A 59,186-nucleotide genomic window follows, 5' to 3' on the forward strand; every position below is an offset into this window, starting at 1 on the left:
TTCCCTCACGCAGCAACATGCGGGCCTCACAAGGCCTGGGCTGCTGCCCCCTACCCACTGCATGTGTGAAACGCCAAGCTCAGCGCACCACGCCAGCAGTACGAATGCAGCACGCACAGCTAGTAGGCCTCTGCAGGGGATACATCCGACCCCCAACTTGTACAGCCAGTTCTTACCCATTTCCCTGCACGGAAAATGTCTGTGGCCTACATAGCCTCTTCCCCGTGTGTGGGATGCGGAGGCCCCACTGTCTGCTACATCCAAATCTGAGACACGCAACACAGTGGGTGCCATATGCCCATCACGTTTTGACATGTCCAAGACACAGGCTGGGTTGAGTCATTCCTCATTACTAACCAGTGTGATGCGAAGACAGTCTTCCCATCTCCCTAAAACAATAGCTCTTTTAGCAACTAACGCTTGTGACATCCAACACACCAGCCAACACCTCTCTAGCATATGCAAAATACCTATCATCTTTCCTCTCACACCCTCACTTGTGAACACCCAATGCATCAGCCAACCTATATCCACTATGCCATACACCTAATGTACTGACTGTACCTCTCCACATTCCCAAAGTTGAATACACCAAACATTTTTTGCCACCTGGTGCCACAGCAACAAAGTTTGGCTCCTCGGGCGAGGCCTGCAGCGGCAGTCCACCCTCACCCCGCGCACAGATCCAGGGGGCACCCCCCCACACACCATGTTTGCCCGGGAGTGCATGCAGCAGCGCAACCCACCCTTCCACGTCCCTGCACCCACCCCAAAACAAGCTGCTCGTGGCTTCGTCCCCTGACCCGCCCCGGTTGGCCAGTACTTGTTGCCACCCTTTTGCTTCGGCACCCGGCATGATCACCCCATTCACCCCGCTTGCTGCAGCACCCAGGGCTCATCTCCCCCTCCCCTTGCTACTGTTGCCACCACACACCTAATGCGTCAGTGGATCCTTTGTCCTTATGAGAGTACTCAGCACGTCAACTCATATTTCCAACATGTGACTCTGGGTCCATCTACACATGTGTAGTATTTCTTTCTATTACCCTCCAACCCCATGTATGATGCCTTAAATATGCACATTATTGCCTTTCATTTCCCTCATGTGTGTGACATGCCCCAAATGCTAACTGTGCCAGATGCTAGACACACCCATCAGGGATGCTAGTCCTGTGCCACATTTAATGAGCCATTATCATTGAATTTCTGTGTGAGATATCTAACATGCTATCAAATCTACACAAGCACAAGTATTGCTTGATACACAAGCACAAGTATTGCACTCCCACCCCACTGCCACACATTTCCACAGCTATGTCCTAGGCATGTGACACACCTAGTTGCTTCCTCAACATCACCACGCACCTGATACCCAAGTTCTTGCCTCTTGCTGTCTCCTGCATGAAAATCGCAACTCATACATACCACATAGATTGCACGTGCCTCCTGAGAAACACTCAACCAGTGCCTTTCTTTACAACATACATACATCCAACCTAGCTTTCACCAGCATGACAAACTCATCTCATTACCTTGTCCTTCATGTGTGGTGCCTAACCTGTCACCCACCTATGCATGTAATGCATCAAAACCAGCTTCCTTCTACCTCCCAGTCATGTGACAGACCAACAAAGTGTCTTACTCTTCCATCTGAAGGGCAGATGCTATCTCTACACCCTCGTGCATAACAAATATACTTCAACAACTATCAGCACGTACAACACAACCAGAGCCATTTCAGGCAGGCTGTAAAACCTGCAGCTACAGGAATCACTTGAATAAGAGTATATCGTGCACACTCCATACACAGAGCCCCATGTAGTCTTTCAGCACAATGGGCCTAATTTATGCAGCAAAACCTAATTTCTGCAACAATGGTGTTTTATTCTATTACCATGCAACACCCTTTACTTCTAACCCCTCCCTATCCCCCCACCACCTCACCATGGCCCATAGTTAAAAAGAATCATAGATGTACACTCTATTATTTTCAACAGTGACTTTTTTAAATGTTGTATGCAGAACTTTCCAGACAGTTTGGTTCCACTCCCCAGGCCTGCTTCTGTGATGTTGTTCAGGCAGCTTTTCTCAAAGGGGTGCCATGGAGGAGAAGACCTCATAGCTGACTTCATCATCCCATTTTCCAGTTATCCTAGTATCATCTGGAGCACTGTCCTGACAAACCAGTTTGCCGCTCTATACTTTTGGTTTCTCTTTGTGCCATGACTCCCTGGCATCACATTGTCTTGTTCCACGAAACAGCGCAGGAAACATGAACTCTAATCTGTTTAACTCTCCATTGAGTGAAAATCTAGAAAGCAAAAGATAGTTGCAGGTAAGTCCTAGCAGGACTGGGAGGCAAAAAAATCCAGAAACAAAATGCTGAACATGTGGATGTAATAAAATGCAAATTCTGTGGCAAAACTGATGGATTCCATAAAACCCTGGAAAGAGTTCATAAATGTAAAAAAATCACACCTTTCAAAGTTGTTGCTTCCAACAGCCAGCAATCTAGGGGCTTGTTTACACAGGAAAATTAACCAGGAAATCTATACTTTTATAGTTATATTGGCATAGGTGGTATAATTCCCCAAGTGGACACTCTAATTTTGGAATATTCTGCAACAAGTACCCTTTTTCCCCTTTTTGCTTTTGTTGCTTTGAAAGCCATATAAACTAAATTGGAAAAAGGCATTCTTAATCAGGAAAAAGGGTGGCCACAAGGCAAATAATACTATCATAAATATAGCAGTACAATAATACCAGTACGGTTTGCCTTCTCCACATAGACAAGCCATAAGGCAAGCATCACAACAAGCATTTATGTTAATTTCATATTTCTGAAGATATCTTTGCATTCAGAAGGTCTAGAAACACACTTATTTCAACAGTGAAAGCTGAGATGTGAAACAACATTTTCTAGCAAGAGGAGAATTCCACAGCTGGGAAATCATGGTACATGTGAAGTCTATCCATATGTTTACAAATTAGTTATGGGGAGTATGAGATAGCGAACAGGTGCAGCTGTCTGGGGCCTAGAAAGAATGGCAATATGGTGAACACAAGGCTACAGAGCTGTCAGGCCCAATGGAATCCTTCAACCCGAACAAAGAAAATAATCCAGGTCAACAAGTTACTGCTGAATTTGCGCCTATTCCACCATCCTTCTTCTGTCTACTTCTGTCTCTTAAATGGGAAATGGAGCCTTGGATCAAGGTGGAGTCTTTTATTAAGGGTTATTAGTCTGCTAACCTGGAGTATATTGAACACAGACACAATACATGCCTTGAATACAAAGCTGAGAGCCTGCTTACTGGTGCTGGATGTGGTTGGGTAATAGGAAAGGTAGCATATCTTCTAAACAGTTTCTGTTATCTGACTGTTGTAATCTAGCTGGAAGAGTGTCTTTCCCATGTCTTTCTGAGCTGTGTTAGGAGCATATCCTATTCCCTGGGACATGCCAGCAATTGGAGAGACCCTGAGGAGTCTGCTGGTTAGCTCATTATCGGAGCACCTGGGATGGATGTGAGTGTTATATTTTCCCTCTTGAGGAAAACAAGTATTTTTCTGATGATGAAGATGGATATCCTATCAACTGTAAACCTGGTCCTGGATCAAGATATAATGATGGTTCAGACAGATGGTTTGGTGCTAATCATGACATTCTGAGCAAATGGACCAGAAGATGATGTCAGCTTTATCATTCTGGCAATAAATATAACCTTATTCATATTAACTGGATGATAGATAGCTGAATGAATGATGGTAGCTCAATAAATAATGGGCAATCCTATACACTGAGCATAAATGGCACCTTTCCTTCATGTCCTCCCCATGCACAGCTTATATTAAGAGTAAGAATCATTACAAGTCTGAAAAGTATAATATAATGGTACAGGTACTGATCCAGAACCTCTGTATATCTGGAATCTGATATCATAGCTGCTTTCATTGAACATTTTTTGACACTGAACTCTGAAAAATGCAAAACAGCTGTTTGGCCCCAGCATGCAAGTTTAGGGGATCTGATCTGCAAGTTACAAAGTTGCATATACAGTCTCTTCTCAACAATATCAATAAGGAATATTGTGGAAAGTCTCATTTGGAAATGCTGCTAAAGCCAATGGTTTATAACTGTGGTGTTCAATCTCTAGCCCACAGGCCAGATCCAGCCCACAAGGTCATGTCATCTGGCCTCCAAGGCTCCCCATGGGTCTGGCAATTTGGTGGCAAGGGAGTGGGGGCAGTGTTAATTGCCACTCCAGTCTGTGAAATTTCTGGACTTGCAGGGAGCCCTGTAAGCTGGATGACATGGCCCTGTGCATGGCTTCTGGCCATGAATCAGCTCCATGCTACACATTTGGCCCAGGGGCTCAGAAGGTTGACCACCTCTGGTTTATAGCAATATATTTCAGCATATGAGTTGGTCATCTAATTTATATAGCATTGTTTCTGCTCCCTACTTGAGTGAGTGAATAATAAATAAGAAATATAAGGCAAGGCAAAGATTCCTGTTCACGCATGAATGCCTGTGTTCACAAGTGCATGTGAGTGCTCCAATGGAGAACAACCGTTTCTGGCTTGTTTTCAATGAGAAAATAGCCATTTCATCAATGTTTCACATAAAAGCAAATGGGGTTGTATGAAATGGTGCAGAACTATTCCAAATTTCTCACAAACCCAGGGCCAGTAATGACTGCTATAATTATTTCAGTTTGGGGAAAACTGCCATAAAATAACAGAAAATGCAAAACTAGCTGCTTATGCACAGGTTTCCCTAACCAAAGAAATTTGCAAAACAACGCCAAAGTGCTATCCAAGTGACTATCCAAGTGACTATCCAAGTGACACACTCAACTGCCTACCCCAGCTCTCCTGTAAGATGTGTCCACATTAGTCATGAAGCATTGTCATGACATCAGGGCAACCACATTTCCTGAGTCTCAAAATGGGACATTCTGCCCCCTGCCCCCTCCCCCCCCCCCCCCCCTCCCCCCAGCATGCTCATTTATCTCCAAGCTCTAGTTTCAGCTGCAAGCATAGATTCATAGATGTTAGGGTCGGAAGGGACCTCAATAGATCATCAAGTCCGACCCCCTGCATAAGCAGGAAAGAGTGCTGGGTCTAAATGACCCCAGCTAGATACTCGTCTAACCTCCTCTTGAAGACCCCCAGGGTAGGGGAGAGCACCACCTCCCTTGGGAGCCCGTTCCAGACCTTGGCCACTCGAACTGTGAAGAAGTTCTTCCTAATGTCCAGTCTAAATCTGCTCTCTGCTAGCTTGTGGCCATTGTTTCTTGGAACCCCCGGGGGCGCCTTGGTGAATAAATCCTCACCAATTCCCTTCTGTGCCCCCGTGATGAACTTATAGGCAGCCACAAGGTCGCCTCTCAACCTTCTCTTGCAGAGGCTGAAAAGGTCCAGTTTCTCTAGTCTCTCCTCGTAGGGCTTGGTCTGCAGGCCCTTGACCATACGAGTTGCCCTTCGCTGTACCCTCTCCAGGTTATCCGTATCCTTCTTGAAGTGTGGCGCCCAGAATTGCACGCAGTACTCCAACTGCGGTCTGACCAACGCCCTATAGAGGGGAAGTATCACCTCCCTGGACCTATTTGTCATGCATCTGCTGATGCACGATAAAGTGCCATTGGCTTTTCTGATGGCTTCGTCACACTGCCAGCTCATGTTCAACTTGGAGTCCACTAGGACTCCAAGATCCCTTTCCACCTCTGTGCCACCCAGCAGGTCATTCCCTAGGCTGTAGGTGTGCTGGACATTTTTCCTCCCTAGGTGCAGCACTTTGCATTTCTCCTTGTTGAACTGCATCCTGTTGTTTTCTGCCCACTTGTCCAGCCTATCCAGGTCTGCCTGCAGCTGTTCCCTGCCCTCCGGCGTGTCCACTTCTCCCCATAGCTTTGTGTCATCTGCAAACTTGGACAGAGTACATTTCACTCCCACGTCCAAGTCGCTGATGAAGACATTAAAGAGTATCGGTCCAAGGACCGAACCCTGCGGGACCCCACTGCCCACACCCTTCCAGGTCGAGACCGACCCATCTACCACGACTCTTTGGGTGCGACCCTCTAGCCAATTCGCCACCCACCGGACTGTGCAGTCATCCAAGTCACAGCCTCTTAACTTGTTCACCAGTATGGGGTGGGATACCGTATCGAAGGCCTTCCTGAAGTCCAGGTATACGACATCCACCCCTCCTCCTGTGTCCAGGCGTTTCGTAACCTGGTCATAGAAAGAGACTAGGTTGGTCAGGCACGATCTGCCCGCCACAAACCCATGCTGGTTTCCCCTCAGCATAATTTGTCCTGCTGGGCTCTCACAAATGTGAGCCTTGATAATTTTTTCAAATACTTTACCAAGGATGGAGGTGAGACTGACCAGCCTATAGTTGCCCGGATCCTCCTTCCTCCCCTTTTTGAAAATGGGGACCACGTTAGCCCTTTTCCAGTCCTCCGGGACTTGGCCTGTGTGCCACGAGCATTCGAATATTCCCGCTAGTGGCTCTGCAATGACGTCGGCCAGTGCCTTCAGCACCCTCGGATGGAGCCCATCCAGGCCTGCCGACTTAAAGGCATCCAGTTCTTCCAAGTGACTCTGCACCACCTCAGGATCTACGTATGGAAGTCTGGCGCCTTGCTGCTGCCTCTCTACAACCCCAGTGAGAGACTTGTCGTGCCCCTCGCTTAGGAACACTGAGGCAAAGAACTCGTTGAGGAGTTCATCCTTGTCCCCCCTATCTGTCACCAATTGCTTCTGCCCATTTAGCAGGGGTCCTATTTCTCCCTGGGCCTTCCTTTTACTCCCTATGTATCTAAAAAACAATTTCTTGTTGTCCTTTACTTGGGTTGCCATCCTCAGCTCCATGGTAGCTTTGGCCCGCCTAACTGCCTCCCTACAAGCACGAGCAGAGGAGGTATATTCATCTTTAGTGATCTCACCCTGTTTCCACTTTTTATGTGCTCCCCTTTTGGCCCTTAGGCTGCCCTGGATTTCTCTGGGCATGTGTGTGTGGGGGGGTGGGGGAATTCAGAGTGCTGGTGGTCTCTGAAAATGGGACAGTTTGACCAAACTGCCTGGATGTCCAGGGCAGATGTTTCAAATGGGACTGTCTTGGCAAAAACAAGATACATGGCTATCCTACATGACCTCCAACTCAGTACCCCAGTCTTCAATGCATGTAACACAGCTGTTATTGTGTGCCCCACCCAACACCCACCAACTTTGTGAAAAAACCCATCTATCCCCATCCTTTCCACAGATCCTTCTGCTCCCACTCCTTGCCACCCCTGCAGGTGTGACAGATGATCCTAAATCCCCAACCCAGGCTCACAAAGGGGGGGGGGGGGGGTGTGCATGCCACTTCCATCTAATGCCTGGTGCTTTTGCAAATGACAGGCTGTCTGGGAGTGGCAGAAGGGAGGATTCATGGAATCCTCAGGCTGGAAAGTGAAAAGGTAATCCTAGAAAGGGATGTGGAGGAGGCAATCTCATCCCAGCCACTGCAACCCAACAGCTCCACTTCTCTATGATCTATGATAAGGAAACATTTTGGGGGGGGGAGAGGGGGGGCCGTCTTGTAGCCCCGTGCAAAGATGCGTGTGCATATGCATGTGGCTGTGAGAGTGGGGAGCTAGTGCAAGGATAGACAACCCTTGGCACGAGTGCCAGAGTGTGGCACGTGAAGCCATTTTGCTTGGCATGTGTACCTCTGGGTGGAGGGTGGGGAAGGGGCCAGGTCTGCGCTGCCACAACATGGATCAGACCCTCGTGGCTCCCATGCCATCTGTCCTGGCATGCCAACATCTTACAAGTCCAGGTTGCAGATGTTTTGGGCATTCTGCCCAAAAACATTCCCTACCCCTGAACTTGGTGGGGAGAGGGCAGGGCCAGATTAACCCTGCTTCTCCCACTGCCTGGCCGTGGGCTGCAGTGCAAGTAAAGACCCCTGCTTTGGCCCTAGGCAAACAAACTCATGGGCCCCTACTTAATACTATATTTTTATATTACTTTTTTCACCCAATAATTATAACATGTAAAATAAGCACAACTGGGCCCCTTCTTCACTTAGGGCCTAGTTTGCCTATGCATTGATCTGGCCCTGGTAGGGGGGATCTGGCTCTGGGAGTAGATGAGGGGCTGGATGAATGCATAGAGGTGCAGGAGAGGCGGGCGCAGTGTGTGGTTGCACAGCATGTGCTATGTGACAGAGGTATAAATGTATGGAGCTGCACGGGTGGGAGGGTGCAGGCTAGGAGTGCAGCTGTGTGTCTCTGTGGGAGACTGCATGGGTGCGGCAAGGAGCTGTGGCGTGGGGCGTGCCACCAGCTTGCTCGGGCACATCCTTGCAGCAAGAGTAGCAGCTCTGCTCTCTGCAGCCTTCCCAGCCCTCCGTGCCAGCCGGCTAGAACCGGCCGGCTCCAGCAGCCAGCTCTCCGCAGTCAGAATGGCTCAGCGCCTTGTCGCTCCCCCGCCCATCCCTCTCCTCCAGCTCTCCCCTGAGCTTGGGCCACCGCGCAGCAGCACTGAATTCACTCCGAAAATGCCTACGCGGCACAGACACGCAGGCAGGGTGGCTGGGGCCAGCTTGGGGGACACGAGACGTGGGGGGAAGGCAGGGATGGGAGAAGGAGGGAGAAAGAATTGCTGGGAGAGATGCTTGCAAAGAACAATTTTCCCAACTGTTTACTTGGTCTAATAAACGATATCACATCTGCCGAAAGAACCTTGTCTGCCTATGTCCTTAAACCAACACGGCTACAATCAACAACCCTGGGAGAGATGCTGATCATTTATAACTATTTCCACTTCGTCCCTCTCTTTTGCCCCCATTTCTTTCCCACCCTGAGCTGAAGAGATTCAAGCTATGAAGCTATGACACATTTTAACCTGCCTAACATCTGACACCCCAGGAAGAGCACAGACCAACTGCAGATGCTTCCTCAGCCTGATGAAGGGGGTCTGTACCTGAAAGCTTGCAAAGAAGAATTTTTCCAACTATTTTAGTTGGTCTAAATAAAAGATATCGGATTTACCCAAAGAACCTTTTCAAGCTATACAGCTAAAACTTATCATTTATCAACTGATGCACGGGCTGAGAGGGGAGGGGGCCAGGTATGACTTACCTATTGCTAAATTTGGGAGGGGTGCACGCTGAGGGACCATTTGCTGTGGATTGGGAGTGATGAATTAAAACTGAACCAGGAGGAGAGGGTTTGTTACACTGCAGAATACTGTAGTTTTCCCAGAGGAGTGGGATCTCTATTGTTCACAGCATTTCAGAAACTAGGGCTGAAAAAGCCCAGGAGTGTATATCCTGCCCCTATGAGGGTGTGGATAGATGAACCATAACAGGACTTTCCCTGCCTGATTTTGAACATTTGAGGGTTCATGGTATGAATGGTAGAGTGTACCATCTCACTTGCAAGTGACAAGCAGCTTTGGGGGCACCAGTGTGGGCATATTAGAAAAAAGAGTGAGAATCTGCTGGAATTACAAGCAGAAATATAGGCAGGGAAAGAAGAGGGGATAGAGAAAGAGACAGATGGCTGCTGTTCAGATGGCACTGCAAGCAGGAGACAGGGAATAATACCTGGGAGTTAGAAAGGAAGAGGGTTAGGATGGGCTTTTAAGGAACGGATAATTTTTAGGGCAGAGAGTTGAGCTGAGGCCAAAGACCTGGTGGCTAAGGTGTTCCAAGAGCATTTGGGAGAACTTCTCTGTGGAGGTCTCTTCCACCAAGACAGAGAAGGCGGCAGGTAGGATTAGACTACAGTGTACCCTCTCTTATCATCTGCTTTGTCCTCCTTTTAATTTCCTGCACTCCCCTGCTGTCTTCCATTTCACTCCTACCCTTTTTCTTTTGCTCTCTTCCCTATTCTTTTCTCCCTGATGCTTCCTTTCCAGCCCTTTAGTCTACCAGGTCTTCTCTCTTTCTAGTTCCTTCTTTCTCTCTTGCCTTGGGAAAGTTCTTTCTCTATTTCTTTCTCTTCCTCTTTTGTTCTTGCCTCCTATTCTGTGACTCTCTCATTCGGTCTATCGATGCCTCTCCCCATTGTCTCCTGCTGCACGCTGTCCTGTGATGATGACTTGGGGTTTTGCAGAGAGGGGAGGACACTGTGATGGAGTTGCCAGCGGCTGTCTTTAGGGCACTGTTTCCAGCTCTCGTGGTGTTTTATATCTGTGTGCAAATGGCACTAGGTGGTTCGTTAGCTCGCGGGGGGGGGGGGGGTCTTTTGAAGTGGGTCTCATTGTGGAAAGCCATCTTTCCATCAACCCCCTTTAAAGCTGCCTCCATTCACGAAGCAAACAGGGCTATATGTTCAGTGCCCCCTGCCTGCACTAAACAGATGGAGATGTGATGGGGGCGGGGTGTCTTTTAAATCCCCTGTTCCCTGTGGGGGCAGCATCATGTAAGCAGTGATTGGGGTGGGGGGAGTCACTGGGGTACGGGCCGACACTGCTCCCTTTTCCTTTGGCTGCAGTCAATGCAGGTGCAGGGGAAAGGAGGAAGGTGCCTTGCAGAGAGGCCAGAAGTAGGTCAGCATAGCTGGCAGCTGCAGCTGGTGCAGTGTGATGTCGGGAAGAGATGGGGGAGGGAGGAATGACCGGAGGGGGGGAGTGGGAAAGGAGGGGGGATTGTGTGGGAGTTGCTGTGAGGAGTTGCAGGGGCGGGGAAGCCTCCCGTAGGCTGACTTCATGCATGCCAGACACACCCCCTCTCCCCATGCCTTCCCCCACAGGCACACACCTTTCCCACCATCTGAACCCCCCTCTTCCCTGCTAAGAGAAAGTGTGGAGGAAATTCTGGGGCTGCTTCTCCATCTCCTTGAGCTCCTGGGTTGTTCTTTCTATCTAGACAGAGTGCAAAGAGGGGTTGTACACTGTCACAAAGTATATTCAGTGGAGAATGAGGCCTGAGGGGAAAGAAAGCAATCAGTAGAAGAAGCAAGAGAGAGGAGAAGGGACAGAAAGTGATGGATGGATTGAGGAGATGGAGCTGAAAAAGTGAGAAAAGGCATTGGAGAGAAGGACTAAAAGAAGAGTAGATAAAAACATACATGGAAAGAAATCTGGACACAAACAGAAACAGATGGAAAAAAACAAGGAACTAAGAAAACAAAGAGGAAGAGAGGAATAAAGAGAGGAAGAGAAAGGGGAGGAAGGAAGGGAATTATATAGGGAGACAGTTACATCAATATTACAACTGTCATTTCTAAACATGCCCAATTAAACGTGTACATTTTCATTGCCTCTACCCACATTCATGAAGCTATAGGGCTTCTGCAGCCAGTTCCTCTCCCCACAGGATCATGCTAGCTTCAAAGAAAATCAGCTAATCCTGGCTTTTAACACCAGGTACTGCAGTCTTGAGAACCCTCCCAAAAGCTAATTCAGTGCCCCTCTGGGCTGGCTCATAACATTTGCTGCTATTCCAGACCTGTCTCAATTTGCCAGCTCTCCTGATGCACTTCAGCCTTGCCATACAGACCCACACTGCTCTCCCTGTCATGCCTTGCCAATATCTCTGCGGATGCCCTTACTCTTGACCTGCAGCACCTCCTGCTACTCCAGCTACAAGACCCTGCGTAGCTCTGCACCTCACTCCTGCCTATGGATCATACTGTTCTCACCCTTTCTTAGTTTGCAGTAAAAAAAATATGTTGGAATATATTAAGCAAATCCTCATTATTTGCCCTTTTCCATTTATGACGTAGCCCTGCCTTCTGCTGAGGGAAAGAGTCAAAGAAAGATCTAGTGCTGTTGTGTATTATTTTATGGTTATTGCATCACATGAGAATGCACTTTCTTTCCCCATCATTTGCCTCTTTGCTTGTCTCTCTAGTTCTCCCTCTCTCTGCCTCTGTCCTGGTGTCCTTGTAGCAGCCACCAGCCCTTGCCTTGTGCCAGGTTTCTGGCTCTCCAGGCTGCTTAGCCAGAATCAGAATGGTGCAGTCTGCAGGCAGATACGCCATCCCAGACGTCCTCTCAATCCTCCACCCCTCCCCTGCTATACTCAGTCCCCACTTTATCCTTTCCTGTCCTGACGCTGGCAGTGTGTCTCCTCCCCTCCCCTGTCCCTCCCCCTCCTCTCCCTGCAGTGCTCTCAGCCCTTACTGCAGTGCAATCCATCACTCCCAGCCAAGGTCTTCATGTGGGAGGGGGATCCAAATGTGGTTGGGGGTGGGCATGGGAGTGTAACCATCTCCTTTGCTAAGTAGTAAAGAAAGGCTCTCAGAATACAGACCTTCCTGGAATCAAGTCCTGCCTACTCCTAGATATTTTATTTATTTATTTATGTAGCTGCTTTGTTTTCAAAGAAAAAAATGTCTCTGCCAACATTCCAGTGAAGGTGACTGAGAGGAAACCAAGGAGACAGAGAGAAAGCAGGAGACAGACAAACCAAGAGAAGCAGAGAGCACAGAAAGAAAACAAAGCACGTGCAAAGAAAACAAGATGAACAGAGGGTGGCAAAAAGAAAGAGAGAGAAAAAGAAATAGGTCCAGAAAGGAACAGAGAAAATGCAGGAAGGAAAAGGAATGAAAGAGGGGAGGACCCAAGAAATGACAGACAGCAAGAAAGAAGGAGCTGAAGAGGAGATATGCATAAAGAAAGAGGCAAGGAGAGAGGGACAGATTGATGAGAGCAGATCTTTTGCATTTTTTAATGTTCCGTTAACAGGCATGTTCTGTCGTGGATGTAAATACTATGCACAGCCACGTTTAGATAGAATTGAAATATTTTTTAAATTCTAAATGCAAGTACAAATTATGAATCAGGAAATTAGTAGCAGATGCTAAAACACACCTCTCTCTCTCCTCCCCACTCCTGCAAGCTAGTAGGCACTTTAGAGACAGCCACAGTGACAGACCAAAGCTGTGACCGACCAAAACACCACTGAAGACTGCATTTAGCTTTGATTCCACAGGCATGTTAGTTACCAGCTTCCCTATACCAGTGCAGACATCTTGTGGAGATGTAGTTTGTGTTGGTGCAGAAGGGCTACCACCTACCTCAGTTTCAAATCAGGGTATTTTACATCATTGCAGACTCCTAGTAGATGGACATTTTACATAAGCGCAGGGTGGTTTTCATCAATGCAATCTGCACAGGTTTCAACTACTAACGTACCACCAGCATGGTTGTGTTTTACATTCTTTTTGTACTGGTGCATATAACTGTACACAATGAAGGGCAATAAGGAATCAGGCCCCAGTGTAAACTCCATTTATACTGTTGCACAACAATATGACCCAGGTCAACTACTCCTATAAGAGGGGTGTGAACTGGTGCAGCTGCATTGGTCAATAAAATCTGGGTGTAGACAAAGTCTTAGTGCCTCCTACAGCAAGGATCAGCAACCCAGGGGCCCTGGGTGAGATCCAGCCTATGGAGCCATTCTGTTTAATCTGTAAAGCCTGGGCTCCTGCAGTATTTTGGCAGCAGTGGGCTTTAGCAGCATTTCAGCACCAGGGGGGCTTTACTCGCACAGCAGCCAACAGCTAGGCAGTGGGGGAGGCAGCCACTGCCAGATGATGGGGAAAGTGGTGGAAAGAATGGTGGAAAAATGACAAGCGGTAGAAAGAAAGAGCAGCAGCCAGGTCAGACAAGCTAGCCTGCTTCAGACAGAGCTGGGTAATTTTGGCTCACTGCTCATTAAGTGTTGCTGACCCCTGTCCTGCAGAATAAAGCATCATAAAAGACCTAAAAGATAGATGAGTCTTTTCATAGCTTTACTTGTGTTATGGCAGGGTATAGCTGGGTAAAACTCATAATGTGAGTTATTACCAGGCTCTACCCACAGCACAGACCTCACCCATTATTGGTACCAAGCAATGATATTTACAGCCCTTTGTGGAAACCTGCATAACATGTTTACCCTTCTCCTTTCTCATCCTTTTTATCAGCAGGGCAACAGTCAACAATATCATCACTAAAAGGGATGTTGCTAGCTTGGCAGATTTTGAAAATGATGGAGTTTAAAAGAATCACTTTTCTAACTGAGTCTTTTTTCAAATGGGATATTGTGAAATATAAAGCATATTAATTTACAATAGCAAAAGAGTATTTCTGCTTCCCTCTCTATGTTAAGAAGCCTCTAGATGAGCTGTCTTTTGCACCATCTTCTTCCTTCTTCTTGTTTACACACCTGCTGCTGCTTGCGACCTTTCAAAAGTTTACATTTCAGTTGTGTAGGTGATATAGCCACCTTCTTGCAGAACTATGGTAAAGGTGGGCTCCATCAATATACCCTGGAACTGACTGCATACAAAATACCCACAGTAAGCAAACTAAAACAATAACACCGAGGAAACATTTTTTAAAACACTCAATTCAGTTCTGGTCACGTTATGGTATGGTTTATCTGTAATGGTTTATGAGTACATAATTTTCATATGGAAGATTTTATTTTTTGAATGTGGGTCTTTAAATTGTTGGCTGCTGTGGTGATACCCCAATGGGATGGGGAGAGGTCTCACGCTGCTGTTGGAAGTACTGAGATGAGGAAGGGAAAGGGATAGGACATTAGATGTCATTCTCTCATGCTCTTTCCCCAGCCTCCATTGTGCATGAGTGTTGCCAAATTGTACAATTTCATTCTAAATCTTCTGAGATTTAATGTTTTCCTTGAAGCCCTTGGTACTAAAGTCCTGGGGTTATATGAGAATCTTGGGACCAAGTGCACCCAAGAAACTAAGATATTTGAAAGGTGAACAAAACAGATTCAAACAAACCCCTCCAGATTTTTAAGATACTCGTGATCTTTGAGGTGTAGCTCATGATTTTTGAATGATTAGACATGGCCAAAACTGCAAGCCCCCTCTTCTTGGAAGGAGTGGTCTGACCCTAAGAAAAAAAAAACAAAATGGCATAAAAGGCTCCCACTCAAAGTAGACAGACCAGATAGTCAGATGTAACTCCATCCTTCTCTATGCACAGTGCTTGCACCAGCTTGGGTAATATTGTTCTTTACATGACTGTCAACCCCTGTGCTGACATACTTAAATTGATTTACAACGAGGTTAGAGCTATTGATTTAGCTTAAGTTGATCCCAACTTTTTTGAAGCAGTGGGCTTGGAAAGGAAGGGTGTGTAGTAGAAACTACATCTGGGGACAGCAGATAAAAGACAGATTATGTCAAAAGATTGTTTTCCATTAGGATAGAAACAGCAATGGGATGGGTTGGGTAACCTTAGGAAGGGGGCCTTGCTTACAGTAGAAGAAGCTGTAAGGAAGAAGGCAGGAAGAATATGGTGCAGGGAGCTAGGATAGGCAAAAAGTCACTGATGCTCTTTCTTCAGCTCTGAGAAGCTTGAAATACTTGGCAGCAAGAGAAGGATGCATGAGTCAGTGAATCCATGCTCAAACCTTGTATGGCACATGGAGATGCAGGAAGGATAAGGTGAGGGTCCAACTAACTCTCATGGCCCCTGTTTGGGCTCTCTGTGCCATATGTTCTGCAGCCTGTCAGAACAGTGGTTGCTGAAGCAGATGTCAAGAGGGGTGGGGTGGGAGAAAGTTCCATATCCTCAGGACCAGCACTGCAAAGGCATGACCCTTGTCAAACAGAGAAAGGTCATGTCCTGAACATTACAATTGTTCCCACATCTGCAATGGGCTGAATGCAAGCTCAGCTTCAAACGCCCTGAAGCTGAGAAATGATTGCATCTGGCTTTGAACTGGCTCTGAACCAGTCTTTGATAGTCCATCCCCACTACCAACCTAGAGAATAGTATAGGAATATGTCTATCTCTGATTTAATTAGTCTGTAAGGTGCAGATCAACCCTGCCTTCTGCCTGACTTCAGACTAACACTACTTCTAACTACGTCTGTCTACTCAAAGGGTGGTGCCAGGGCTCAAGTAATAGCAGGAGGATGAATCAGCTGCGTGGGTCCCCAGAATGCTCACCTTGCTTGCCCTGACTCAGATGAACACGTTGTGTTACATTATTGAAATGATACATTCAACATCTCACAGCAGCTCATTAATTTCTCAGAGCTGAAATGTAACTTAATGCCTGGTTACTATGAGCCTATACGAGAGTTAAGGAAACAAAGACATAGCAAGAGTGAAATTAGCCAGCATTTACATGACTCCCCAAACCTTTGTGGGCTCTATACTCACCCACTGAAAAGCAACCACACCTGAGGTAGAAAATATCATGGGATTGTTTTGTTGCTAGAGCAACTGGTTTTGTGTTGCATCCAAAATCTGATGCTGGCAGCACTACCATGTCCCTAGCAAAGAACTGGAGCATTAGGGTCAGAATTATCTTGGAAGGAAGGAAGCCCCCTGCTGACTTACTCACTGCCTCATGGAACCACCTGGTACCATACTGGGATCAGCCATCATTGGAAGAGAGCATTCCCTATTGGGTGCTGACAGACATGCAGCTCCCCACTCTAACTCATGGCGCTTCACATAAAGCACCATGAGTTAGAGCAACCCCCCTGACCCAACAGATGTTTGCTGTTTGGTTGGAGGTGGTGGGGGGGATTGACTTCTATTTTAGAGTCAATTCAGCAGAGAGAGGCTGCTTGCATGCAGCCTCTCTCCCCTAGCCCCCTCCTCCCCCTCAGCTCTGGTATGGTCTGCAGGGTGGGAGGAAGACAAGGGAGAGGAGGAAACTCAGGGCTGAGGCTTGTGCAGCCTGAGCTGGAGGAGGAGAGGGATGCAAGGCGGGGCATGAGGTGGGGGGACTCCAATCCCTCCCCCACAGTTCAGGCTGGGCAAACCCCAGCCTGGAGCTCCCTCCCCTCCCTTCTATCCCTCCCAACCTACAGACAGCACTGAAGGTGAGGCTGGGTTGCATCAGCCTAGCCCCAATCATGCACACGGACTGAGACAAGTTAAGAAGACACTTTGCTTTGGAGCACCTTCATCTGAACCTTCATTAGATGAGGATTAATTTGTCCTGTGATCAGGCACTCTAAAGCATTCTGCAGCTGTGCACTTCTGTCAGGGGAAGGCTGTAGAGCACTTTCAGGGGGCTGATCACTCAGCAAGTGTCACTTCTGTCAGCACCCATTGAGTCTCCTCCATTATTCCCGCTGACACCATATTGGATCACTGGGATCAGAACTTCAGGGAAAGATTACTTCCTTTTAAGTCTTCTATATCAATACAGCTCCTGTACCCATGAATATTAAATACAGATCTTGCTACCAACATCTCCTTTGCTGGGGAAGGATGACTGTAGCTGAGTAGAATAAAGAAGAGTGAGAGACAGAGAACCAAGTGACAGGAAGTGAAGTGAACCTGTGCCTCTCCTGGAAGCAATTAATTCTCCTGAAATCTCTGAGAGTTTCATGGGGAAGAAGCAGGGAGAACAATCACAGATTCTTCCCCCCCACCAAATCCTCACAAATAAAATGTTGTAGAACCAGGTCATTTAGAAATGAGGAGATTTTGAGGGAGAGCCATGAACAGTCATCCAGGTGATGAAGTGCAGAAGGACAACTCTGGAATGACTGAGGCTCAGCATGTTGGAGTACTGTAGCTCCCTCCAGTGTCCCCTGAGTGCAAGGGCAGCAACCCCTGCATTATCTCATTTATATCATGTACACTTACAAAATGTTGAACTACCTTCGACCATACTTAGGATAAACAGCAGTAAAGCATCAGCCTTGCCTGATTGATAAACCAATATAGAGAGTAGGAATCCATTTCCCCGGCCCTTGAATATGCTGAGTAAACAGCTGGGCTCTACAAAATACCCTGACTTGTTAAATGCTGTAGGTCTTGTTGGACTGTGCTGAAAAGGAAAAGAAACTGAATTCAAACTGATGATCCTTCACTAAGACAGGTCTAGCAGAAGCTGCCTTAGATCTTTAGAAAGGATAGTTGTTAGCACACATACCATATCTGTTTATAACTGCTGTGACAGGCTGTTTTAAAGTTACAAAGAAACTCAAACCACAAAAGGGTTTCCAAATCAGGGTTTATGCTGATTGCCAGTAGGGGCCAGAAAGGGCTCTTTTCCTCCCTCCTGAATGCTAATGGCTTCTGAGGCTTTTTTTCTGCCTTTCTCTGAGTGTTGGTACATTAGCAATAGGAAAGTCTGGAGGATTTTGACTGGGATATGTTGATGCTTCTGTTGGTACTTAGAAAACCCAGAGGTACTTAGAGGGTTTTGCTCTTCTGGTCAGGGTCATACTGATTGCCAAACTTGGAGTCAGGAAAGAACTTTTCCCTTAAATCAAAATGGCAGGGACCCTGAGGGTTTTTGCCTTTATCTGCAGTGTAGTCCCTTGCCCAGGATCTTTTGAGAATTTAAAAACGAATTGAAGAGGCAGAGCCCTGGCCATGTCTTCCTCTCTCCCCTTCATGCCTGTGGCATGTTGTAGGTTGTTCTTGGTGTTTTGCATAGTGTGCGTTGTATAGTGTTTGGATAGTGTGCATTTTGGATAGTGTGTTTGAAGTAGCAATTTTGGAGATTCCTGTCAATACAGGGGATGGGATTTGGCCCAGGTGGCCTCCTCCAGTCCAGTGTTAGCTCCTAGAAATCCAGACTTTGCCACTGTGATATCAAGGATATTGGACTAGATGGCCCAGTGGTCTGTCCCAGTATGGTATTTCTAATGTTCTTTTGATGTTCCTGTGTTCCTAACCTCACAGTAACAAAGAACTGATTTATCCAGGTAGAGATGAAAAGAAGTTGTTGGCCTTCCCCACCCTCTGGATATTGGGAAACAGCTGAGTTGAGAAGATTCCCCCATTGGATCCAAGAGGATCTTTCCATTCAGAAGGCAGAAATCTCTGCCACAATTTATCTTGGTTACTTCCTCACCATTATAGTGCCTCCTCTGAATTGCAGGTTAGCCAAGCACCCATCAGCCAAACATGAATCTTGGCCAGGTTGTAGAATCTGCATTTTCTGGCTTCAGAGAAACAGACTGATGGCACTGCAGGCCATAATGTCTCATTTGTTCCCTTAATGACCAGGGGACTCCGGTAATACCCTGCACCCCCTGTCCTCCTTTCACTGCCTCCTGAGACCAAAGGCTGCTTTCTTGAGTTTCCAGGATGGCAAGAAACAGGAAGAAGCCCCTAGCCATTTCCTTTATCTGTTCTTTTTAAGAATCTGCCCTGCCTGGGATAAAGGTTGTCTCAGGGACAGAAGGAGCAGGCTCACCCAGCTGCAACTTTGCACTGGCAAAGTCAGGTAGTACTCCACCATCAAAAAAAAAAAAATCCCACAGTGCCAGGGAACCCTGTGCTGAGATGTACCGTGCAGCAGTCACAGTTCTCAGACACTAACTCCAACCTCGTCAGTGAAATCTGTGGATCCACCCTCAAGCCCTGCCAGCCCTGGCATAGTACTGGGGCACACTGTGGATTTCCCTAGCAACCATCCTCTGGGAGTTACTGGGCTTTATTCCTAGAGAACCACTGAGAGGTACCTACTACAGGGCTAAGCCTTCTGGGGCCCTGACCTCCCCTGCTGGGCTTCCATCTGCTGCCTGATGAGGAAGAGAGTTTCCCTGAACACCCATGGGATTGGCTTTGGGACTAAGAGCAGGGGGATTACCCATTCAGTATCTACCCAGACCCAAAGGAGGAACTGTCAGATTCAGGAGCTGCAGAAAGGGAAGGAAGTCATCCCTAGCTTCCCTAGCTCACCCCAAAGGGAGCAAAAATTAATAGGAGGACCCTGGGGGACTTGTCAGAGGGGTGGGAGGAGGTAGGGTTGCTGACAAGCTGGGAAAGGAGGAGGAAGGTATTTCGGGGAGGAGGGGCATGAATTTGCACCCCCAGGTTCATGTAAGTTGCTGAACTCTAAGGCAAAACTCTTAGTGCGGGTTTAGGGTCTGATACCAAAGGCTCATGAAGCTTTCGCTCTTTCCCTCTCCCTTTCCTCCTCATTCTTTCCCTTTCCTTGCTCTCTTTGTTGCTGTCCTTGCGCCCCTCCCCTGTGTCCCCCTTGTTTTGCTCTTTCCTTCTCTTTCTGTGCCTTTCTTCCCTCCCTGTGTCTCTGACAGTAGCCAGCATGGCAAAAGCCACACCGAACTCTCCCCACAACCCATCCAAGCTGATCCCTGCTCTCTACCACTTGTTCCCAGGGGCAAGCCCCCTCCCACAGCCCATTCTGCCAGAGCAGCTAGCAAAAGGAGGATGCTAAGCTCTCTAGCTTTTGGCACACAGACACTAGGTGATGTCATCACTTTCTCTGCCAGCTGATTGGCTGTCTGCCAGGACCTCCATCTGTCTGGGAGCCATGGAAATCGTTCATCTCTGTTCTGGGCTTTTTCTCTCTTTCCTTTTATCTCTCTGATTCTGTTTTCTCATGTCTTTTGCTCTCGTAGCACATCTGTGGCCACTTAGGACTTCACCTTGCTCCACTCTTCGGCCACTTGGAACGTCATGCAGCTGCAAAGACAAAGCTTCATTCTTCCCGTTCCAAAAACCCAGGATCTGACTGCTTGAGCTAAAGAAGAATCCACATTAGCTCCATAACGGTACAGGGTCTGTGATGCAGCATTCAGGACAGTCCTGTGTGAGCAGAGAGCAGTGGTGCAAGTCCATCCAGTCAGGGCAATACAGTTTACAGGCTGTCCCCACCCACCACTTGTGTGCTAAATTATGTTAGCTGAATGATCTGAAATTCCTCCTGGACTCATCACTTGCTGCCTGTTTTTAATAACTAAGCCACAGACCCAGGGTCCTTGGAAGCAGAAATCCTGGGAGATACCAATGGGAGTGAATATAATTCACCCTCTCACTCAACAAGCTGAGCTTAAAGGATGATACACCCAGGTCCTCAGCTGGTGGAAATAAATATTACATGTGGGGATACTCAGGCATGAAAAGATGAGGGAAGAAGAAGAAGGAGGGAAAGGCATGAAAGTAGACCTTAAAAAGGTTTGTAGAAGGAAGGGAAGATATATGTTCAGAAAGAGGAAAGGCAAGTGGAAGAAAAAAGAGTGAAATTGCAACAGGAAAATAGAGAAATGGTGACAGACACATGCTTCTATAGGGATATGTTTTAGGCAGCACTGTACCTAGACTCCTGGTGGCCCTGGGTGAACTTTTAGTTTTGGGCCCTCCTTTGCTAGCAATAATGATGATAATAATCGGACAATGAAAAAAAAATACCATTTTCAGGCCCCCTTTCTGTCTGGGCCTTGAGTATCTGCCTGGTTCACCCATGCCTGTGTCCGGCCCTGGTTTTAGACCAGTAATCAGCAGGGTAATCATCTCTGAGTGTAATGCAGGTAGTTTAATTAGAACTCAGATCCCTGATGTTTCTCTTTACCTGAGACCAGGCAAAGCCTGGGACATTGTTGCAACCACTGCTGTAAGCTTCATCTATGTTTTTAAATCCAGAATTAGGACAGAATGGTATATTGGTGGGTTGCAGGAAGGCTGTTCCTTCAGCCGGGTGAGAATGACAGTTGGGATCTCTATGCATTTTGGAGTTTTTACATAACATTTAAATTACAGTCAGGAAAATCCAGGTGAGTACTTTGCAGTCCTCCAACATATTGGAGAGTAATAGGCAGGCAGTGAGAGAGGCACATGGAGGGGATGGGTAAGAGCAGGCAGCTCAGCAAGGAGAGCTGAGCAGTGAGAGGGCCAGAGGGAGGGCAAGGCAGGGAGGAAAGGAGGCCTGTACTGGAGGGCAGCATGGAACAGGACACAAGGGTCTAACACAGGCACTGGGAACCCGGCCCGGTGCTGGACTGTCCAGAGGGAGCGGGAGGAGCTGGCTCCCTCTGGATCCTAATAAACTCTGGAATGAGGGTGTGGGCCTCTTCGGCTCGCTCCCCCCTCATTCCATCTGCATTATGACACCAAGTCCTATTCTTTGGCTCCACTTTTCTTCAAAATTGTATTTTGAAGACAACTAACAGTGGAACGTTTTCTGGGAGTGGCTGCCTATGGCTTACACTCTGGCCAAATGGGGGACCAGCCAAAGCGGGAAGAGACAACGTCTGCAGCTGAAGGGAGCAGAGGCAGTGGACAGCACTCAGTGACAGGGATCCCATCCCTTTCCTTGCTAGCCCAGCAAGTAAGTTTTTGTTGTTGTTGTTGTTGGTTTGGTTTGTTTGTTTGGGGTTTTTTTGGGCGGGGGGAGGGGGGGAGCGTGTTATGATGAAGAACTTTTCTCTTGGCTCCTGTCAATAAAATGACAGTACAGGCAAGAAAAAGAGAAAGGTTAGATGGCTGGTTAGAAGGAGAGAGAGAGAGAAGTGGGAGGGAAAGAAAGAGAGGAAAGGAGGATGGAGGTTAAAGAAAGCAGGTAAACAGAGCATTCTGTCCACTCCAAAGTGCCTGGGCAGCAGCTGAAGATGTGAGAAGGCAGAGATAGTGGGAGATAGCTGGAGGGAGGGAGGACGAGAAGGCACACGTTTGAGGTGGTCAGTGGGTGAGAAGAGTGTCCATGCCACCGGGGATAGACCTCCCCATGGCTTGTGTTTGACTTTCATTGAATTTCTCTTTCTTCTGCTTTGCAGTGATGATGACCCTGGGAGCCCGCACGCTGCTGTGCATCATAGCTCTTTCTGTGCCCCCGGGTGGTGAGTGTCCCTCTAACCCCCCTGACCCCGGAAGTGACTTCAGGGCTCTTTCCCCTTTCCTTGCTCCTCAGAAATTCACCAGGGACCACTGCCCGCACACTCCTCCTCTTGCGTGGGACAAGAGAAGACCCACACCCTCCAAAGGAGAGTGAAGGGGAGGAAAAGGGAAGAGTGCAGAAGAGGAGAGGGAAGGGAGGAGGGATTGTGAGGCAGTGAAGCCTGGAAAGCAGTGAGCAGGGCCAGTGTTCTCCCTTTCCTCATAAGGTCCAAGGAGTAAGCAGTGGGGAGATACCAGGAGACAAGATAGGGCCACTTTGCCAAGTAGCTATCACTCTGCCCACCAGGTGGGCTGCATAGAAATTGGCAGTGGCCTGCAGAGAGGAATCAGTGGAGAGCCCCTCTTGATAACATGGGCTCAGTTTTCCTCTCATATAGACAGGTGCCCCTTGGTAGGGACGGATTAAGAATTCTTGGGGCCCTGAGCCCAAGAAGTATGGGGCCCAAAGAAGATTGCTTTGTTTACCACCCAGATTAGAAAATAGCCAGTACGAAGCACCCCCTGCAGGACTGGGCTGGCATTGCCCCCCTCTCTGTATGGCAATGATGGCACAAATCATTCAACAGCCAGCAGTCTGAGCTGCATCTGTAGAAAAACAGCAGTGGTGGGAGCTCCACCAGTGGGGTCTTCTGCTGCAGGAGATCATGGGCCCCGGCCCTCTAGGACTGTACATGAATCCATCCCTGCCCCTTGGAGTCCAGGGCCAGTGTTTAGGGAGGGGGTCAGCTGCAATATGTGCTTTGTGGTGAGCACGCTGCATCCTCCATGGGAGTTGACAGGGGCAGCAGAGACATTTGGTAACCAGTGCCTGCCAGGTGCTGCCTATGGTAGTGTCTTGGATCTAGTCTGCAGAGCATCTCTAGATGGTGCATGGAGCTTGTTCTCACAACAGTGACATGCCTGCCATTCTTCAGCCTCCAAAGCTTCTTCCTCATCATTCCCAATTCCCAGCTGCTGAGTTCCCAGTTTTATTGGTCAATTAAGCCTAGTTTTTCTGCCCCCTTTTCTGGTTACTTTGTATCTCTGCTGGCTCAAATATTCTGTGTGGTAAATTCAGGGAGGATTAACATCTGCAGAGGAAACCAAATTTGTAGAAGGCAGCCACAAAGAGCAGAGTAAACTGGTGAGACTGGAGCAGAGACTGAGGGACAATTCCATTATAAAGGAGGGAGCTGCATCTAGGGCGGAGAAAACCAGGGACTGGGTATGGAAGGGGAAGCGGGGGGAAGACCATCAGCTGCATCCACATCTATTACTTTCTGGTCTCCTCTCCTCACTCATCATGAGTGCCCAGCCTGTGCTGAGAGGGTGGCCTTCAGACGAGAACTTCCCTATTACATTTGTGGATCTTGGATGCATCTCAGTCTTGTTCCTATTCCAAATAGTGCTTTGTCCCATAAGCAGGCACCGTAGAAGACACAAAGCTTATGGCCATGCTTTGCTAAAGGGCTAGTTGGAGATCTAGAGAATTCAAGTAGGAGCCTTCTGGAACTGGGAACAGATTTGACAATGCACTCCTAACATTTTGTTAGCCTTGTGCATCCCAAACCAAAGAGATTTAAATAGCCTAATACAAAGTCCCTGCCCTTCTCAGTTGCTCAGGGGTCTCAGTGACCTTACATCCAGACCAGATGTCCTTAGAGCCAGGGCATCAGACTTATTGGGTCCTGTGGACTATATTCCGACTGTGGAGCTTCTTCTGAATCAGACCTAGATAGCAGGGCTTCTTGCAGGCTGGAGGACCCATGGACAGTAATCCCTGAAGCTGCCAGAGCTACTGTTACGAGGCAGCTCTAGAACCAGAAAGTTAACATTGCTGCCATTCCACCCCCCCACACACCCTTTCCTCTAGTGCTGATTTTGGGGTGACTAAAATCTCCATTTTCAGCAAAGCATAAGTGGGGTGGGGAGGGAGTCAAGTGACTCCCTGGGTTCTGGAGCTGTGCTGGAACAGCAGGGATTAACACCACCCTTACAGGGGCCCTGGCACCCATGGCAACAAGCTCCCCAGCCAAATGTGGCCCATGGAGGTGAATGGTTCTGCCTTTTAGAAGCCCGGTGGGCTGGATGACCCACCTCTCCAGGCCAGATGTTTGACACCCCTTCCTTAGGGTCTTTTGGAAGAACAGGTGAGAAAAGCCCTGAATTCTTAATGAAAAATAAACAGAATTGAAAAAAAAACAACAAAAAGCATAAAAACATTTAGAGCTTCAGGTCTTCCTTTCATATCACAAAGAAAGCAGAAAGGCTACATCCCCAGTTTTTCCATGGACACAGGGACAGACTAGGCAATGAAGGACCTGGAATATCTGGACTCTGTACAGGGTCTTTACATGTGGGGAGAAGGGGGAGCTTTAATTGAAGCAGCTTTCAGGAGCTGCTCTTGTGTATTCAGTGCCCCATGCTTCAAAAGAGACAGTGGGGGTGCTTTAACTAAATTTTGTTTGATGAGCTTTAGTTAAAGCACTCCTGCTGCAATTCTGAAGCGCAGGGACGCTGAATACATGAGATGCCAAGGCTGCTAGAGCGTTCTAATTAGCATGCTTCAGACAAGTTGATTTATCAAGTCTGCAGCATGCATCAGAAGTGTCAGGCACATGTGTAGGTGCCCTGTAATGCAGTTGAGTAGAGCTGTGGCCAGGGTTCAAGTGTTTCCTTGCAAGATACAAATAACTGCTATTGCATTGGGACTTAAAGAGGGTTTTACAGACTTAGTTCTGTAGTCTTCACACATGCAAAGCCCCTGGTTGTTAGCTAGAGGCAGGCCAGACAGGCCAAGGGCAAAGACAGGATCATCAGGGTACCCTCTACAGTGGGCTATTCCAACTCTTCCCAGCCTTTTCCTGCCAACTGTGTCCTTTCCCCAGCACAGTCATACAGACACGTTCCTCTTCCTATGCTAAGCAGAAAATCTCTTCCCATTTCTGACTGCCTGAGGCAGTACTAATCTCACCCTTTCCAGTCTGAAAAGCAACCAGGGTAACTCCATTTCAGTTCCATCTCTGTGTCACTGGACTGCACAGTCAGCCTCCATCATTCTCACTATGCAATATACCAAGGGAGGGGGTAAGTGGGAGCGTGGGAGTCTCTACACAGAAGGAAAGGCTAGCCACCTGCAGACTGCACTTGCCTGAACAGCTAATGGCTTGTTCTGTGGCTTTGGGAAGTCACATCCTCTATCTATACCTTACTGCCTCTTCTGTAGCTTGATCCTGACCTGCCTAAGAGAGGGCTGTGCCATGCAATTTGTTACTGTTTGTAAAATGCAACCAAGTCCTCAGATGGGTCCTGGAGAAATTCAGAATCTGTGAACAAACCTGTGACCACTAAGGAGTGTATGGCTTCTCCTCAAGAGTGCCTGTCAGGGGCAGTTTGCACTGTACTGATAGCAGTGGCCCCAGCTAGGGCAACCCCACACCAGTCCCACCTGCAATTCAAGTGGAGAAGATGTGCTGGGACATCCCTCTGCAGCCACTCACAAGCCCTTGATGTCCAGTGTTTGAGTGGCCACTGGAGATGCCTCCTGGAGCAGCCTCACCACTGTATTTCCAGGTTTGGAGCAAGCCACTATTCCCGTGTGGCTGGGGAGTGCTTGCTAGTGTTCCTCCAGGCCACACTGCCACCTCAGATGTTCACAGGTTCAGCAGGCGCAGTGTCCAGATCTGCTCACTCCAAGAATCTGCAAAGAACTGAATAATCCACAGAATTGAGTGGTTCTCCTCCCCTCCAGTAGAGGGCAGTGGCCTCCCATACACCATACACCAGCTCTTCCAAGTGTTTCATAAATGTTTCTAGCCCGGTGGTCTTCAACCTGTGGTCCACATACCCTTGGGGGTCCGCAGATTATGTTTAAGGGGTCTGTGAAAGAAGACTACAATCACGCACCACCATTCAAAATTTGCAAAATTTACAAATTTGCACCTCTTTGCAAAAAATGTTAGGGGTCTGCAAATGAAAAATGTTAAAAAACAGTGTTCTAGCCTATGCAAATCCTATGCTCTGACCTCTGCCCTGTCCCCTCTTCTCTTGCAGACTGGTTTCCACAAGTAGTCAATGGACAATCAACAATCAGTAAGTGCTGTCTGGTCTGCCATAAATGGTGTGCACGCACATACAGGAGTGTGTGGGTCATGTGGTGCAGGGAGATGCATTGTAATTACACCCACTCAAGCTGCAGGCTCATTAGAGATTGGGCCTGGCTGGTCCTGAGCATTGGGAAATCTGGATGCTGGCTGCTCAGTGGGAAGTGCCCTAGTACTCCTTCATGCTCGTAGGAGGCCCTTCGGTTTGAGGTGCTTCCTTTCGGGTGAAGCTTACAACAGGGATTAAACCCCAGGGATCTTCATGCAGGAATAGGTTCTTTGGCCCCAGTGTCTTGATCAATATTCGCACTCTCTGCAAATGGCACACTATTTCCTGGCCTCAGCTGCCATGAAGCTTGGCTCCACAGCATCATACAGCTTCTAGGATCCACTCCAGGCAGGGTTGCTATTTTTAATTACATGGACATTGAGATCACTGTTCCTATGTGCTAGGTGCTGTACATGCATGGGGTAAGAGACAGTCCTTGCCCAAAAAGCTTACAGACACCACAAACCTGAGGTGGTGGTCATAAATAGAGGGAAGAGGGTAGGAAAGACATAGGTGCTGCAGCAATAGCAGTTACACGGACTAGCCCTGTGTGCAACTAGTCTGTTCAGAGTCACTAGGTGTATTATGATACGAGATGTGATGGATGAGCAGGTAAAATGCCATGCTACCAATCCAGAAGTGTGAATTTGAGCCTTATGCTGGGGCCACCCTCCATTGACTCAGCTGTAAATTAGCACCTGTTCATTTGGGCTGCGAAGCCCAAGGCCACTGAACGTGATGCTGGCCCCATCACTCACATGTGTGCATTGGCTACAGAACCTGATATGCCCTAAACCAGTGGCTCCCAACCTTTTTTTGCTGCGACCCTAAATCTAGGTCACGACCCCTGCCACCAACTCAATTATGCCCGGTGGCACCAGCAGAGACTGAGCTGGGCTGGGATTGCAGGGGGCAGCAGCAGCGAGATCTGTACAGACCATGTGCCGGGAGAGCCCCACAGGCAGGAGGGGCAGACCTCCCACGACCTTGACTTGGGTCACAACCCAAGGTTGGGAGCCACTGTCCTAAACACACCAGCCTGATGGGTTTGCCCGGCTGTGTCTGATCTTTAACCTTTTCATTATTTTAAATCCCTGCATGAGTAGTGACTGTCATCTGACAGTTTGTGACGGTGGGAGTGCCAAGCAGGAACTCAGGAGAGGAAAAGGTAACAGTTTTATGGATTAACTGAGGAAGGAAGTTCCTGGTGGATGGGGTGGCCTAGAAGAAGTTACAGAAATGCAAGATGGAGAGGTGCCTAAAAAGGGTGGTGAGGTTGGTGTCCTGGGCAATGAAAAGAATGCAGGAAGAGACAAGGGGTTTAGGTTGTAGCCGTGTTGGTCTAAGGATATAGGCAGACAAGGTTCCTTGGGTGAATTTGATATCTTTTATTAGACCAACCCAAATGGTTGGAGAATAGTTATTAAGCAAGCTTTCAGGTTCAAAAACCCTTCGTCAGACTAAGAAAGCTGCAGCAGTTGGTGTGTGCTCTTCCTGGATGGAATGAAAAGTAAACAAGCCAGGGACAAAGGCATTTACAGAGGAGGAGGCAGCCCTTTGACAGGCCTGTAATGACAAGGACGTGATTATGATTTGATTCAGGAACCACAGGAGGGATCCGAAAAAGGGGATGGTGTAGTAAATATGGCATACCATGCCCTTTGTGGCTGGAGTTTGAATGGATGGGAGAGGGATGAGAGGCCTGTCAGAGAGTTAAAGAAGAGGTGGCAGGAGGTGAGCTGGACAATAGCTGTAGGTGAGTAGGCACAAACCAAAGGCCAGATCTCAGAGAAGGAGGTAGAAGCTTCAAGAGACAGACATGGCCTGGAGGGGCAAGGCTAGGAGGGTGCAGTCAGAGGTGCAGCTGGGCAGGGTGTTGATAGGTTTGAGTCACTCTCTAAAATCCAGAAGTGAGGGGAACCAAATTGTTGCCTCAGTGAAACCCAATTGTGCAGAGCAGGGACATGTTGCTGGGAACAGAATGAACTAGTGGTGGAATCATGCTGAACTATGGAGACCCAGAGCCTGTCCCTGGCTTGGCTACTGACTCACCCTAGAGCTTTGGGCAAGTCGTCATATAGCTCTGTGCCTCAGTTTCCCCATCCTTACAGAAGGACGATGATAGGGACTTACCTGCCAAAAGAGGCAAGAGGATACCTGAATTTGTGCTTGTACAGTGCTGTGGAAACACAGGGAGCTCCGTGACCATGCCTTCTCCCTCAGGTGGCAGGCCTTCCCCTCAGCCATCTGTCCCATGGTGAACTCACTGCAGCATTCCTGCAATGCACTCTGCCTGGGGCTGCCTTGGAGGCTGCTTGGCTGGTACAGGGCTGTGAAACTGTTCTGTAACAGGGCTGTGAAACTTTTGGGTAGAGCAGGAGTACTTGAGATACCCCAAGGGGGTATGCACAGGTGGGTGGGGACAGAGTGTCGCCACGCACTATCCCGTGCACATCCAGCTGTGTTCCTCGCCCAGCCCCAGCTCCATGTCTGGTCACGCACACCCCCCTCCCCAGTCCATGCCTGGCCACCAGGGGTACACTGCTCCACGTCTGGCTGCTGGGGGTACACTGATCCAAAAAAGTTGAAAACCCCTGGGGTAGAGCAAAGAAGTGGGGGTACTTTACTGCCACATGTTGCCCCTTGCCTGGCAATCTGTTTTCCTCTATAGGGGAATTCCAGTGCCTAACAACCTAGGCTAGGGAGCAGTCCCCTGTATGACCCTGAAGGGCATGCTGCAGCAGCGTGGGCTCCTGAACCTGAGGTCTCTGTCTGCAATCTGGCCACCCAAGGTAGCCCAAAGCTGGGAAGTTGGTAGCTGGGTCCAGAGTTCAGTGCAGTTTTGCACCTAAGGCTCAGTGCACCATGTACCCTAGGACAGCATTTCTCAACCCGTGGGTCGCAGCCCAAAATTGGGTCACAAGAATATATGAAAGGGGCGCGAACAAACGTTAAAAATAGATAAGCAAACTTTAAAAATGGATTCTTCTTTAAAGGACAAAAATGTGGGAAATTGTGCATTTCCCCTTGCAGGCTGGCAGAGTTCCAGCCTGCAAGGGGCTGCTTGTTCCCCCCCGCCCCAAAGTCCCATACACCCACTCCCCACCCCACACACTAGGGAGCTGGAGCCTGGGGGCAGCGGGTTGGGAGTGAGGGGCACTGGGTTGAGACTGGCCTTCAACATTTACAAATGGGTCCTGATACAAAAAAGGTTAAGAACCACTGGACTAGGAGATGCCAGCCCAGTCATTGAGACTGGGCAATGATACACCACAAGTCTTTACTGGGTCATTAGCACTCTCTCAAGGGCCTGCCATAGCTAACTCAGTAAGGGACTAACAAGATCATTTAGAGCTTTCTCTCTTTTTTCCAGAGGCAGATGAGCAAGGACCCTCCACTGCAAGATCTGGTGAGTTCATCTCTCCAAGCAAAGCAGAGAGGGTTCAGAGCCTCTCATTCCTGGCTTGGTGTTGTTCCCAGCTGTATGACCCTTCAGAGCCTCCTTTCCCCTCAGTACCTCCATAGAGGCCATTACATTGCAGCTCTGGATCGCTACTCTCACTGTGTTCCTCACAAGGAGGAGGTGTTTGGGGTGGTTTCCTGGGGGGATGCCATTTGGTGCTTGATCTAGACAATGTACACAGGACATCCTGACCTCCTGGGGGAGGGCAAGGGGCAGGGGGGAGGCAAGATAGGGAGCATTAGAAGTGCGGTTTGAGCAGGGGACCACTGCAGGGAAGAAGGGTGGCACAACAGAGGCAGGATTTGGCTGGACTCACTGGCATGTGGGCTGTGGTGACAGATTACTAGTGCGCGTTTGCTGACAACTAGCGGCCACTTTGGGGTACAGCAAGGACAGTGTGAGGCACTGCAGGCAGGCTGACCCCTGTGAGTCTACAAATGCCTCCAAATGCGAGGATATATAGGCTATGCAATTTATGGTGATGGGGAATTGCTCTCAGGCTTTCCCTCTACGTTGCTCCTTTGGCCTTTTGGTTAGGGGCAAGTACGACTAGGAGGCACCTGAACTCCAAGGCCTCTGGGCTTGGGGCTTGCATGTAGGATGCCTGCCTTGGATTTGGGAGTATCTGAAGCCCCAGAAAAATCTGGGAGGGAGGATACTTGCTGGTGGTAGCACTACATAGACTTGAATGATTGAGCTCTGCTCAGTCGACAGAATTCAGAACTGATTTGGCCCAAGACACAAAATTAAAAAAAAAGACATGGGAGGCTGTGATTAGCAGCCAGGGAAGGAGAGAGAGACATGAATTCCTGGAGGAAAAGCTTCATGGGTGGGGGCAGAAGAATGAGTGACACAGAGGGACGCTGACGCTGGATCAGCACTGGCTTGGTGAGGTGGGCAGCATGCACTGCCAAGGCTAGCCCCTAGAGAGCTGGTGGGAGAGGGGAGGGACACCAAGTATGTGAATACACTGGATTGGCCTGGGGCCCTACCATCCGACTGCTGCCAGCTCTGTAGGGGACCAAAGGCTCAACGCAGAACTGTCTTTCCTTTTCCAGCTGGGTTGTATCCAGGATCTCCGACAGTTAGTCCTGGTGAGTTCACTCCTCTGATTAAAGCAAGGCAGCTCAGGGCCGCCTCTGACTTCTCATCCCATCCCAGCTGCAAGACACCCAGCTTTCCCCTCCTCCCCATGCTCAGAGTCTCCCTTTGCCAGGATCAGCCCCTCACTCCTTCTGCAGCTCCCTAAAGCAGTGGTTTTCAACCTTGTTGGGCTCAAGGCAACCCTCAGAAAATGCCAACTCTTAGCTTTCACTCGCTTGTTGACTACAGAAAAATAATAGAGCAATTCCTCTGTTGCCAAAAACTCAGAAAGACCAAAGCAAGGTAGAATGGTTTTCACACTGGATTCCAATGAAAATCTCTAAGTTTGTCTTGTGAATCATGCATAGGTTTTTTTGCATATCCAACGGTGCTAATGTTCCACAGCACCCTGTAGCACCCCCAAAAGTATCTCACACCACCCTGGTTGTGAATCGCTGCCCCAGAGATTCTCCTCTCCTTGTGCTCACCGTTGGTCTGTGGCCCTGGCTGTTGACAGCACTGGTGCCTGTTTGACAACAGGGCAGGGGAATAAGATGACCTCAGCTCTCACAGCAATACTTATGGCAAGCCATCTCTCAGAAGGCATTTGAGCTCCCTTTTGATGTGTCACTGAGTGAATACCTGAGGCAGACTCCACAAGGTACTGTTTTATCAGGGTCCAAGGTGCCCGAAGTTTTGAAGGAACATTAACCAACCTCTGCTCTGTACTTGGGGAATACCAGGGCCAGTACCATAGGACATGCTGCACGGTCAGAGGTAGTGCTGCCCCTTTGAAGGCTACCCCACTTGAGATTCCCTTCTGCTCACTTTTTCTTTGGGACTGATGGCAAATAACCCCTAACTATACAAATGTCTTGTTTTCTATTTCAAGCTAACTTTGAGGCCACAACAAAGCCGCAAGGTATGTTCAGTTTTGTTACTTGTGCCTCCTTAGCCCCTCCTGCCTACTGCCGTCCTTGATGTGCAGGGCCCCTGGCAGATCCTTGGTGTGGGGGAACTATGGCAGAGAGCCAAACTCTGCAAATCCTTTGTTTTTTTCTAGTTCTGGCTGACACTGACAGTGTGACAGGGGTACAAGGTAGGTTTTGTTTTTCTGCTTGCCTTCTGTTCATTTATCGCCTCTTTCTGTCCAGTCCTGGGGTTAAAGGGATCGGGGGTGGGGGGAGACAATCCCTTGTTAATGAATTAATTTAATCTTAGGCCTCAAGTCGGGGGTGCTGACTGGCCTGGGGCATAAAATATATGACATGGAGTCTTTCACCTGTCTGGCACCAAATCCCATCCAGCCCTAAATCAAAGGGAAGCTACTAACTCTCAGACTGGATCAGTCCAGAACAGAGTTATGGTATAGAGTGAGGGGGATTTTCTTCCTCACCTCAAGGGACAAGTGGTTGGTTTGTGTCCTGAAGCACTATGACTTCATGTCCTCTACAAACTTGTATTTTAAATAACATGCCAGAAAATTTTATTTCTAAATCTATTCGTACAGTATGTCCATTCTGTATCATTCTCCACTCCCTGAGTAGTGTCAATCCTGCATCAGGGAATTTCACCGGTTTAGTCAAGCTCAGTTCCCCAGAGTCAAGAATGTTCCCTTGCTTCTCCATGGGGATCCAGGAGGAGTAAAAATGTCTCTCTCCTTTCCTCTCTCTAAAGAACCTCAGTCTCTCACAGGTATCAGGGAGCTGGGTATGCAACCTTTCATCACCTAGGCTGTGAGCCAGATTTGGATCTGGCACACAGTCAGGTGACTTTGTCCATGCTGCACCATGGCCCGTCCTGCGCTGCAGTGGAAGGTAGAGATGATTGCTCTGCATGCGGCAGCTGCACCATGGCCAGGGATCAAGGGGTAGAGAAGGGGGTTGCACATAGGTGTTGCTGCAGCTGGAAGGGCTTTGCATGCTGGCACTGCATAGCAGTCCAGTGGTGGAGGGAGGTATTTACACATTGGGGCTGCTTTGGCCAGGCAGAAGGGGAGTTTGCACACCAGTGCTGCCAAGCGGTGGTGAGAAGTGGTGGCAGCAGACGCCTGGGACACATGAGCCAGTTTGATCAAGCCCACAGCTCCAAAACTTTGTGGAGTGCTGACATAAACAGTAGTTTTGATGCAGCCCAAGTTACAAGGTCTTTGCAAATTGAATTGATGGCTGGTGTCCAGTCCTTGCGTACCCTGTATTCACCTCAGACTGACCACAACTGCTTTTGGCAACAGTTTGCATCTGTGCTTGTATGTGTTCCCAGAATGCCGGGAGGAGCAGTTTCCATGTACACGCCTGTACTCTGTTCACAAGCCTGTGAAACAATGTATCAGTTACCTGTGTGTGACCAGGTAAGAAGAATGCAACCCACAAATGAAAAACAATTTAGCTTCAGATCCCCTTGGGGCCATCAGTTCAGCTCTGCCCTCTTGTGTGAGCAGTTGGAGGAGTGAGACCTAATGGTGCTCTATTAAGGTTATTAGTTAATGTAGCATAATTTAATATCCGTGCCCTCTTGGAAGTGGTGAAACATTCCCTGTTGTTAATTATTATTTTATCTCGTGGGCCATGAGAAGCTGCATGAAGCTGCATGAAGCCCCAAAGGCCAGGCCCAGATCCAAATTGTGATTATAGGTGCCTAAGCAGGACTTAGTTGGAGCTGAGGAGCCCGAGTCACAAAAAGTGACACAGATTGACCTTGCTTTGGCAGCCACAAAACTACCAAGGCACCTACATTTAGGAGGCATTTCCCTTTTGTCCTGAAGAGTTCCCTTCAGGTATAGCCTGAGGCTGCTACAGTCACTTGTAAGTGATCCAGACCAAGCACCCTGGTATCTAGACTGTCTACTCTCTGCTGAAACCCAGCTTGCAGCTAGCCTCTGCCTGTCCCTTAGTCCATTAGGTATCCACAGAGCATGCATAATGTCCGATTACCACTGCCAGCAGCCTTGCTTCTGCAGAGCACAGTTCCCAAAGCAGCTTTCTTTCTTGAGCATGAGTGGTGGTGGCAGGGCCCACTTTTGGCACCATTGCCTAGTAGTCAGAGTACACCCCCATAAAGGAGAGTTCTTGTTTTAGGTCCTTCTCAGGCTGAGGGGATCCAACACTACATCCCCCCAACTCCTAGGAGAGCACCATAACCCCCAGCCTACAGGACCAATTGTGTGAGGGCCCCCTTCATTTCTGCTCTTGAAGCTAGGCCACTGGGCAACCAGAAGTGCAAGATTCATGGGGCCAAGAGACCATGTGAGAGGGAACCTGATTGTAACATGGTTATCACCCAAGAGGGGACAGTCCTGGGTGCTGATCCCTCTTGCAAGGCTATTTCTGTACTTTAGTAAGTGACTGTCCAACAGAGGATACACAAACAGTTCTGGTAGCAGTTATAAGAAAACTGTTTCTCCCTTCCCAGGAAGATGCACTCAGCACTTTCACAGTAAGTTGATAAGGACCCATTCACAGTAAAAGGCAACAAGTGGGCTTAAGCTCCCCAGGAGAAGGCAGGTCTTGAACTCCTATCTCCCCCTACCCAAGTATAGGCTATAACCAGTAGGCTACAGCACAACAAACAAGCAATGCTGTTACTGCCCGTGGGTGTTGGCACCTTCCCCCCTACCATGCCTTGATGCAATTGTTAAATTAGGAAAGGGAAGATGCCTTTTCATCCTAGATATAGTCCTCATTCTTCTTTCACCAGTGGATCCCCTACCAGGCCCCACTAAAGCAAACCCAGTCTGTCTGTAGTTGGGCCGTCCTGGCCTGTATGTGCTGAGGTACCCATTGCCTTAGGAGCTTATTACACGGCTCCAAACCACCCTTTAACACCATGCCCATGCCTCACAGATGTTGCCTGTCCAGGCAGTCTCCCTTGTTAGGACCTTGGCCCACTTGGCTTCTGCCCCTTTTCCCTTGTGGCTGATTTAGCTCAGATCCACTCTGTTCAATCCGGTTTCTAGGCTCCAGCCCGAGCCTCAAACTATTGGGATCTGGCTTAGCCCTTCTCAGGCTTCAGGCCCCTGGCCCCAGTTCTCTACCCTTGTGGGCATCGGCTCCCTGGTTTCTACCCTTTGCAGGCACTGGTTCAGTCCTTCACAGGCTTCAGGTCCCTGGCCCTGTCTCAGCCCCTCTCAGGCTCTGAGCCCATTTTGGCTCTCACTGCCCCCTTGGCCCCTGCCTCAACCCCTCCCAGGCACAGGCCTCCTAGGCACTAATGGGACCTTCAAAGCTGCCCCTTAGTCTTTTCCACAAACCACCAGTTGAACTCAAAGGGAGAAAGCACACCGGTTATAACAAACTTAACCTGCTTTAGGTATAGCAAATGACCACAATAGTCTACTGTCTTGCAGCAAGGCCCTTACCCAGGGTTGTATTCCTTCGTAAGAAACCAGTATTCTGCTGGCAGTCCTTAGAGCAGCTCTGAAGTCAGCCTAACACCCCCACCCTGTCTTCCTGGCCAGAAGTTACTCATCCCCAGGCTTGCAGGGCTGAACTTGCAGCTTATATGTAGCTCAAGCCCTGCCCACTTTTGATCAGGTGCCCTGTCAACTGACCCACCTCTGGGGCTGTTTATTAACCCCAGCCTTGCCAGCTGCCTTTGTCCGGTTCACAAAAAACCCTTTGGTTAAAGGGGCCATTTTGCTTTTCTGTAACAGGGTAAGGGTTCCACATTAGAAACCCCCACTTCCTTGGGGAGTTAAACTCCTTTTTAAATCCTCCTCTGACCCTATCTTCATGAGAAGAAGTCGGCGCCCACATTCCAAGTCCAAGTCCCCAGCGGATGTTCTACTGAGAAATAATATGGTTGTAGACTGAGGGTCAACCTCATCAATCTTGTATTGTTAGTCTTCATATTGTGGCGCCAACATAACAGGGCATGGTCTGCAATTAGTGTGAACTGGCATGCTAACAAATAATATCTGAGCATTTCTATCACCCACTTAAAATTGCCAAACATTCTTTTGCTATTGTAGCATAAGTCTTTTCTTGGGGCTGTAGTTTCCCACGTATGTATACCACTGAGACTTCTTCATGTCTCTCTGCATTAAGACTGTGCCAATAACCACGTTCAATGCATCCATTTGTAGCACAAATGGTTTATTAAAACCTGGTGTATACAAAAAAGGAGACTGACAGAGCACCCTCTATTTCTTAGAAGGCACTTCCCACCTCTGGTGTCCATTTCACCTTGACTGGGGCTCTGACTCATGTGAGCTCTGTCAAGGTACCACTCACTCTAGAAAGTTGGGTACAAGCAACTTTGGATCTTGGTCAGGAAGCGAGACTAGTATCTGGTCTCCAACTTGGAAATTCCTCATCCGGGCTCCTTGAACATAGGTGGCCATTTGCCACTCTTGGACCCCTCTGAGATTGCTCAGGGCCTCCTTCTGTGCCACTTTTGACAGGGCACCTGATCAAAGGTGGACAGGGCTTGAGTGGAATAAGCCTGGAGCTCAGCCAAGCCAGGGAGTCTAGCCTTTCAAGCCAGGGGATGAGGAATTCCTGACCAGGAAGACTGCAGGAGAATGCTGAGCCAACTCCCTTAGCCAAATTACATACTGTACAGGATTTCTGCTCCTATACCACTGGTCTTCCCATCCAGGACTCCCCCCACCCCCCAAAGGTCATCACCCATATAACTCAAAGGGTAAAAACTCAAAGGGGTGCCTCCTGCATTGCAAATAGCAGTAGGGGGTAACATCTGATCCTATTTACAGGGGGGGCTTCTGCCACAATTTTTAACATACCTTTCAGGGTATGATTAAACCATTCAGCCAACCCATCAATTTGAGGATGGTATACTGTACTGAGGTTTTCAGGTGCTTAATTCCTAGCATTTTGCTTACCCCCTCAAATACGTGGGACATGCAATTGGTTACCTGGTCTGTCAGTAGTTCTTGGGGGAGTTCTCAGGGGAGTCCTACCCACGAAAACACTTTCAAAAAATTCTTCTGCTACCTTCAGTGTGGACAGGGTCCACATGGGTACCACCTCAGGGTACCAGGTCACATAGTCCATGATATTTAAAATACGCTGATACCCTGTACTACTCTTTGGTAGTGGGCCCACAGTGTCCATGGCCACCTGTTCAAAAGGTGTCTCAATCAGCAGGAAGGGAATCAAAGGTGTTCTGGACGGGCAGCTGGGCACTGCCTTCTGGTATATGGGCATGCCTTCCCTTCAGTCTTTTACCTGAAGCAACCCTGTCTCTCCTGAATTCTAGTCCATTTCATCTCTCCCGAGATATCCTTCCATGGTTAGCTTGTGGGCAACTTTTAGTAAGGCCCTTCGGTACCATGAGGACACCAGTAGCTGTTTCACCTCCTCTCCTATTCCCGTCCCCCATCCTATAAAGGAGGTCATCCCATACCTTGAATCTCAGGGTTGTCTTCATCAAGTCTGGATGCAACACCTCTCCATTACACTGGGCCAAGTGCTAACAGAACACATGCTGAAATCCCTCCTCCTGGCTTTGTTCCACTTGAAAATGTTTGTCTTCCAGAAGGGCATCAATATCCACTATCGGTGTCGAGTCAAGGATTTTCCTGACTAACCTCTCCACTCAGGGTCCTTGAACCTCCTCCCTTTCTCCAAAACCACCTCTTATTCCTTTCCACAAATCACCAGTTGAATTCAAAGGGAGAAAGCACACCAGCTGTAAAATAAATTTAACCTACTCTAGGTATAGCAAATGACCATGATAGCCTGCTGTCTTGCAGCAAGACCTCCCCCTACCCAGGACTGTATTCCTTCGTAAGGGACCAGTATTCTGCTGGTAGTCCTTGGAGCAGCTCTGAAGTGAGCCTAGCATAAAACTTCTCATCCCCTAACTTGCAAGGCTAGACTCCCTGGTTTGGCTGAGCTCCAGGCTTATATGTGGCTCAAGCCCTGCCCACCTTTGGTCAGGTGCCCTGTCAGCTGACCCACCCCCAGGGCTGTTAATTAACCTCAGTCTTGCTGGCTGCCTTTGGCTGGTTCACAAAAACCTTCCCTTAAAGGGCCAGTCCACTTTTTTTTAACAGGGTAAGGGTTCCCTGTTATACCTGCCAATCTGGATTGCCTGCCTGGGCAGCTGCCCTTTGGCCCAATTTAGAACTGGCCCCAAATAACTGCTGACACCAATGGTGGCTTTGCCTTCTAAGGGCTTAACTGCTGGAATCTGCATTTGCCCTGTGAGTGATGATGATTTCCCTGTTTGTTGTCCCATCTGCTCTTCCTCCCATTCCTGATGTGGCTCTGGCAACCCCGCAGCATGCGGCGCATATACATGATCAACAAGGAGGTGTGCTCTCGCATCATCTGCAAGGAGAATGAAGTCATGCAAGGTGAGAGGTTGGGGTGGGGCAGAGGTCTCTGTGGAGGGGGAATGGCCTTATCCCTGTCTGCTCTGCTGCATATGAGCCACTGAATAGAACAGGAGTAGGCAAAATACGCACCATAGGAGACCTGCCCGGGACCCCCTGCAGACAGAGCATGTTCAGCTGGGCAGATGTGGATGGGGCCGTGCGGCAGGTGAGGATCAGCATCTGGTGAGGCCCCACACCCCCCACCCACAACAACTCATCCTAACTCCTCAAGTGGTCTCCAGCCCAAATATTTGCCCACCCCTGGAATAGTCTGCCAGGGACATTTCTAATTGGGTGATCCAGAGGCTTCTGTGATGTTGTCGTGGGAGAAGCTGACCTTCAAGGAGTCTGGGACTCAGCTTCCAGCCTTCCCACCAGTGCTTTCACCTGCCCACTGACCTTAGCTCCTTAGCAGGTAACAGTCTGGTGGACCCCACTCCTGTCCTCTGATCTTGGGACTTCATCCCAGTAGCCTAGACTGCCCTGCCCTCACAGAGGGACCTGCAGCAATGGCCTGTTTATACAATCATGCCTTTCCCTTTGTCCTCCCTCTACCCCGGTGACAATCTGTCCCTTGGATATAGTCTAATCCCCTCAAGTCACTGTTCTTGAGCACATCTCCAATCCAGAAGCACATGACTGACAGGCCCGCCCCCATCCTGGCCCTACATCCAGCATCTGCTTCCAGGTGTCCTGTCATCTGTCAAGCTGCCCTGGGCTATCGCACCATGTTTCCATCAACTTGGCTGCTCCAGGCAACCCTCTGGAGCTGGAATATGAGTCTGACTACTGAGTCTGCTGGAGGCCAGGCCTTGGGGACTGTAGACTCTTCTCTGCTGACAGTTCAGGTCCCAGGGCTTGGTTTGATCTCTTACAAAGATAGGAAGCAGCTGCAAAATCCAGCCATGGGTCCAGGTCTTATCTACCCTGGGGACTTGTCATCACCACTGCAATATTAGCAGGTCAGGATCCAAATATAATTCATTTGAGCAAGTTCTTGCAATAGGTTTTAAAGGCTCTTTACCCAGAATTTCCATGGTGTTCCCATAAATAAGGGATCAAATTGTTTAAATTCTGGGCAAGTTCTTACTCCAGAGCAAGCTGGATAAATCTACCTAAAACTCTCTGAGGGTAAAAGAGTAGCCCATGGCTTTCCCAGAACCTAGCCCATAGTTTTATCCCAGTCTTTACTCTGACTAGGCTCCTGGCAATATCAGCATATATTGCATCAGAGTGATGGCAGAATGAGCTTTAGATGAAGGCCTTGGGGTCTGCTCCCTATCTCTTTCTGACCCAGACCTGTGGATATGAGCAATGCAGATCTGTAAGGTCTTCTGATTTTCATGCTGAGGCCCTAACTTGATCTGTGCGTGTGTCTGCTCTGTCCTCAGAGGAGCTCTGCCGCCAGCTGGCTGGTCTCCCACCACGACGCCTCCGCCGTTCCGGCCGGCCCCTGGGCCCTCCCTGTCACCTGCCCCAGGACCAGCAGCTGCGGAAGCTCAATGCTGTTTGAGCCATCACTGCTAGGGGAAAGAGGAGGGTAGGGAGGAAGGAAGAGATGCCCTTGCCCCACCCAGACCATCCACTGCGCACCCCCAAAAGAAGCTCCCTGGCCTGTTGCAACGGCAGCCCCCACCCTCCTCCCCAGGTGCTGCCACATGGAGTCTCCTCCCTGCTGGCCACTGGTGGCGGCTGCCATCACTTCTCAGGTCAGATGTGGAGAGAGCTGGGTCCTCACACCTCTCATCCCATGCTTGATCTCGCAAGCTGTGAGCTGCTCATTCCCCAGAGGTCCTTATTAACTGCACTTCTCCTGCTCCAGCTGTGCCTCTCCATTTTTGGGTGTATTTTCCAATGAACAGGGGAAAGTGCTTTGCTCTCATGGGGCCCTCAGTTCACTCTTGCATTACAGCCCTCAGATACCTGCTACCTACAGGGAGAAGCTGTAGCACCTCCCATATAGGGGAAGATACCCCATGTGGTGGCTGATTTGACCTATATAGGGGCAGGATGTACAGGGGCTGAATTTCTCTAGTAAGAGCCACTCTGCAGAGGAATGTTTCAAGGTGTACAAGGGGGTGGAGCTCCACCCTATACACAGGCATACTTTTCCTATGGAGAGTGCAGCCTTTTTCTCTGGGAGGAGAGGGCCTGTAAGAATTGATCTGGCTTTCCATTTGAGTCAATGGCAACTTTACCACTGACTCCTGTGGTGAAGGATCGGTGTCTTGTAGAGGTTCTAGCACAAGCGGAGGAGGGTGGGGTGGAAATCAGATATTAGAAGGAGCTCTTGGAAATCGAATGAGACCAAGTCTCCACTCTGCATATAGAACCAAATGTAAACGTATATAGGCACAGAAATATATTGCATAGGTGCTGTCCAGCATATAGAAATCTAGGACTCAAAACAGTCTGAAGAAGTGAGTTGGGAACCTATTCTGCTGCTTGAATCTGTAGTGAAAGGAGTCCCCTGGGAGACATTGTCTGAACACTAGAGTCCATATACTGCACACAAAAAACCATTAAAAGAAAATTTTATTTCCTGTTATTCTTAGCAACTCTCATGTGTTTGGATTTATTTGTCTCTGGCTTTCATTTTATCTAATCCTGACCTATAGGTTGTCCTGGGTTCCCCACACAGCTCTGCCCATACCCCTCACTCCTGCCCTGCAGACCCTTCCTCTCTGCAGCTCTGAGAAACCCATTCATCATTAAGAATGTACTGTACCTTGCTGATGATGATGTCCCATAGTCCAGCTGAAGAAAGGGAGGGAGTGTCACACACCCTTTCACAGTCTGGGCAGAAGTCCCTGAGCCATTCCAGATGGCTTTCAGGGGAGTGCATATAAGCAAAGTTCCAGCCAGTCCTGGTTCTCTTGAGGTTGGGTTGTGCACAGTGAGAAGTGCCAGAACAACAATTAAGCAGGTGTCCCAGAGCTCTTAGCTGATTTGTTTTCAAGCTGGAATAACAGGGTGTGATTTAGGACCAGAGGGTGGATACCCACCTCCTGCAAGTCAGCTGAATTTGCTCATCCTTCCCCTGAGGTCATTGGATGCCACTGATTAACAAACCCAAAGGTAAAACTGCTAGGTTATGAACTGTGGCATCTCATTCTCCCCCATGAAGCAGCTGCAACACTTTGCCCTGCAGAGGGAACCAGTGTCAGTAGTACAGCCATCACTGGAAGGAAGCCATGGCTTTTTTCTGCTGGCATTGATGCTAGCTGGACTCTTCTCTTCTACCCTGAAGAACTCCAGGATTCCCATTTTCCCTTCTCCTTGTGTATCTCTCACTCACTCTCTGTCACCCCCCTCTCCTTTGTTCTGTCTCTGACGTTTTTATTCCAGAACTGGCTGAGAGAAAAATGGGGAGAAGAGGAGGAGAATGGGCTGGTGAGGGTGGCAAACCTTGTCTTGGGACAGGCCTAGAGCAGTGCTTGGCCAGTGCTACTGCTCTTTTCATAGACTTCAAAGATTTCATAGACATTAGGGCTGGAAGGGATCTTGGAATATCATCGAGTCCAGCCCCCTGCCCCAGGGGCAGGAAGTCAACAGGGATCATAGGATCCCAGCAAGATAAACATCCAGGTTTCTCTTGAAGGCGTTCAAAGTAGGTGCTTGAACCACCTCTGGCGGCAGGCTATTCCAGACTTTGGGGGCTCGGACAGTAAATAAGTTCTTCCTTATGTCCAGCCTGAAATGGTCTTGCAGGAGTTTATAACTGTTCGACCTCGTCATCCCTTGGGGCACTCTGGTGAACAGATGTTCCCGCAGAACCTGGTGAACACCCCTAATAAACTTGTAGGTGGCCACCAGATCACCCCTGAGCCAGCGCTTTTCCAGGCTGAAGAGTTCCATGGCTCTCAGCCTCTCATCATAAGGTCTGTTATCCTGACCTCTGATCATGTGCGTGGCTCCTCTCTGGACTCTCTCAAGCTTCTCCACATCCTTTTTGAATTGTGGAGCCAAAAACTGGACACAGTACTCCAGCTGCAGTCTCAGCAAGGCCGAGTACAATGGGAGAATGACGTCCTGAGATTTGCTTGAGAAGCATCTATGGATGCAAGCCAGCGTTTTGCTCACTTTACTAGCTGTGGCATCACATTGAAGGCTCATGTTCATCTTGTGGTCAATCCTGACCCACAAGTCCCTCTCGTCCATAGTGCTACCCAGGGTAGCACTGCCGAGCCTATAAACATGCTGCAGGTTTTTCCTCCCAAGGTGGAGAACCTTGCATTTTTCAGTGTTAAACACCATCAAGTTCTTGTCCGTCGATTTCATGAGCCTGTCAAGGTCAGCCTGGATTACCCCGCCTGTCTTCAGGTATGAATGCTTTACCCCAAAGTTTGGTATCATCGGCAAACTTTGCCAGTCCGCATTTGACACCAATGTCCACATCATTCATGAAGAGGTTGAACAAAATAGGTCCAAGGACAGAGCCTTGAGGGATCCCACTGGTCACAGGGCACCATGACGATTGACTTCCATCAACCACCACCCTCTGGGTCCGACCATGGAGCCAATTCCCCAGCCAGTGGATCGTGGTGAGGCCCAAGGCGGCAGTTGGCCAGTTTTGCCAAGAGGCGATCATGGGTTACCAGATCAAAGGCTTTTTTAAAGTCAAGATATATGACATCAATCTCCTCCCCCTTGTTCAGGTGATAGGTCACCTGGTCATAAAAGGAAATGAGATTGGTCAAGCCTACCTGCAACAAACCCTCAGGATGTTGCCACTGATCAGTCTGTTAAGAATGGCCTCTTTGATAATCTTTTTCTAAGACCTTTCCCGGGATAGAGGTCAAGCTGATGGGCCTGTAGTTTGCCAGATCCACTTTCCTCCCTTTCTTGAAGATAGGCACCACATTGGCCTTCTTCCAATCATCAGGCACTTCACCAGAGCTCCAGGAGCTATCAAGGATCCGTGCCAGGGGCTGAGCTATGATGCAGGCCAGCTCCTTGAGTACCCTGCAGCATTGACCTCCACAATGCAGTGGCTTCCACTCCAGTGGGTAGAAAACAATGGCAAAGGGCACTGGCTCTGCTGGACCTGTTGTACAGCTCCTTTGATCCATATCTGTAACAGGCTAAGAGTTACCATAACCTTGCTCAGAAAATAAATGATAATTGCACAAAGCCATACAGGCATTGCTGAGTTTCAGGGTATACTTCCTGCATTGGTTGTCTGTGGTATATGACCCGCACACTTGTCAAAGCATGTGCTCTGCTTGTACTTTTTGCAAGAGATTGAAGCAAAACACTGCAAGGTGTTGTGGTGGTGTGTGTGCATGCATTGCACTGGGATGCAGGAGATATGGGTTCCAATCCTGGCTTTTACATTTTTCAATAGCAAAATATTTAAAGTGAATTGTGAAATGATGATCTTAAGATTCATAGATTCATAGATGTTAGGGTCACGAGGGACCTCAGTAGGTCATGGAGTCTGACCCCCTTCCCTGGGCAGGAAAGAGCACTGGGGTCAGACGACCCCAGCTAGGTGCTTGTCCAGTCTCCTCTTGAAGACCCCCAAGGTAGAGGAAAGCACCACCTCCCTTGGAAGCCCATTCCAGATTCTGGCAACCCTGACTGTGAAGAAGTTCTTTCTAATGTCCAACCTAAATCTGCTCTCTGTCACTTTGTGGCCATTGTTCCTAGTTTCTCCAGGGGGTGCTCTAGTAAATAGAGCATCTCCTATTCCCTGCTGCCCTCCCCTGATGAATTTATAGGCAGCTGCAAGATCACCTCTCAGCCTTCTCTTGCGAAGGCTGAAGAGATCTAGGTCCCTCAGTCTCTCCTCGTAGGGCCTTGCCTGCAGGCCTCTGACCATACAAGTGGCCTTCTCTGAACCCTCTCAAGATTCTCCCAAAACTGGATGCAGTACTCCACCTGCGCCCTGACCAGTGCTGCATAGAGGGGAAGCGTCACCTCCCTGCACCTGTTCATCAAGCATCTATTAATGCATGATAAAGTGTGGTTAGCCTTGTTGATCACTTTGTCTCATTGACGACTCATGTTCATCTTGGAGTCAACTATGACTCCAAGATTCCTTTCCACTGCTGTGCTTAAGGTCTGATTGGGCTTTCAAAAAACCTTTCAACAAGGTCTCTTACCAAAAGCTTTAGAAAAACTGAATAGCCACAGGATTGGAGGGAAGCTTGTTTCATGGACTGAGAGTGGGTTAAAAGATAGGAAGCAAAGGGTAGGGCTAAATGGTAACATTCAGGATTGAGGAAGGTCAGAAGGAGGTCATGCAGAGATCTGTGCTGGGGCCTATTTTGTTCAACATTTTCTTCAATGATATGGAAATGGGGCAGGGAGGACAATAAATATCCTAGTTTGCAGATGATACCAAATTATTCTGGGTAGCCAAATCCCATAGTAACAGAGAGGAGCTGCAGAAAGACCTCACCAAGCTAAGTGACTGGGCAAAAAGTGGCAGATGAACTTCAGTTTTGACAAGTGCAAGGTAATGCATGTGGGGAAAAATAACCTCAAGTATACTTACACATCAACACAAGCTGCTGACTGTGCAGCAGCTAAGAAATATTGTGCAGTAGCACGTCACAGCACAGCCGGTGCTAATACACTACTGCATAGTAGCGTCACCTAAAAGACGTTTGCCAGTGCTACTGTGCAGTAACTCTGGTTACTGTGCATTTACTTAGTACTTGCTAATGCAAGTACTAAATAAATGCCCAGTCATGATTGTGCAGCAGTGTCTTGTGTAGATGCACCCAATGCTGGGTTCTGAACTATCTGTTACAACTCAGGAAATTGACCTTGGAGTCATTACACATAGTTCTTTTGAACATCAGCTCAATGTACAGTGGTAATCAAAAAAGCCAATACAATGTTGGGCATCGTTAAGAAAGGAGTTCAAAACAAAATGGAGAACATCATCATGCCATTATATAAATCCATGGTACACCCACATTTTGAATACTGTGTGCAGTTCTGGTCTCCACATCTCTAAGAGGAGGTAGTAGTATTCAAAATGGTGCAGAGAAGAGCAACCAAAATGATCAGGGGCTTTGAGCAGGTCTCATACCAGGAGACTAAAAAGGCTATGTCTAGTAAATCATGAAAGGAGTGGACAAAGTGACCAGGGAACTGTTATTCATCAAAGCCTGGAATACTAGAACTAGGGGGCACTCACTGAAATTAGTAGTACATAGGTTTAAAACTGACAAGAGAAAGTACTTTTTTGCACAGCACAGTTAACTTGTGGAATTCATTGCCACAGGAGATGGTAGAAGCACATAACATAGCCAGGTTCAAAAAGGGACTAGGTTTATTAACCACTGTTGAACAGAATGGTTGCAGATGTTTCCTTTAGCATCTCTGAACCAATAATTGTGAATGCTAGGGAAGGTACTGAATAGGGGATAGATCACTCTAGATATATCTGGTTCAATTCTCTCCCTGTAAAGCATCCACCCCTGCCACTGTCGGAGACAGGATACTGGGCTAGATGAACCATGGTCTGACCCAGTATAGCACTTCTGATGTTCTAACTTTCTCTAATCTGTTTAAAAGTATTTCCATTTTATTAATAAAAAATCAACAATCATGTTTGCCTCTGCAGTTTAACAGGAGGTCAAACCACTAAACTGAAGACAGTGACTGGCTCAACACTTGGAGCTAGGGTGTGTTGAAATGCCAGACCAATTTCTCACAGCAGTAGCCTCTTCTGCAGGGCAGAGAGAATTCCAATTCAGCCAGCTCAATTCAATGACTAGTTAATTCAGAGTTTAGAAACCAGTTTGCAAGTGAAAAAGTTTGCTTTCATTTTCTAATTTATGAATAAAAATGAGACCTGAAAAGCTGAGATCTACTGGTTCTAAAATCTTGAAAGATGGAGAGCACATCTCCATGGTGCCCCTGAAGGATGTCAAGCACACCTCGTCTGCCCTCTCCAACTCCTCTCCGGAGTGCAAAACTCAAAAAGGAGGTAATGAAACTGTGCCAGAGGCCCTTTCAGTGCCGTACTCTAGATCTGTGTCTCCAGCTTCCAGGACAGCAGCCGTGGTGGGGAGCCCCTAGACCAGTTTTACCCCCTCATTTCTGGGTTTGGTGCATGTGAGTGGGAGAGGATGGGCAGGGTGTACTTTAGGTTGATGGCCCCTGAGACCTCCATGGACACAGAGTGTTCATCTTCATGGCGACTGGAGGAGATCACTTCCTTTGCTTAACAAGCCAGTTCATTTAAAATGAAAAGCGTCTTTTAGTGAGTTTGTTTTTTCCTTATGAATCCAACAAATCATAGAATTCTAGAACATGGGAGCTAGAAGATCCATCCAGAGGTCACTTACTCCAGCCCCCTGCTCAAGGCAGGACCATCTCTGCACAAACCATCCCAGCTAAGTGTTTGTCTAACTTGCTCCAAAAAAATTCCAATAATCACATGTAGGTCTTCCCAACCTCTTTAGGTAGTCTCTAATGGTGCTGTACTATCCTCAGACATAAAACAGATTCATTTAACGAACTAATAAGCACAAATTGAAAGTCCTGTTTTTATGCATTTTCACTAGAATTCCAATATGCATCCAAATGCAGCTTGACACAGTTCAGAAGTAAAGTATTGTAGTCTAGTAAATCAGAAATGGGCCATTCCACCATTTCCTAACACAATATAGAAGGTAGAAATTAAGAACTGGAATAAAATATGTTAAATTTTATAATCGCTTAAACAAGGATGCACATGTGTAGCATGTCCTCTTTATTAGCAAAAAGAAACACCAATTTTAGAATGACAGAATCACAGACCAGTGGGGCTGGAAGGGACCTCAGGAGGTCATCTAATTCAATCAACTGCTCAATGCAGGATTATTTCTATTCAAACCATCCGAGACAAGTGTTTATCTAACTTATTCTTAAAACTTTACAAATAACTCCCTCACACAACTACTAGGCACAATGCCTAAAATATAGAAAATACCCAGGCTTGCCACAGGTCAGGCATGGGGAAAAGGGCACTGTTGAGGTCCTAACATTGTAAGGACAGGAAGTAGTTGTTAAATATGCTCAAGAGAGTCAGGGAAGAGGGCCATGTCCCCCTGCTACAGAGGAAGTCAAAAGCTGCCACAGTTCATGCCAATCTGACGGGTAATATTCCTTCTGGATTCCAAATGTGGTGATCAGTCTGGCCTTGAGCAGAGGAGCAAGACCCTCTAGCCAGGAATCTGCATTTTTTAAAGTTCCAACAGGATCATCAGCACTCTTCAGTCAAAATCTCCAGCCTTCATAGATTTCATAGATTTCATAGACATTAGGGCTGGAAGGGACCTCAGAAGATCATCGAGTCCAGCCCCCCGCCCAAAGGGCAGGAAGTCAGCTGGGGTCATAGGATCCCAGCAAGATAAGCATCCAGTTTCATCTTGAAGGTGTTCAATGAAGGCGCTTGAACAACCTCCGGTGGCAGGCTGTTCCAGACCTTGGGGGCTCGGACAGTAAAGAAATTCTTCCTTATGTCCAGCCTGAAACGATCTTGTAGTAGTTTGTGACCATTCGACCTCGTCATCCCTTGGGGCGCTCTGGTGAACAAACATTCCCCCAGATACTGGTGGCCACCCCTGATAAACTTGTAGGTGGACATCAGATCACCCCTGAACCTGCGCTTTTCCAGGCTAAAGAGCCCCAGGACTCTCAGCCTGTCATCGTAGGGTCTGCTTCCTTGACCTCTGATCATGTGCGTGGCTCTTCTCTAGACTCTCTCAAGTTTCTCCACATCCTTTTTGAATTGTGGAGCCCAAAACTGGATGCAGTACTCCAGCTGCGGCCTCACTAAGGCCAAGTACAGGGGGAGAATGATGTCCCGGGATTTGCTTGAGAAGCATCTATGGATGCAAGCCAGCGTTTTGGTCGCTTTACTAGCCGCAGCATCGCATTGCAGGCTCATGTTCATCTTGTGGTCAATGATGACCCCCAAGTCTCTTTCTTCCATAGTGCTAGCCAAAATAGCACTGCCGAGCCTATAAGCATGCTGCGGGTTTTTTTTCCCAAGGTGGAGAACCTTGTATTTATCGGCATTGAACACCATCAGATTCTCGTCCGCCTACTTGCTGAGCCTGTCCAGGTCAGCCTGGATCACCTGCCTGTCTTCTGGTGTGGATGCTTTGCCCCAAAGTTTGGTGTCATCGGCAAACTTGGCCAGTCCACTTCTGACTCCAGTGTCCACATCATTAATGAAGATGTTGAACAGTATGGGTCCAAGGACAGAGCCCTGGGGGACCCCACTGGTCACAGGACACCATGATGAGTGACTTCCATCAATTACTACCCCCTGGGTCCGACCCCGGAGCCAATTTTCCAGCCAGTGGATCGTGGAGGACCCAAGGCGACAATTGGCCAGTTTCTCCAAGAGACGTTCATGGGACACCAGATTGAAGGCTTTTTTGAAGTCAAGATATATGACATCAATCTCATCTCCCTTGTCCAGGTGATAGGTCACCTGGTTGTAGAAGGAAATGAGATTGGTCAAGCAAGACCTACCCGCAACAAACCCCGTGCTGGCTATCCCTCAAGATGTTGGCGTCAGCCAGTCCATTAAGGATGGCCTCCTTAATAAACTTTTCTAAGATCTTCCCCGGGATAGAAGTCAGGCTGATGGGCCTATAGTTAGCCGGATCCACTTTCCTCCCTTTCTTGAAGATAGGCACCACATTGGCCTTCTTCCAGTCTTCGGGCTCTACACCAGAGCACCAAGAGTTTTCAAAGATCCGTGCTAGAGGCTGGGCTATGATGCTCGCCAGCTCCTTGAGTACCCTGGGGTGAAGATTGTCAGGGCCGGCTGACTTGAAGGTATCCAGCTTCTCAAGATGTTCCTTCACGAAGTCAGCATTAATGGAGGGCAGGGGATCACCCTCACCCGGACTTCCCGGCCCTGTAGCGGGCATGGGCGTCCCATGGGGCTGATGAAAGACTGACGCAAAGTACCTATTTAATAGGTTGGCTTTTTCCTGGGTGTCAGTTGTCAGTTGCCCTATCTGGTTCAGCAGGGGTCCAATGTTGCCCCTGCTTTTCCTCCGGCTCTCCACATATCTGAAAAAGGACTTTTTATTGTCCTTGATGCTCAAAGCTAGCTGGAGTTCAGTTGCAGCCTTGGCTTTCCTGGTCAGCTCCCTACAGGACCGGACCAGTGCAGAATAATCCTCCTTGGAGGTGAATCCCATCCTCCATCCTTTGTAGGCCTTTCTTTTTAGCCTCAGGAGGTCTGCTAGGTCCCTGGAGAGCCAGGGAGGCTGCTGTGCCCTCTTGCTGCCTTTCCTCCGAGATGGAATAGACTTAGTTTGTGCATTAAGGATCGCTCCCTTGAGGAGCAACCACTCTTCTTGAACTCCCCTCTCCCTGTGGTCATGGTCCCTTAGGGCCTCACTGACAAGCCTCCTGAGCTTGTCAAAGTCGGCTTTCCTGAAGTCAAGGACTTCCGTGTTGCTGACTGACTTGCCAGCTTTTCGGCGGATGGTGAAGGTGATCAGCTCGTGGTCGCTGTCGCCTAGCTTCCCATCGATCACTAGGTCGCCGACTAGGTCATCCCCAGTAGCCAGCACCAGGTCGAGCAGCGCTTTGCCTCTCGTTGGCCCATAGACTTCTTGAGTCAGGTAGAGGTCATCCACGCACGAGAGGAAGCTCTGCGACCGCTCAGATTTTGCTGAGCGATCCTCCCACGAGATGTCTGGGTAATTGAAGTCACCCATGACAACCATGGTCCTGGAGCAAGCTGCCTCAGCCAGTTCCTGGGCAAACTCCTGGTCAAGCTCAGGACTTTGGGTGGGAGGTCTGTAATAGACTCCCACCATTGTGTCCCCTGTGCCGTGTTCCCCACGGATTTTAACCCAGAGGGTCTCCAGCCGTCCACCCTGGTCGCCAATATCGGCTTGCAGGGACGCATAGCTTTCCTTAACATAAAGAGCTACACCCCTGCCCCTTTTCTCTACACGATCCCTCCTGTACAGGGTATAGCCATCTATCCCCGCGGTCCAGTCATGGGTGGAGTCCCACCAGGTCTCCGTTATCCCTATGACATCGTAATTGTTTGCACTGAGCAGGAGGATGAGCTCCTCCTGCTTATTCCCCAGGCTCCTGGCATTTGTGTACAGGCAAGCAAGTGCCCCCTGGGGGGCTCCTTCCTTGCCCACAGATTTTACCAGGGCTGGGGCCAGGGTGGTCTCCCTTGAGTGCTGTGATCCGCTGGCTTTGCAAGGATTGCTCAGCGGGCCAGCAGTGGCGGTAGTCCCCCCGTCCCCCAGCGGGCTTAGTTTAAAGCCCAGTGGAGCAGGTCAGCCAGTCTGGCTGAGAAGAGCCTCCTCCCTAGGGGAGAGAGGTGGAGACCATCTCTTCCCAGCAGCTCGCTGCCAAAGAGCGGGCTGTGGTCATGAAAGCCAAAGCCTTCCTGACGACCCCAGCGTTGCAGTCTTTGGTTGACCACATAGATCCTCCTGTCCCTTCTCAGCCCATAGCCTGAGACTGGGAGGATCGACGAGAACACCACCTGTGCCCCCAGACCCTTAAGCCCCGCTCCCAAATCCCTGTAGCTCCTCATGACCTGGCTGGGAGTGCTCCAAGCAGTGTCATTGGTGCCCACATGAATAAGGAGCATGGGATAGTGGTCTGTGGGTTTGAGGAGCTTGGGGATCCTCTCCGCAATGTCCCGGATGCGGGCCCCTAGGAAGCAGCAGACTTGCTGGGCTAAGGGGTCGGGGTGGCAGATTGGCCCCTCCGTCCCCCTCAGGAGGGAGTCTCCCACAACAAACACCTTACGTTTTGTCTTGGGGAGAGCAGGGGCGGGAGCTGCAGTTGGGCCCATGTTGCCTGTGGGGGCCAGCAACTCAGCAGGCTCTGCTGGGGCAGCAAGAGGTGTGTACCTGTTGCTCAGTTCTGGTGGGGGAGGGGCCTTGGTGCGGCGGGCCTTAGGGCGCCTTGACTGCAGCCAGCACCAAATGTTTCTGAAAAAGGCAGAAAAAAATTCTGACATCTGTGGCGTATGTAGACAAAACGAGGGGCATGTGTGCATGACACTTTAAAGTGGGTTAAATGCTTTTGCACCACTTTGATGGCAATGGTGCTCGCACACATTGGCACCATATTGTGCATTAATTCTAGCCACTGTAGCACATTTGTCAACGTAACGCACTTTAAATGACTTTGGGGTACAGCAAACTAAAACACCATGGAGTGAAGCACCAGGCTCTGTGTGGCTCAGGAGTTGTGCAGGAAGCCCGGCAGCAGCCTGGGAAGGCAGGCTCCACCAAAGGACAAAAAAGCAGCGAGTCTGATTTTTAAATTTTTTTCCCCCTTGGAGCCTGCCTGCATGAGCTGCACAGGGACCCGATCCTTCCCTTCGCAGCTGCCCAAGCTTGAAGGTGGATGCCACCTGTGGGGGGGCCACTGCTGCAGTAGAGGAGAGCACCAGTCAGCCCCACCCTCCCCACCACAGCCCAGGGACCACTCCACCCACTGGCAGCTCACCCTCCTTCCTCGCCACTGGAGAGGCAGGTAAGACACGGGTGTACACAACACTTTGCCCTAAATTGAACTGGTGTTTTTTAAAAAACCACCACTTCAATTTAGGGCAAAGTAAACCCCCATTTCATCTACACATGCCCATGTAGCGACAGGAGGGAGAAAACATTCTTCCCTGGCCTCATGTGACAACCAGCTAAGCCTAGAAGCATGGGAAAAAACAAACACCCTCCACTCTGCTCTACAACCTAGGGACAACAAACTTTTGCATACATCATGCACCCTGACTGGAGAGCCAGAAGTCCCCTTCCTATCATCCTATCTGCCAACCCCATCTTTTTCAGGAAGAGTGAGACACAATGTAGCTGTTGAGCAGCTGGTTTCTATACATTTCTATTAAGAGCTTACCTTGAGTTTAACATCAGTAGGCCTAAGCCTTTCTTAGTTGTTCTTTTCTGCAAATCAACAAATCACTGTGTTTCAATGCTTGCCATGAGAATCAGCTTTTTTTAGGACAATAATAAATGCATGACAGTTCCACTTTCAGGGCTTTCCATCAGCCTACCCGGCAGTACCATGTCCTTGGGGCAGGGATCCTTGCCATGTGCTTTTACAGAACATTGCACAACAAGGGCCCATCAGATTAATACAAATAGGTAGTAACAGGGACAGTGCGACGACTTTGGCCAGTCACATGTGATTTTATACCCCCGCTAGTGATGGGCCTTAGAGGCCCGGATTGGCCCTCATCCAAGATCACTGGGCATCACTCTCTAGGGGTTTCATGCAACGACGTGCTTGCTCTCAGTATCTGCTTCAAGTCAGGCTGTGTTACAAACCACATTCGCCGGAGCAGTATTTAAAACTCAGTCCTGTCACCAGCCGGGGAATGAGGTAGGCCTCCCACCGGTGACAGAGAAAGTGTAGTAAACAGTGCAAGCTATCAGTAAAGGTTAACCACAGCAAACACCAAACACACTTCCCCCAAGTTAGATATAACCAAGGGGCCCCACTCTGTCCTCCAGCTTGCTTCCTGTGCGTTGTGGAGATGGAGTGGAAGCAAAGAAGGCTGCACAACACCTTTGTGCTTCTGTTGAGGTGAGTGCTACAGGACAGCAGCCCTGGAGGATTGAATCCCTCCAGCATGCTCTGCTGCCACCCCCCACTCCCTGTAGCACAGCCTGGGGCTACACACACCCCATGCCTCCTCTACTGGCTGAATTCTGCTCCTACAACCACTCTCTGGACACAAACCTCCGTATCTTCCTGAGTCCATCAATTACTTCTAGTCACTCCTTCACTGGGAAGCTGGGTGAGTCCTTTGAATCAGACATCTTGGGTGTCTCCTGTGTGAAATCACCTCTGCTTTCTAAGCTCCCAGGTGACTGTAGGCCAGGTATTGACAGGGTTCCCTGTTCTGAGCCCAGCCATCTCTTCTGCATCAGAGTAAATGACATGGTTCATCACAGCAGTGTCCTGACAGCCACTGGGCTGGTCTACCAGCTTGGTGTACTGCCTAAGTGGAGGACAGTGTGTGCACATCCCACTGGAGCACATTGGTGGGTGCTGACAGGTGGATCACATCAAAAAGGCCATAGGGACCCCATGATGCCCCCTCAGTGAGGATGAGATCATATAAGCCCATGTTGTGGCTACAGAGCTAGAAAAGTCAGAACTTCGCCCCATGTTACCTCTCTCCTGTCCTCACACAGCATTGGGGAGGGGTCCTTCCATCTGATTGTGCTAGAGGTGATGCTGCCTTCAGGGACCAGTCCAGACAAGCACATGAACTTACTGGTGACAGGAGAGACTTTGAGGGGAGGAGGAGACTCTGAAGATAGGGATGGATTCCACTTTTTGCCCTTCCCTCCCTAACTTCAGCAAATGGGTCTCCTTTGCTAAGAGCCCTGGGAGAAGGAGCTGGGTATCAGGAGAGAATCAAACTATATTGTTCCTCTGCCCCAGTTCAAGGAGCAGAGATGGGGCTTGGAGGGGCTCACTGGATCAGGTCATCACTGGGAACAAGTAGTAGTGGGTTTTTTTTTCCATTGAGGGGACCTGAACTGGTGTGAAAAGCTGAAGATTTCTGGAAATGCCCCTCCATTTGATAGCAGGAGAGACAGGAGATGCAGGATGGTGCCTCTGAAGAGCTCACAGCCACTCCAGTCCTGGCATCTCCCGGCAGGAGGAGGACAAATGGCAGGAGTTCTTGCTGCAGGGGGCTCTTGGCCAGTCCTGTTCTGGCTGGGGACACTGCAAGGAAGGGCTGAGGCATACTGTCTGGAGAGGGCTCCCAGCTACTCCAGCCAAGGCCTCTCTCTCAGCAAGGGGCTCGGTAGGAAACATTTCAGGCTGTAGGAAGACAGTGCTTTCTGGAACCATAGCATGTGAGGACCACGCTGGCCAAAGGCTCTTCTTGTGCTGCTGCCACCCTGCAAGCACTGCAGCCCATAGCTCCACTGCTGCATGAGCCTCAGGACAGTGGTAAGTCAGAGCTGTGAAACCATAACCACAGCCCCCTTGTTCTCATTCTGAACAATACTGAGGCTATATTAAGGTCTCCCCAGGTCTGAGAGCTGACAGCAAGTGGATGGTGCTGGTGACCTCAAGCTACTAGGTACTGCCATGGGAGGGAGGAGAGGTTGCTTGGAACAGGGCCAGGGAGCAGGGGATCAACATCTATGGAGTGGAAATGGAAAGCCTTAAGCCGCCCTTGGACAGGGACTGAAGTGGAGGGAGCAGCGCAGTGGGATAGGAAGGCTGGGCATGCCAGGTGTAGTGGGAGTGAAGCATGGAGAGCAGGAGGGAGAGTGTCCTATGCTGGAGACTGAAGCCCTCAACTTGCCTGTGCCATGAAAACAGGGCAGCAGGGTGCAGGGAGGAGTGGAGAATGCTGCCAGGCAGACAGAGGCCTCTGGACATGGTGGAAGAGTGAACCAGAGCAGGGCTAGGCCAGGGGAGAGGTGCCAAGTGCTGGATGCTAAGGTCTCTGTAGATGCCCTGGGCCAGGTAGGAGGCTGAAGACAATGGGCAGACAGCACTGGAGCCTGGGGCCTGGGCATGAGGGAAACAGGGCTGGACAGCCTGGTGGGTACCACCTTTGCACTCACCCGAACTCTCCGTGCAGCGATGTTTGATCACTGACTCAGCATTTTTCTTACTGTAAACGTGAGCGCTGCCGACCGCAAGCTGCAGCACTGAGCTGGAGAAGACATGCAGGAGAGTCACTTCAGGCTGCCAGGCACTAACCACATCCTCCCCACCTGTTCCGGGTGGATGAACCTCATGGTGGCCCTAAACTGCTGATCCTTTTCCTCCAGTTGGTATGGGTGCCTGTCATTCCTCAAGCCTCAACAAGACCCTGCACACATCAGCTTTCGGATTACAAGGGCTGAAACTATCACGCTGGAGACACTCTTTTTCAAGAGAGAGGAACAAGGCAAAAAGGGGTGAGGGACCCTGGCAGAGCTGCATGGGGAGCCCAGGGCTTGGATAGCAGGGCAAGAGTGAGGGACACTGGTAGAACTGTGTGGGGAGGACATGTACTGCTTCATGGCCCTGTTTCTGAGCTCGCACATCACTATTGCTCTCTCTATTGAAGAAATACAGTTGATGCAGTTTGCAAGCCTGACCATGCATTTATTTACACATTGATTTAAAAGAGAAAAGCCCTTGCACTGAGCCTGAGGTTCCTGTGCAGAGACTTTGCTGCAGCAGTTTCAATGTCTGCCTTCGCCAAGCAGAGAAAGTTTTGCACCTCTTTGAGGTTTTCACTTGAGGGGAGGAGCAGCAGGTGGCTGTGTTTCTTGCATTTGGCCACCGCACTCACCAACTGGAGCTGCTGGCGCTCAGTTCAAAATGTGATTTCTGAGCAGAGGGGAATGGAAAAAACAAATAGATATTTATATCTTGCACAGCCAGATCACACGACTTCCTGTTGACTAAATAGACCTCCTGGTCCCTGCTTTGGGCTGGATAATTGCTTTGCAATATCTTTTGATTTTTTTTTCTCTCTGATTTCTCAGACTCCTGCTGCCTGAGCCCCTGCAGACAGAGAGCGGGGGTGATTCTTTTCCCTCAAATTCCTTTCCTTTCTTGTCTCCCTTTACTGAGCTTGCACCCAGCTGCCAAGAGCCATGATTTATATTCAGAGTCCCCTGTAGAGGTGGAGCAGTGCTCCTGTGGACCAGCACACCCTCCAGAGCACCCTCACCACCCACCCTGTTAGGTCTAAGGAACATAGAGGGGTTTCATAGTGCATCTAGATTACCCACAAGCTGTGCAGGAACAAAATATAGACATGGCAGGACCTTCAGTGCAAATGCCCTCTTGAGTGGAGAACAGCTGAATATGCGGTGTGTGGTGCCACAGACGTGTCTACGGCACCACGTACCGCACTGCTGCACTCATCTTGACACGGCCATCCTGTGTATAAATAAAAATACTGAACTCACGAAAAAGGTACCCTGGCTGCATCTACATGAGATGCTGACTGCACAGTAGCCCAATACTACTGTGTAGTAGCATCACTTGGCAACAACCATGATGCGACACTACTGCACAGTCGTATGAAGCTACTGCACAGGAGCATCACGAAAAAGACATTTGTCACCGCTACTGTGCAGTAACTAATATTACTCTGCAGTAAACAAGTATTAAATGACTGTGCAATAATGACTGGACAGGCATCATCTTGTGTAGACGCAGCCCCTGGTAAGTAATTCAGTATCAACAAAGGGCTTTGAAAGATGCTTATAACTATAGTTATTCTAATTGTTTTCCTTCCATCATCATTCCACGAAGAACAAACATCCTCTGGCTTACTCTTTGGAAGTAGAGACAGTACTTTGACTCTTTGAGGGCATCTCCCATTTGGGGTGGGTAATCTAGTTCAATTTTGTATGAAGCATGATATTTGTTCAAGCTGAAGGGAAATGTGTACTCTAAGACTCTGTCCAACCAGGAGCGTAGGCTGAGAGGCAAAAGATAAAGGTTTCGGACTGCTTTCAGGGTGGAAAATTTGAGGTAATGTTTGCTGCAAGCATTTGGCTATGAAAATTAGGAACCAGAAAAAGAATGCAACTGAGACATCCTTAATTTACCTGATGAGCCACTGACAGTTGTGTTCTTGAGAAGCAGCAGTTTCTGTGGTATCTCTTGATATTTTAGGATTGTCCTGCAGAAGGATCCTTCTGTCTTTCTTAGCTTACATATTAAAAGGCTGAAGGCAGGGTAGAGATGCACCCTATAAACTAAGAGAATCAGAGATGCATAAGTTTTCCTGAGCAAGAATTCACTTCATCAGATGCAGGGTGCAGATGAACAGGCTAGCAAAGACAGAGGGTGATTTGAATACGAAAAAAAGGGAAAGAAAGAAGGGATGGAAAACAGAAGGCAGTGACAGTGCTGAGAGAGGTAAACAAGTAATAAAACCATAGGGACAAAGGGCCGGATCACAAAAGCAAATCCAGATAATGGGATAAGAATCCATGGTCCCTATCTAGACTTAGCACAATCCAGTCTATGGATGGTTTCTTGTGCTGCAGTTTCATGCTCACATATGCTTTTAAAATTTTGCTGCATAGAAGGCAACATATGTAATGGTGACAAAGGGATCTAGGGGTATTACTGGGACAAAAAGTTTAGAAGGATTAAAATGGGCATATATTTATATACAAATATTTGGAATATTCTGAGCAATTATATTAGCTAGGGGACATGTTTGTAAAATGTATAAATGCTTATGGTCTAGGACATCGATGAAACCCTAAGGGTCATCAACAGCTGTAATTGCCATTGCCCCTAAAACCAATAGAGCTGTGACTGTTTACACCAGTCCCTAATTATGCGGCATGTGGAAGAACTCCACAGTGGGCACATTGCTTTGGATGTGTCCATTGGGAAGATCCTTGCTCCCACCTCTGGAGCATCTGGGGCTGCCTGTTCTCAGAAGCTGGAGAATGTGCCTTATAGACTCATTGGAGAAAAGGGCCCCAGGTTTGAGCTGGTCTGACATTTTGACTGTCCCTTATCTTTTTGCATAGCCTGGTTTCATATGACTCTCTCAGGCTGAAAACCTGTGAAACAAATACAGAAATGCAAACAAGCACAGGCAGCTGGAGAACTCACTCCAGCATTACAAAGAACAAGAACATTTTCCTCACAACTCCTCCACAGCCTCATCCCATCCTGTCCTTCCACTGAGGATGTTTCTCCATCCTCAGGCAGTGGGTAGGACTTGGGATGCTTTGTTGGGAGAAAAGGAGGAGGAAGAGGTATCATGTCAGAGAGATCTTCCAACTGGCCTCTCCACATTCTCCCTGAATTGGACTGCTGTCCAAGTCTTGGCTTCCCATGCTGTCTCCAGGGTGAGGCACAATCCTGCCAGGTGCTGAGGCCCTTCTGGGGGATGTGGATATGGCTGAAGGCTCGAGGCTATTAGACGTCAAGGCAGGGAACTCTGGTTGCAAAGCACAGAGTGGATATGTACGGTGCCAGGGCTGTGATTCTAAACAAGCAGAGCGGTCAACAGACTCATCCACCATCTTCCTGAGATGTGGCATTGAGGCTCTTGGCCCTGACCCTGCCCTGAATAGCCTGCAAGCAGATGTCTCCCCCAGCTGTGGTGTATGCACACACTGTAAACAGAGGGACTGGGCCCTTAGCCAGGAGAGATCCCTTGGGCTTTTTTGCATAAAGCTGTGTAATTTTGAGTCTTATTATTTATCTTTCATATTTACACTGTACCCACAAGCATCACATCGAGGTGTCATGCTGCAGAGTAAACTGCATCACTGCAGACTGTGCTTTGCCTCACAGAAGGCACAGATGCACAAGCAGGTCACTCCAGGTTAAGGGAAAGCACAAACCTATCACGTCTGCAACCTGCCTGCTCTGACTCCGCACCAGGTGTGAAGTAGCTTGCCCCCTTTTCATTGAGGGGCTTCTATCTCACATTTACCACGAGGAAAACCCAGGAACATGCCCAGTTACTGCACAGTTGCTAACGCGCTGCAAATTCAAACCCTAGATTACCTAATGGGAACTTTTTCATGTCCCTTACTCTAAATCTCTGTTGCATCCTACTTTGGAGACAGCTCCTGTGCTCAACTGTAATGC

General features: G+C 48.8%; 1 protein-coding gene across 2 annotated transcripts; it reads left to right on the forward strand.

The window, feature by feature from the left end:
* The first annotated feature begins 21,746 nt into the window (after positions 1–21,746).
* Positions 21,747–41,163, forward strand: MFAP5 (microfibril associated protein 5). 2 transcript variants are annotated; one of them, XM_014600752.3, is made up of 10 exons: positions 21,771–22,024; positions 22,470–22,532; positions 26,623–26,661; positions 30,095–30,130; positions 31,243–31,278; positions 32,160–32,189; positions 32,331–32,366; positions 33,530–33,617; positions 38,515–38,588; positions 40,001–41,163. In XM_014600752.3, coding segments are annotated over exons 1-10 (525 nt in total). In that variant the 5' UTR covers positions 21,771–22,023; the 3' UTR covers positions 40,123–41,163. The 2 variants fall into 2 exon arrangements, with proteins under 2 accessions (XP_006270662.1, XP_014456238.1); XM_006270600.4 differs by lacking the exon at positions 31,243–31,278 and having other exon boundaries at positions 21,747–22,024.
* Positions 41,164–59,186: the final 18,023 nt, after the last annotated feature.

This window comes from Alligator mississippiensis, chromosome 4 (assembly GCF_030867095.1).
Source record: "Alligator mississippiensis isolate rAllMis1 chromosome 4, rAllMis1, whole genome shotgun sequence".
NCBI lineage: Eukaryota > Metazoa > Chordata > Crocodylia > Alligatoridae > Alligator > Alligator mississippiensis.

Coding starts and splice junctions, on each gene's coding strand:
- MFAP5 (XM_014600752.3), top strand. Junction 22,533..26,622: donor TCTTTCTGTGCCCCCGGGTG/GTGAGTGTCCCT, acceptor CTTCTCTTGCAG/ACTGGTTTCCACAAGTAGTC. Junction 32,190..32,330: donor GGCCACAACAAAGCCGCAAG/GTATGTTCAGTT, acceptor GTTTTTTTCTAG/TTCTGGCTGACACTGACAGT.